Source organism: Zeus faber (genome assembly GCF_960531495.2).
Source record: "Zeus faber genome assembly, chromosome: 19".
NCBI classification, from domain to species: Eukaryota; Metazoa; Chordata; class Actinopteri; order Zeiformes; family Zeidae; genus Zeus; species Zeus faber.
In genome coordinates this window covers 28,631,179-28,703,267 of record NC_137206.1, presented here as the reverse complement: position 1 = coordinate 28,703,267, position 72,089 = coordinate 28,631,179, and positions in this window count along the sequence as shown.

Sequence of the window (72,089 nt, the reverse complement as noted above, 5' to 3'; positions counted from 1 at the left end):
GAAAGAAAGATTGAAAGTAATAAAGATTGAAAGAAAGAATAAAAGAAAAATTGAAAGATTGAAAGATTGAAAGATTGAAAGAAAGATTGAAAGAAAGATTTAAAGAAAAAATTGAAAGACTGAAAGTAAGAATGAAAGAAAGAGTGAAAGTTTGAAGGAAAGAATGAAAGAATTAAAGAAAGATTGAAAGAAATATTGAAAGAAAGAATGAAAGAAAGATTGAAAGATTAAACAATTGAAAGAAAGATTGCAAGAAAGATTGAAAAAAGAAAGATTGAAAGAAAGAATGAACGAAAGATTGAAAGAAAGATGGAAAGAAAGATTGAAAGAAAGAAAGATTGAAAGAAATAACAAAAGAAAGATTGAAAGAAATAATGAAAGAAAGATTGAACGATTGGAAGAAATATTGAAAGATAGAAAAATTGAAAGTAAGAAAGATTGAAAGAAAGAATGAAAGAAAGATTGAAAGATTGAAAGAAAGAATGAAAGAAAGATTGAAAGATTGAAATATTGAAAGAAAGAATGAAAGACAGATTGAAAGATTGAAAGAAAGATTGAAAGAAAGATTGAAAGATTGAAATATTTAAAGAAAGATTGAAAGAAAGAATGAAAGAAAGATTGAAAAAAGATTGAAAAAAGAAAAATTGAAAGATTGAAAGAAAGATTTAAAGAAAGATTGAAAGACTGAAAGAAAGAATGAATAAAAGATTTAAAGAAAGATTGAAAGATTGAAAGATTGAAAGATTGAAAGAAAGAAAGGTTGAAAGAAATATTGAAAGAAAGATTGAAAGATTGAAAGAAAGAATGAAAGAAAGATTGAAAGATTGAAAGAAAAATTGAAAGAAAGATTGAAAGATTGAAAGAAAGATTGAAAGAAAGAAAGATTGAAAGAAAGAAAGGTTGAAAGAAATATTGAAAGAAAGATTGAAAGATTGAAAGAAAGAATGAAAGAAAGATTGAAAGTTTGAAAGAAATATTGAAAGACAGAAAGATTGAAAGAAAGAATGAACGAAAGATTGAAAGAAAGATGGAAAGAAAGATTGAAAGAAAGAAAGATTGAAAGAAATAATGAAAGAAAGATTGAACGATTGGAAGAAATATTGAAAGATAGAAAAATTGAAAGTAAGAAAGATTGAAAGAAAGAATGAAAGAAAGATTGAAAGATTGAAAGAAAGAATGAAAGAAAGATTGAAAGATTGAAAGAAAGAATGAAAGAAAGATTGAAAGATTGAAATATTGAAAAAAAGAATGAAAGACAGATTGAAAGATTGAAAGAAAGATTGAAAGAAAGATTGAAAGATTGAAATATTGAAAGAAAGATTGAAAGAAAGAATGAAAGAAAGATTGAAAAAAAGATTGAAAAAAGAAAAATTGAAAGAATGAAAGATTGAAAGAAAGATTGAAAGAAAGATTTAAAGAAAGATTGAAAGACTGAAAGAAAGAATGAATAAAAGATTGAAAGAAAGATTGAAAGAAAGAAAGATTGAAAGAAAGAAAGGTTGAAAGAAATATTGAAAGAAAGATTGAAAGATTGAAAGAAAGAATGAAAGAAAGATTGAAAGATTGAAAGAAAAATTGAAAGAAAGATTGAAAGATTGAAAGATTGAAAGAAAGATTGAAAGTTTGAAAGAAATATTGAAAGACAGAAAGATTGAAAGAAAGAATGAAATAAAGATTGAAAGATTGAAATATTGAAAGAAATAATGAAAGAAAGATTGAAAGATTGAAAGAAAGCTTGAAAGAAAGATTGAAAGATTGAAATATTTAAAGAAAGATTGAAAGAAAGAATGAAAGAACGATTGAAAGAAAAAATGAAAGAATGAAAGAAAAATTGACAGATTGAAAGAAATATTGTAAGAAAGAGAGATTGAAAAAATAAAAGATTGAAAGAAAGATTTAAAGTTATGAAGATTGAAAGAAAGAATGAAGGAAAAACTGAAAGATTGAAAGACTGAAAGAATGAATGAAAGAAAGATTGTAAGAAAGAATGAAAGTAAGAAAGAAAGATTGAAAGCTTGAAAGAAATATTGAAAGAAAGAGAGAATGAAAGTAAGAAAGATTGAAAGAAAGAATGAAAGAAAAATTGAAAGATTGAAAGATTGAAAGAAAGATTGAAAGATTGAAATATTGAAAGAAAGATTGAAAGAAAGAATGAAAGAAAGATTGAAAAAAAGATTGAAAAAAGAAAAATTGAAAGAATGAAAGATTGAAAGAAAGATTGAAAGAAAGATTGAAAGACTGAAAGAAAGAATGAATAAAAGATTGAAAGAAAGAAAGATTGAAAGAAAGAAAGGTTGAAAGAAATATTGAAAGAAAGATTGAAAGATTGAAAGAAAGAATGAAAGAAAGATTGAAAGATTGAAAGAAAAATTGAAAGAAAGATTGAAAGATTGAAAGATTGAAAGAAAGATTGAAAGTTTGAAAGAAATATTGAAAGACAGAAAGATTGAAAGAAAGAATGAAATAAAGATTGAAAGATTGAAATATTGAAAGAAATAATGAAAGAAAGATTGAAAGATTGAAAGAAAGCTTGAAAGAAAGATTGAAAGATTGAAATATTTAAAGAAAGATTGAAAGAAAGAATGAAAGAACGATTGAAAGAAAAAATGAAAGAATGAAAGAAAAATTGACAGATTGAAAGAAATATTGTAAGAAAGAGAGATTGAAAAAATAAAAGATTGAAAGAAAGATTTAAAGTTATGAAGATTGAAAGAAAGAATGAAGGAAAAACTGAAAGATTGAAAGACTGAAAGAATGAATGAAAGAAAGATTGTAAGAAAGAATGAAAGTAAGAAAGAAAGATTGAAAGCTTGAAAGAAATATTGAAAGAAAGAGAGAATGAAAGTAAGAAAGATTGAAAGAAAGAATGAAAGAAAAATTGAAAGATTGAAAGATTGAAAGAAAGATTGAAAGAAAGATTTAAAGAAAGATTGAAAGAAAGATTGAAAGAATGAAAGATTGAAAGATTGAAAGAAAGAATGAAAGAAAGACTGAAAGATTGAAAGAAAGATTGAAAGATTGAAAGAACGATTGAAAGTTTGAAAGACAGATTGAAAGACTGAAAGAAAGATTGCAAGAAAGATTGAAAAAAAAGAAAGTTTAAAGATAGAATAAAAGAAAGATTGAAAGAAAGATTGAAAAAAGAAAGAAAGATTGAAAGATTGAAAGAAATATTGTAAGAAAGAGAGATTGAAAAAATAAAAGATTGAAAGAAAGATTTAAAGTTATGAAGATTGAAAGAAAGAATGAAGGAAAAACTGAAAGATTGAAAGACTGAAAGAATGAATGAAAGAAAGATTGTAAGAAAGAATGAAAGTAAGAAAGAAAGATTGAAAGCTTGAAAGAAATATTGAAAGAAAGAGAGAATGAAAGTAAGAAAGATTGAAAGAAAGAATGAAAGAAAAATTGAAAGATTGAAAGATTGAAAGAAAGATTGAAAGATTGAAATATTGAAAGAAAGATTGAAAGAAAGAATGAAAGAAAGATTGAAAAAAAGATTGAAAAAAGAAAAATTGAAAGAATGAAAGATTGAAAGAAAGATTGAAAGAAAGATTGAAAGACTGAAAGAAAGAATGAATAAAAGATTGAAAGAAAGAAAGATTGAAAGAAAGAAAGGTTGAAAGAAATATTGAAAGAAAGATTGAAAGATTGAAAGAAAGAATGAAAGAAAGATTGAAAGATTGAAAGAAAAATTGAAAGAAAGATTGAAAGATTGAAAGATTGAAAGAAAGATTGAAAGTTTGAAAGAAATATTGAAAGACAGAAAGATTGAAAGAAAGAATGAAATAAAGATTGAAAGATTGAAATATTGAAAGAAATAATGAAAGAAAGATTGAAAGATTGAAAGAAAGCTTGAAAGAAAGATTGAAAGATTGAAATATTTAAAGAAAGATTGAAAGAAAGAATGAAAGAACGATTGAAAGAAAAAATGAAAGAATGAAAGAAAAATTGACAGATTGAAAGAAATATTGTAAGAAAGAGAGATTGAAAAAATAAAAGATTGAAAGAAAGATTTAAAGTTATGAAGATTGAAAGAAAGAATGAAGGAAAAACTGAAAGATTGAAAGACTGAAAGAATGAATGAAAGAAAGATTGTAAGAAAGAATGAAAGTAAGAAAGAAAGATTGAAAGCTTGAAAGAAATATTGAAAGAAAGAGAGAATGAAAGTAAGAAAGATTGAAAGAAAGAATGAAAGAAAAATTGAAAGATTGAAAGATTGAAAGAAAGATTGAAAGAAAGATTTAAAGAAAGATTGAAAGAAAGATTGAAAGAATGAAAGATTGAAAGATTGAAAGAAAGAATGAAAGAAAGACTGAAAGATTGAAAGAAAGATTGAAAGATTGAAAGAACGATTGAAAGTTTGAAAGACAGATTGAAAGACTGAAAGAAAGATTGCAAGAAAGATTGAAAAAAAAGAAAGTTTAAAGATAGAATAAAAGAAAGATTGAAAGAAAGATTGAAAAAAGAAAGAAAGATTGAAAGATTGAAAGAAATATTGAAAGACAGAAAGATTGAAAGAAACAATGAAAGAAAGATTGAAAGATTAAAAGAAAGAATGAAAGAAAGATTGAAAGAAAGATTGAAAGAAAGATTGAAAGAAAGATTGAAAGAAAGATTGAAAGAAAGAAAGATTGAAAGAAAGAATGAAACAAAGATTGAAATAAAGAATGAAAGAAAGATTGAAAGAAAGATAGAAAGAAAGATTGAAAGATTGAAAGAAAGATTGAAAAAAAGATTGAAAGACTGAAAGAAAGAATGAAAGAAAGATTGAAAGATTAAACAATTGAAAGAAAGTTTGCAAGAAAGATTGAAAAAAGAAAGATTGAAAGAAAGAATGAAAGAAAGATTGAAAGATAGATGGAAAGAAAGATTGAAAGAAAGAAAGATTGAAAGAATAACAAAAGAAAGATTGAAAGATTGGAAGAAATATTGAAAGATAGAAAGATCGAAAGAAAGAAAGATTGAAAGATTAAAATAAAGAATGAAAGAACGATTGAAAGAAAGATTGAAAGAAAGATTGAAAGAAAGATTGAAAGAAAGATTGAATGAAAGATTGAAAGAAAGAATGAAACAAAGATTGAAATAAAGAATGAAAGAAAGACTGAAAGAAAGAATGACGGACAGAAAGATTGAAAGAAAGAAAGTTTGAAAGAAAGATTGAAAGTTTGAAAGAAATATTGAAAGACAGAAAGATTGAAAGAAAGAATGAAATAAAGATTGAAAGATTGAAATATTGAAAGAAATAATGAAAGAAAGATTGAAAGATTGAAAGATTGAAATAAAGATTGAAAGTTTGAAAGAAAGATTGAAAGAAAGATTTAAAGAAAGAAAGATTGAAAGTAAAAAAGATTGAAAGAAAGAATGAAAGACTGAAGGAAAGAATGAAAGAAAGATTGAAAGAAAAATTGAAAGAAAGATTGAAAGAAAGATTGAAAGAAAGATTGAAAAAAAAGAAAGATTTAAAGATAGAATAAAAGAAAGATTGAAAGAAAGATTGAAAAAAGAAAGAAAGATTGAAAGATTGAAAGAAATATTGAAAGACAGAAAGATTGAAAGAAACAATGAAAGAAAGATTGAAAGATTAAAAGAAAGAATGAAAGAAAGATTGAAAGAAAGATTGAAAGAAAGATTGAAAGAAAGATTGAAAGAAAGAAAGATTGAAAGAAAGAATGAAACAAAGATTGGAATAAAGAATGAAAGAAAGATTGAAAGAAAGATAGAAAGAAAGATTGAAAGATTGAAAGAAAGATTGAAAAAAAGATTGAAAGACTGAAAGAAAGAATGAAAGAAAGATTGAAAGATTAAACAATTGAAAGAAAGTTTGCAAGAAAGATTGAAAAAAGAAAGATTGAAAGAAAGAATGAAAGAAAGATTGAAAGATAGATGGAAAGAAAGATTGAAAGAAAGAAAGATTGAAAGAATAACAAAAGAAAGATTGAAAGATTGGAAGAAATATTGAAAGATAGAAAAATTGAAAGAAAGAAAGATTGAAAGAAAGAATTAAAGAAAGATTGAAAGATTAAAATAAAGAATGAAAGAACGATTGAAAGAAAGATTGAAAGAAAGATTGAAAGAAAGATTGAAAGAAAGATTGAATGAAAGATTGAAAGAAAGAATGAAACAAAGATTGAAATAAAGAATGAAAGAAAGACTGAAAGAAAGAATGACGGACAGAAAGATTGAAAGAAAGAAAGTTTGAAAGAAATAATGAAAGAAAGATTGAACGAATGGAAGAAATATTGAAAGATAGAAAAATTGAAAGTAAGAAAGATTGAAAGAAAGAATGAAAGAAATATTGAAAGAAAGAATGAAAGAAAGATTGAAAGATTGAAATATTGAAAGAAAGAATGAAAGAAAGATTGAAAGATTGAAAGATTGAAATAAAGATTGAAAGTTTGAAAGAAAGATTGAAAGAAAGATTTAAAGAAAGAAAGATTGAAAGTAAAAAAGATTGAAAGAAATAATGAAAGACTGAAGGAAAGAATGAAAGAAAGATTGAAAGAAAAATTGAAAGAAAGATTGAAAGAGAGATTGAAAGACTGAAGGAAAGAATGAAAGAAAGATGGAAAGAAAGATGGAAAGAAAGATTGACAGAAAGAAAGATTGAAAGAAATATTGAAAGAAAGATTGAAAGATTGAAAGAAAGAATGAAAGAAAGATTGAAAGAATGAAAGATTGAAAGATTGAAAGAAAGAATGAAAGAAAGACTGAAAGATTGAAAGAAAAATTGAAAGAAAGATTGAAAGATTGAAAGATTGAAAGAACGATTGAAAGTTTGAAAGACAGATTGAAAGACTGAAAGAAAGATTGCAAGAAAGATTGAAAAAAAAGAAAGATTTAAAGATAGAATAAAAGAAAGATTGAAAGAAAGATTGAAAAAAGAAAGAAAGATTGAAAGATTGAAAGAAATATTGAAAGACAGAAAGATTGAAAGAAACAGTGAAAGAAAGATTGAAAGATTAAAAGAAAGAATGAAAGAAAGATTGAAAGAAAGATTGAAAGAAAGATTGAAAGAAAGATTGAAAGAAAGATTGAAAGAAAGATTGAAAGAAAGAATGAAACAAAGATTGGAATAAAGAATGAATGAAAGATTGAAAGAAAGATAGAAAGAAAGATTGAAAGATTGAAAGAAAGATTGAAAAAAAGATTGAAAGACTGAAAGAAAGAATGAAAGAAAGATTGAAAGATTAAACAATTGAAAGAAAGTTTGCAAGAAAGATTGAAAAAAGAAAGATTGAAAGAAAGAATGAAAGAAAGATTGAAAGATAGATGGAAAGAAAGATTGAAAGAAAGAAAGATTGAAAGAATAACAAAAGAAAGATTGAAAGATTGGAAGAAATATTGAAAGATAGAAAAATTGAAAGAAAGAAAGATTGAAAGAAAGAATTAAAGAAAGATTGAAAGATTGAAAGAAATAATGAAAGAAAGATTGAAAGATTGAAATATTGAAAGAAAGAATGAAAGAAAGATTGAAAGATTGAAAGATTGAAATAAAGATTGAAAGTTTGAAAGAAAGATTGAAAGAAAGATTTAAAGAAAGAAAGATTGAAAGAAACATTGAAAGAAAGATTGAAAGATTGAAAGAAAGATTGAAAGAAAGAATGAATGAAAGATTGAACGATTGAAATATTGAAATAAAGAATGAAAGTTTGAAAGAAAGATTGAAAGAAAGATTTAAAGAAAGAAAGATTGAAAGTAAAAAAGATTGAAAGAAATATTGAAAGAAAGATTGAAAGATTGAAAGAAGGAATGAATGAAAGATTGAAAGAAAGATTGAAAGAAAGATTGAAAGATTGAAGGAAAGAATGAAAGAAAGATTGAAAGAAAGAATGAATGAAAGATTGAACGATTGAAATATTGAAATAAAGAATGAAAGTTTGAAAGAAAGATTGAAAGAAAGATTTAAAGAAAGAAAGATTGAAAGTAAAAAAGATTGAAAGAAATATTGAAAGAAAGATTGAAAGATTGAAAGAAGGAATAAATGAAAGATTGAAAGAAAGATTGAAAGAAAGATTGAAAGATTGAAGGAAAGAATGAAAGAAAGATTGAAATAAAAATTGAAAGAAAGAATGAAAGAAAGATTGAAAGATTGAAATATTGAAAGAAAGAATGAAAGAAAGATTGAAAGATTGAAAGATTGAAATAAAGATTGAAAGTTTGAAAGAAAGATTGAAAGAAAGATTTAAAGAAAGAAAGATTGAAAGAAACATTGAAAGAAAGATTGAAAGATTGAAAGAAAGATTGAAAGAAAGAATGAATGAAAGATTGAACGATTGAAATATTGAAATAAAGAATGAAAGTTTGAAAGAAAGATTGAAAGAAAGATTTAAAGAAAGAAAGATTGAAAGTAAAAAAGATTGAAAGAAATATTGAAAGAAAGATTGAAAGATTGAAAGAAGGAATGAATGAAAGATTGAAAGAAAGATTGAAAGATTGAAGGAAAGAATGAAAGAAAGATTGAAAGAAAAATTGAAAGAAAGATTGAAAGAAAGATTGAAAGACTGAAGGAAAGAATGAAAGAAAGATGGAAAGAAAGATGGAAAGAAAGATTGACAGAAAGAAAGATTGAAAGAAATATTGAAAGAAAGATTGAAAGATTGAAAGAAAGAATGAAAGAAAGATTGAACGATTGAAAGATTGAAAGATTGAAAGAAAGAATGAAAGAAAGACTGAAAGATTGAAAGAAAAATTGAAAGAAAGATTGAATGATTGAAAGATTGAAAGAAAGATTGAAAGTTTGAAAGACAGATTGAAAGACTGAAAGAAAGATTGCAAGAAAGATTGAAAAAACAGAAAGATTTAAAGATAGAATAAAAGAAAGATTGAAAGAAAGATTGAAAAAAAAGAAAGATTGAAAGATTGAAAGAAATATTGAAAGACAGAAAGATTGAAAGAAACAATTAAAGAAAGATTGAAAGATTAAAATAAAGAATGAAAGAACGATTGAAAGAAAGATTGAAAGAAAGATTGAAAGAAAGATTGAATGAAAGATTGAAAGAAAGAATGAAACAAAGATTGAAATAAAGAATGAAAGAAAGACTGAAAGAAAGAATGACGGACAGAAAGATTGAAAGAAAGAATGAAAGAACAATTGAAAAAAAGATTGAAAGACTGAAAGAAAGAATGAAAGAAAGATTGAAAGAAAGATTGAATGATTGAAATATTTAAAGAAAGATTGAAAGATTGAAAGAAAGAATGAAAGAAAAATTGACTGATTGAAAGAAATATTGAAAAAAGAAACATTGAAAGAAAGAATGAAAGAAAGATTGAAAGAAAGATGGAAAGAAAGATTGAAAGAAAGAAAGATTGAAAGAAATAATGAAAGAAAGATTGAACGATTGGAAGAAATATTGAAAGATAGAAAAATTGAAAGTAAGAAAGATTGAAAGAAAGAATGAAAGAAAGATTGAAAGATTGAAAGAAAGAATAAAAGAAAAATTGAAAGATTGAAAGATTGAAAGAAAGATTGAAAGATAGATTTCAAGAAAGATTGAAAGACTGAAAGAAAGATTGAAAGAAAGAAAGATTTATAGAAAGAATGAAAGAAAGATTGAAAAAAGAAAGATAGATTGAAAGAAAGATTGAAAGATTGAAAGAAAGAATGAAAGAAAGATTGAAAAAAGCAAGATAGATTGAAAGAAAGATTGAAAGATTGAAAGAAAGAATGAAAGAAAGATTTAAAAAAGATTGAAAAAAAGAAAGATTGAAAGAAAGTTTGAAAGATTGAAAGATTGAAATATTGAAAGAAAGAATGAAAGAAAGATTGAAAGATTGAAAGAAAGATTGAAAGAAAGTTTGAAAGATTGAAAGATTGAAATAAAGAATGAAAGTTTGAAAGAAAGATTGAAAGAAAGATTTTAAGAAAGAAAGATTGAAAGTAAGAAAGATTGAAAGAAATATTGAAAGAAAGATTGAAAGATTGAAAGAAAGATTGAAAGAAAGAATGAAAGAAAGATTGAAAGAAAGATTGAAAGAAAGATTGAAAGAAAGATTGAAAGACTGAAGGAAAGAATGAAAGAAAGATTGAAAGAAAGATTGAAAGAAAGAAAGATTGAAAGAAAGATTGAAAGATTGAATGATTGAAAGAAAGACTGAAAGATAGATTGGAAGATTGAAGATTGAAAGATTCAAAGAAAGATTGAAAGAAAGATTGAACGACTGAAAGATTGAAAGAAAGATTGAAAGTTTGAAACAAATTTTGAAAGACTGAAAGAAAGAATGAAAGAAAGATTGAAAGAAATATTGAAAAAAGAAAGATTGAAAGAAAATTTGAAAGAAAGATTGAAAGAAGGAATGAAAGAAAGATTGAATGAAATATTGAAAGACAGAAAGATTGAAAGAAACAATGAAAGAAAGATTGAAAGAAAGATTTAAAGAAAGAAAGATTGAAAGTAAAAAAGATTGAAAGAAATATTGAAAGAAAGATTGAAAGATTGAAAGAAGGAATGAATGAAAGATTGAAAGAAAGATTGAAAGAAAGATTGAAAGATTGAAGGAAAGAATGAAAGAAAGATTGAAAGAAAAATTGAAAGAAAGAATGAAAGAAAGATTGAAAGATTGAAATATTGAAAGAAAGAATGAAAGAAAGATTGAAAGAAACATTGAAAGAAAGATTGAAAGATTGAAAGCAAGATTGAAAGAAAGAATGAATGAAAGATTGAACGATTGAAATATTGAAATAAAGAATGAAAGTTTGAAAGAAAGATTGAAAGAAAGATTTAAAGAAAGAAAGATTGAAAGTAAAAAAGATTGAAAGAAATATTGAAAGAAAGATTGAAAGATTGAAAGAAGGAATGAATGAAAGATTGAAAGAAAGATTGAAAGAAAGATTGAAAGATTGAAGGAAAGAATGAAAGAAAGATTGAAAGAAAAATTGAAAGAAAGATTGAAAGAAAGATTGAAAGACTGAAGGAAAGAATGAAAGAAAGATGGAAAGAAAGATGGCAAGAAAGATTGACCAAAAGAAAGATTGAAAGAAATATTGAAAGAAAGATTGAAAGATTGAAAGAAAGAATGAAAGAAAGATTGAAAGATTGAAAGATTGAAAGATTGAAAGAAAGAATGAAAGAAAGACTGAAAGATTGAAAGAAAAATTGAAAGAAAGATTGAAAGATTGAAAGATTGAAAGACAGATTCAAAGACTGAAAGAAAGATTGCAAGAAAGATTGAAAAAACAGAAAGATTTAAAGATAGAATAAAAGAAAGATTGAAAGAAAGATTGAAAAAAAAGAAAGATTGAAAGATTGAAAGAAATATTGAATGACAGAAAGATTGAAAGAAACAATTAAAGAAAGATTGAAAGATTAAAATAAAGAATGAAAGAACGATTGAAAGAAAGATTGAAAGAAAGATTGAAAGAAAGATTGAAAGAAAGATTGAATGAAAGATTGAAAGAAAGAATGAAACAAAGATTGAAATAAAGAATGAAAGAAAGACTGAAAGAAAGAATGACGGACAGAAAGATTGAAAGAAAGAAAGTTTGAAAGAAATAATGAAAGAAAGATTGAACGACTGGAAGAAATATTGAAAGATAGAAAAATTGAAAGTAAGAAAGATTGAAAGAAAGAATGAAAGAAATATTGAAAGAAAGAATGAAAGAAAGATTGAAAGATTGAAATATTGAAAGAAAGAATGAAAGAAAGATTGAAAGATTGAAAGATTGAAATAAAGATTGAAAGTTTGAAAGAAAGATTGAAAGAAAGATTTAAAGAAAGAAAGATTGAAAGTAAAAAAGATTGAAAGAAAGAATGAAAGACTGAAGGAAAGAATGAAAGAAAGATTGAAAGAAAAATTGAAAGAAAGATTGAAAGAAAGATTGAAAGACTGAAGGAAAGAATGAAACAAAGATGGAAAGAAAGATGGAAAGAAAGATTGACAGAAAGAAAGATTGAAAGAAATATTGAAAGAAAGATTGAAAGATTGAAAGAAAGAATGAAAGAAAGATTGAAAGAATGAAAGATTGAAAGATTGAAAGAAAGAATGAAAGAAAGACTGAAAGATTGAAAGAAAAATTGAAAGAAAGATTGAAAGATTGAAAGATTGAAAGAACGATTGAAAGTTTGAAAGACAGATTGAAAGACTGAAAGAAAGATTGCAAGAAAGATTGAAAAAAAAGAAAGATTTAAAGATAGAATAAAAGAAAGATTGAAAGAAAGATTGAAAAAAGAAAGAAAGATTGAAAGATTGAAAGAAATATTGAAAGACAGAAAGATTGAAAGAAACAATGAAAGAAAGATTGAAAGATTAAAAGAAAGAATGAAAGAAAGATTGAAAGAAAGATTGAAAGAAAGATTGAAAGAAAGATTGAAAGAAAGATTGAAAGAAAGAAAGATTGAAAGAAAGAATGAAACAAAGATTGGAATAAAGAATGAAAGAAAGATTGAAAGAAAGATAGAAAGAAAGATTGAAAGATTGAAAGAAAGATTGAAAAAGAGATTGAAAGACTGAAAGAAAGAATGAAAGAAAGATTGAAAGATTAAACAATTGAAAGAAAGTTTGCAAGAAAGATTGAAAAAAGAAAGATTGAAAGAAAGAATGAAAGAAAGATTGAAAGATAGATGGAAAGAAAGATTGAAAGAAAGAAAGATTGAAAGAATAACAAAAGAAAGATTGAAAGATTGGAAGAAATATTGAAAGATAGAAAAATTGAAAGAAAGAAAGATTGAAAGAAAGAATTAAAGAAAGATTGAAAGATTGAAAGAAAGAATGAAAGAAAGATTGAAAGATTGAAATATTGAAAGAAAGAATGAAAGAAAGATTGAAAGATTGAAAGATTGAAATAAAGATTGAAAGTTTGAAAGAAAGATTGAAAGAAAGATTTAAAGAAAGAAAGATTGAAAGAAACATTGAAAGAAAGATTGAAAGATTGAAAGAAACATTGAAAGAAAGAATGAATGAAAGATTGAACGATTGAAATATTGAAATAAAGAATGAAAGTTTGAAAGAAAGATTTAAAGAAAGATTTAAAGAAAGAAAGATTGAAAGTAAAAAAGATTGAAAGAAATATTGAAAGAAAGATTGAAAGATTGAAAGAAGGAATGAATGAAAGATTGAAAGAAAGATTGAAAGAAAGATTGAAAGAATGAAGGAAAGAATGAAAGAAATATTGAAAGAAAAATTGAAAGAAAGAATGAAAGAAAGATTGAAAGATTGAAATATTGAAAGAAAGAATGAAAGAAAGATTGAAAGATTGAAAGATTGAAATAAAGATTGAAAGTTTGAAAGAAAGATTGAAAGAAAGATTTAAAGAAAGAAAGATTGAAAGAAACATTGAAAGAAAGATTGAAAGATTGAAAGAAAGATTGAAAGAAAGAATGAATGAAAGATTGAACGATTGAAATATTGAAATAAAGAATGAAAGTTTGAAAGAAAGATTGAAAGAAAGATTTAAAGAAAGAAAGTTGAAAGTAAAAAAGATTGAAAGAAATATTGAAAGAAAGATTGAAAGATTGAAAGAAGGAATGAATGAAAGATTGAAAGAAAGATTGAAAGAAAGATTGAAAGATTGAAGGAAAGAATGAAAGAAAGATTGAAAGAAAAATTGAAAGAAAGATTGAAAGAAAGATTGAAAGACTGAAGGAAAGAATGAAAGAAAGATGGAAAGAAAGATGGCAAGAAAGATTGACAGAAAGAAAGATTGAAAGAAATATTGAAAGAAAGATTGAAAGATTGAAAGAAAGAATGAAAGAAAGATTGAAAGATTGAAGATGGAAAGATTGAAAGAAAGAATGAAAGGAAGACTGAAAGATTGAAAGAAAAATTGAAAGAAAGATTGAAAGATTGAAAGAAATATTGAATGACAGAAAGATTGAAAGAAACAATTAAAGAAAGATTGAAAGATTAAAATAAAGAATGAAAGAACGATTGAAAGAAAGATTGAAAGAAAGATTGAAAGAAAGATTGAAAGAAAGATTGAATGAAAGATTGAAAGAAAGAATGAAACAAAGATTGAAATAAAGAATGAAAGAAAGACTGAAAGAAAGAATGACGGACAGAAAGATTGAAAGAAAGAAAGTTTGAAAGAAATAATGAAAGAAAGATTGAACGATTGGAAGAAATATTGAAAGATAGAAAAATTGAAAGTAAGAAAGATTGAAAGAAAGAATGAAAGAAATATTGAAAGAAAGAATGAAAGAAAGATTGAAAGATTGAAATATTGAAAGAAAGAATGAAAGAAAGATTGAAAGATTGAAAGATTGAAATAAAGATTGAAAGTTTGAAAGAAAGATTGAAAGTTTGAAAGAAAGATTGAAAGAAAGATTTAAAGAAAGAAAGATTGAAAGAAAAAAAGATTGAAAGAAAGAATGAAAGACTGAAGGAAAGAATGAAAGAAAGATTGAAAGAAAAATTGAAATAAAGATTGAAAGAAAGATTGAAAGACTGAAGGAAAGAATGAAACAAAGATGGAAAGAAAGATGGAAAGAAAGATTGACAGAAAGAAAGATTGAAAGAAATATTGAAAGAAAGATTGAAAGATTGAAAGAAAGAATGAAAGAAAGATTGAAAGAATGAAAGATTGAAAGATTGAAAGAAAGAATGAAAGAAAGATTGAAAGATTGAAAGATTGAAAGATTGAAAGATTGAAGATGGAAAGATTGAAAGAAAGAATGAAAGGAAGACTGAAAGATTGAAAGAAAAATTGAAAGAAAGATTGAAAGATTGAAAGAAATATTGAATGACAGAAAGATTGAAAGAAACAATTAAAGAAAGATTGAAAGATTAAAATAAAGAATGAAAGAACGATTGAAAGAAAGATTGAAAGAAAGATTGAAAGAAAGATTGAAAGAAAGATTGAATGAAAGATTGAAAGAAAGAATGAAACAAAGATTGAAATAAAGAATGAAAGAAAGACTGAAAGAAAGAATGACGGACAGAAAGATTGAAAGAAAGAAAGTTTGAAAGAAATAATGAAAGAAAGATTGAACGATTGGAAGAAATATTGAAAGATAGAAAAATTGAAAGTAAGAAAGATTGAAAGAAAGAATGAAAGAAATATTGAAAGAAAGAATGAAAGAAAGATTGAAAGATTGAAATATTGAAAGAAAGAATGAAAGAAAGATTGAAAGATTGAAAGATTGAAATAAAGATTGAAAGTTTGAAAGAAAGATTGAAAGTTTGAAAGAAAGATTGAAAGAAAGATTTAAAGAAAGAAAGATTGAAAGAAAAAAAGATTGAAAGAAAGAATGAAAGACTGAAGGAAAGAATGAAAGAAAGATTGAAAGAAAAATTGAAAGAAAGATTGAAAGAAAGATTGAAAGACTGAAGGAAAGAATGAAACAAAGATGGAAAGAAAGATGGAAAGAAAGATTGACAGAAAGAAAGATTGAAAGAAATATTGAAAGAAAGATTGAAAGATTGAAAGAAAGAATGAAAGAAAGATTGAAAGAATGAAAGATTGAAAGATTGAAAGAAAGAATGAAAGAAAGACTGAAAGATTGAAAGAAAAATTGAAAGAAAGATTGAAAGATTGAAAGATTGAAAGAAAGATTGAAAGTTTGAAAGACAGATTGAAAGACTGAAATAAAGATTGCAAGAAAGATTGAAAAAACAGAAAGATTTAAAGATAGAATAAAAGAAAGATTGAAAGAAAGATTGAAAAAAAAGAAAGATTGAAAGATTGAAAGAAATATTGAAAGACAGAAAGATTGAAAGAAACAATTAAAGAAAGATTGAAAGATTAAAATAAAGAATGAAAGAACGATTGAAAGAAAGATTGAAAGAAAGATTGAAAGAAAGATTGAAAGAAAGATTGAATGAAAGATTGAAAGAATGAAACAATGATTGAAATTAAGAATGAAAGAAAGACTGAAAGAAAGAATGACGGACAGAAAGATTGAAAGAAAGAATGAAAGAACGATTGAAAAAAAGATTGAAAGACTGAAAGAAAGAATGAAAGAAAGATTGAAAGATTAAACAATTGAAAGAACGATTGCAAGAAAGATTGAAAAAAGAAAGATCGAAAGAAAGAATGAAAGACTGAAGGAAAGAATGAAAGAAAGATTGAAAGATTAAAAGAAAGAATGAAAGAAAGATTGAAAAATTGAAAGATTGAAAGAAAGACTAAAAGAAAGAAAGAACGATTGAAAGAAAGATTGAAAGAAAGAATGAAAGAATGAATGAAAGAAAGATTGAAAGATTAAACAATTGAAAGAAAGATTGCAAGAAAGATTGAAAAAAGAAAGATTGAAAGAAAGAATGAAAGAAAGAATGAAAGAAAGATTGAAAGAAAGATGGAAAGAAAGATTGAAAGAAAGAAAGATTGAAAGAGATAAAAGAAAGATTGAAAGAAATAATGAAAGAAAGATTGAACGATTGGAAGAAATATTGAAAGAGAAAAATTGAAAGTAAGAAAGATTGAAAGAAAGAATGAAAGAAAGATTGAAAGATTGAAAGAAAGAATGAAAGAAAGATTGAAAGATTGAAATATTTAAAGAAAGAATGAAAGAAAGATTGAACGATTGAAAGAAAGATTGAAAGAAAGATTGAATGATTGAAATATTTAAAGAAAGATTGAAAGATTGAAAGAAAGAATGAAAGAACGATTGAAAGAAAGAATGAAAGAAAAATTGACTGATTGAAAGAAATATTGAAAAAAGAAACATTGAAAGAAAGAATGAAAGAAAGATTGAAAGAAAGATGGAAAGAAAGATTGAAAGAAAGAAAGATTGAAAGAAATAATGAAAGAAAGATTGAACGATTGGAAGAAATATTGAAAGATAGAAAAATTGAAAGTAAGAAAGATTGAAAGAAAGAATGAAAGAAAGATTGAAAGATTGAAAGAAAGAATAAAAGAAAAATTGAAAGATTGAAAGATTGAAAGAAAGATTGAAAGATAGATTTCAAGAAAGATTGAAAGACTGAAAGAAAGATTGAAAGAAAGAAAGATTTATAGAAAGAATGAAAGAAAGATTGAAAAAAGAAAGATAGATTGAAAGAAAGATTGAAAGATTGAAAGAAAGAATGAAAGAAAGATTGAAAAAAGAAAGATAGATTGAAAGAAAGATTGAAAGATTGAAAGAAAGAATGAAAGAAAGATTTAAAAAAGATTGAAAAAAAGAAAGATTGAAAGAAAGATTGAAAGACTGAAGGAAAGAATGAAAGAAAGATGGAAAGAAAGATGGAAAGAAAGATTGAAAGAAAGAAAGATTGAAAGAAATATTGAAAGAAAGATTGAAAGATTGAAAGAAAGAATGAAAGAAAGATTGAAAGATTGAAAGATTGAAAGATTGAAAGAAAGAATGAAAGAAAGATTGAAAGAAAGATGGAAAGAAAGATTGAAAGAAAGAAAGATTGAAAGAAATAATGAAAGAAAGATTGAACGATTGGAAGAAATTTTGAAAGATAGAAAAATTGAAAGTAAGAAAGATTGAAAGAAAGAATGAAAGAAAGATTGAAAGATTGAAAGAAAGAATGAAAGAAAGATTGAAAGATTGAAATATTGAAAGAAAGAATGAAAAAAAGATTGAAAGACTGAAAGAAAGAATGAAAGAAAGATTGAAAGATTAAACAATTGAAAGAAAGTTTGCAAGAAAGTTTGAAAGAAAGAATGAAAGAAAGATTGAAAGATAGATGGATAGAAAGATTGAAAGAAAGAAAGATTGAAAGAATAACAAAAGAAAGATTGAAAGATTGGAAGAAATATTGAAAGACAGAAAAATTGAAAGTAAGAAAGATTGAAAGAAAGAATTAAAGAAAGATTGAAAGATTGAAAGATTGAAAGAAAGAATGAAAGAAAGATTGAAATATTGAAAGAAAGATTGAAATAAAGATTGAAAGTTTGAAAGAAAGATTGAAAGAAAGATTGAAAGAAAGAAAGATTGAATGAAAGAAAGATTGAAAGATTGAAAGATTGAAATAAAGAATGAAAGAAAGATTGAAAGATTGAAAGATTGAAATAAAGAATGAAAGTTTGAAAGAAAGATTGAAAGAAAGATTTAAAAAAAGAAAGATTGAAAGTAAGAAAGATTGAAAGACATATTGAAAGAAAGATTGAAAGATTGAAAGAAAGATTGAAAGAAAGAATGAAAGAAAGATTGAAAGAAAGATTGTAAGACTGAAGGAAAGAATGAAAGAAAGATTGAAAGAAAGAAAGATTGAAAGATTGAATGATTGAAAGATTGAATGATTGAAAGATTGAAAGAAAGATTCTAAGAAAGATTGAACGACTGAAAGATTGAAAGAAATATTGAAAGTTTGAAAGAAAGATTGAAAGACTGAAAGATAGATTGAAAGATTGAAGATTAAAAGATTGAAAGAAAGATTGAAAGAAAGATTGAACGACTGAAAGATTGAAAGAAAGATTGAAAGTTTGAAAGAAAGATTGAAAGACTGAAAGAAATAATGAAAGAAAGATTGAAAGAAAGAATGAAAGAAATATTGAAAGAAAGATGGAAAGAAAGATTGAAAGAAAGAAAGATTGAAAGATATAACAAAAGAAAGATTGAAAGAAATAATGAAAGAAAGATTGAACGATTGGAAGAAATATTGAAAGATAGAAAAATTGAAAGATTGAAAGATTGAAAGAAAGAATGAAAGAAAGATTGAAAGATTGAAAGAAAGAATTAAAGAAAGATTGAAAGATTGAAATATTGAAAGAAAGAATGAAAGAAAGACTGAAAGATTGAAAGAAAGATTGAAAGAAAGATTGAAAGATTGAAATATTTAAAGAAAGATTGAAAGAAAGAATGAAAGAACAATTGAAAGAAAGAATGAAAGAATGAAAGAAAAATTGACAGATTGAAAGAAATATTGAAAAAAGAAAGATTGAAAGAAAGAATGAAAGAAAGATTGAAAGAAAGATGGAAAGAAAGATTGAAATAAAGAATGAAAGTTTGAAAGAAAGATTGAAAGAAAGATTTTAAGAAAGAAAGATTGAAAGTAAGAAAGATTGAAAGAAATATTGAAAGAAAGATTGAAAGATTGAAAGAAAGATTGAAAGAAAGAATGAAAGAAAGATTGAAAGAAAGATTGAAAGAAAGATTGAAAGAAAGATTGAAAGACTGAAGGAAAGAATGAAAGAAAGATTGAAAGAAAGATTGAAAGAAAGAAAGATTGAAAGAAAGATTGAAAGATTGAATGATTGAAAGAAAGACTGAAAGATAGATTGGAAGATTGAAGATTGAAAGATTCAAAGAAAGATTGAAAGAAAGATTGAACGACTGAAAGATTGAAAGAAATATTGAAAGTTTGAAACAAATTTTGAAAGACTGAAAGAAAGAATGAAAGAAAGATTGAAAGAAATATTGAAAAAAGAAAGATTGAAAGAAAATTTGAAAGAAAGATTGAAAGAAGGAATGAAAGAAAGATTGAATGAAATATTGAAAGACAGAAAGATTGAAAGAAACAATGAAAGAAAGATTGAAAGAAAGATTTAAAGAAAGAAAGATTGAAAGTAAAAAAGATTGAAAGAAATATTGAAAGAAAGATTGAAAGATTGAAAGAAGGAATGAATGAAAGATTGAAAGAAAGATTGAAAGAAAGATTGAAAGATTGAAGGAAAGAATGAAAGAAAGATTGAAAGAAAAATTGAAAGAAAGAATGAAAGAAAGATTGAAAGATTGAAATATTGAAAGAAAGAATGAAAGAAAGATTGAAAGATTGAAAGATTGAAATAAAGATTGAAAGTTTGAAAGAAAGATTGAAAGAAAGATTTAAAGAAAGAAAGATTGAAAGAAACATTGAAAGAAAGATTGAAAGATTGAAAGAAAGATTGAAAGAAAGAATGAATGAAAGATTGAACGATTGAAATATTGAAATAAAGAATGAAAGTTTGAAAGAAAGATTGAAAGAAAGATTTAAAGAAAGAAAGATTGAAAGTAAAAAAGATTGAAAGAAATATTGAAAGAAAGATTGAAAGATTGAATTAAGGAATGAATGAAAGATTGAAAGAAAGATTGAAAGAAAGATTGAAAGATTGAAGGAAAGAATGAAAGAAAGATTGAAAGAAAAATTGAAAGAAAGATTGAAAGAAAGATTGAAAGACTGAAGGAAAGAATGAAAGAAAGATGGAAAGAAAGATTGCCATCTTTCTTTCCATCTTTCTTTCATTCTTTCCTTTTTCAAGAAAGATTGACAGAAAGAAAGATTGAAAGAAATATTGAAAGAAAGATTGAAAGATTGAAAGAAAGAATGAAAGAAAGATTGAAAGATTGAAAGATTGAAAGATTGAAAGAAAGAATGAAAGAAAGACTGAAAGATTGAAAGAAAAATTGAAAGAAAGATTGAAAGATTGAAAGATTGAAAGAAAGATTGAAAGTTTGAAAGACAGATTGAAAGACTGAAAGAAAGATTGCAAGAAAGATTGAAAAAACAGAAAGATTTAAAGATAGAATAAAAGAAAGATTGAAAGAAAGATTGAAAAAAAAGAAAGATTGAAAGATTGAAAGAAATATTGAATGACAGAAAGATTGAAAGAAACAATTAAAGAAAGATTGAAACATTAAAATAAAGAATGAAAGAACGATTGAAAGAAAGATTGAAAGAAAGATTGAAAGAAAGATTGAAAGAAAGATTGAATGAAAGATTGAAAGAAAGAATGAAACAAAGATTGAAATAAAGAATGAAAGAAAGACTGAAAGAAAGAATGACGGACAGAAAGATTGAAAGAAAGAAAGTTTGAAAGAAATAATGAAAGAAAGATTGAACGATTGGAAGAAATATTGAAAGATAGAAAAATTGAAAGTAAGAAAGATTGAAAGAAAGAATGAAAGAAATATTGAAAGAAAGATTGAAAGATTGAAATATTGAAAGAAAGAATGAAAGAAAGATTGAAAGATTGAAAGATTGAAATAAAGATTGAAAGTTTGAAAGAAAGATTGAAAGAAAGATTTAAAGAAAGAAAGATTGAAAGTAAAAAAGATTGAAAGAAAGAATGAATGACTGAAGGAAAGAATGAAAGAAAGATTGAAAGAAAAATTGAAAGAAAGATTGAAAGAAAGATTGAAAGACTGAAGGAAAGAATGAAAGAAAGATGGAAAGAAAGATGGAAAGAAAGATTGACAGAAAGAAAGATTGAAAGAAATATTGAAAGAAAGATTGAAAGATTGAAAGAAAGAATGAAAGAAAGATTGAAAGAATGAAAGATTGAAAGATTGAAAGAAAGAATGAAAGAAAGACTGAAAGATTGAAAGAAAAATTGAAAGAAAGATTGAAAGATTGAAAGATTGAAAGAACGATTGAAAGTTTGAAAGACAGATTGAAAGACTGAAAGAAAGATTGCAAGAAAGATTGAAAAAAAAGAAAGATTTAAAGATAGAATAAAAGAAAGATTGAAAGAAAGATTGAAAAAAGAAAGAAAGATTGAAAGATTGAAAGAAATATTGAAAGACAGAAAGATTGAAAGAAACAATGAAAGAAAGATTGAAAGATTAAAAGAAAGAATGAAAGAAAGATTGAAAGAAAGATTGAAAGAAAGATTGAAAGAAAGATTGAAAGAAAGATTGAAAGAAAGATTGAAAGAAAGATTGAAAGAAAGAAAGATTGAAAGAAAGAATGAAACAAAGATTGAAATAAAGAATGAAAGAAAGATTGAAAGAAAGATAGAAAGAAAGATTGAAAGATTGAAAGAAAGATTGAAAAAAAGATTGAAAGACTGAAAGAAAGAATGAAAGAAAGATTGAAAGATTAAACAATTGAAAGAAAGTTTGCAAGAAAGATTGAAAAAAGAAAGATTGAAAGAAAGAATGAAAGAAAGATTGAAAGATAGATGGAAAGAAAGATTGATAGAAAGAAAGATTGAAAGAATAACAAAAGAAAGATTGAAAGATTGGAAGAAATATTGAAAGATAGAAAAATTGAAAGAAAGAAAGATTGAAAGAAAGAATTAAAGAAAGATTGAAAGATTAAAATAAAGAATGAAAGAACGATTGAAAGAAAGATTGAAAGAAAGATTGAAAGAATGATTGAAAGAAAGATTGAATGAAAGATTGAAAGAAAGAATGAAACAAAGATTGAAAGAAAGAATGAAAGAAAGACTGAAAGAAAGAATGACGGACAGAAAGATTGAACGAAAGAAAGTTTGAAAGAAATAATGAAAGAAAGATTGAACGATTGGAAGAAATATTGAAAGATAGAAAAATTGAAAGTAAGAAAGATTGAAAGAAAGAATGAAAGAAATATTGAAAGAAAGAATGAAAGAAAGATTGAAAGATTGAAATATTGAAAGAAAGAATGAAAGAAAGATTGAAAGATTGAAAGATTGAAATAAAGATTGAAAGTTTGAAAGAAAGATTGAAAGAAAGATTTAAAGAAAGAAAGATTGAAAGTAAAAAAGATTGAAAGAAAGAATGAAAGACTGAATTAAAGAATGAAAGAAAGATTGAAAGAAAAATTGAAAGAAATATTGAAAGAAAGATTGAAAGACTGAAGGAAAGAATGAAAGAAAGATGGAAAGAAAGATGGAAAGAAAGATTGACAGAAAGAAAGATTGAAAGAAATATTGAAAGAAAGATTGAAAGATTGAAAGAAAGAATGAAAGAAAGATTGAAAGAATGAAAGATTGAAAGATTGAAAGAAAGAATGAAAGAAAGACTGAAAGATTGAAAGAAAGAATGAAAGAAAGATTGAAAGAATGAAAGATTGAAAGATTGAAAGAAAGAATGAAAGAAAGACTGAAAGATTGAAAGAAAAATTGAAAGAAAGATTGAAAGATTGAAAGATTGAAAGAACGATTGAAAGTTTGAAAGACAGATTGAAAAACTGAAAGAAAGATTGCAAGAAAGATTGAAAAAAAAGAAAGATTTAAAGATAGAATAAAAGAAAGATTGAAAGAAAGATTGAAAAAAGGGGGAAAGATTGAAAGATTGAAAGAAATATTGAAAGACAGAAAGATTGAAAGAAACAATGAAAGAAAGATTGAAAGATTAAAAGAAAGAATGAAAGAAAGATTGAAAGAAAGATTGAAAGAAAGATTGAAAGAAAGATTGAAAGAAAGATTGAAAGAAAGATTGAAAGAAAGAAAGATTGAAACAAAGAATGAAACAAAGATTGAAATAAAGAATGAAAGAAAGATTGAAAGAAAGATAGAAAGAAAGATTGAAAGATTGAAAGAAAGATTGAAAGACTGAAAGAAAGAATGAAAGAAAGATTGAAAGATTAAACAATTGAAAGAAAGTTTGCAAGAAAGATTGAAAAAAGAAAGATTGAAAGAAAGAATGAAAGAAAGATTGAAAGATAGATGGAAAGAAAGATTGAAAGAAAGAAAGATTGAAAGAATAACAAAAGAAAGATTGAAAGATTGGAAGAAATATTGAAATATAGAAAAATTGAAAGTAAGAAAGATTGAAAGAAAGAATGAAAGAAATATTGAAAGAAAGAATGAAAGAAAGATTGAAAGATTGAAATATTGAAAGAAAGAATGAAAGAAAGATTGAAAGATTGAAAGATTGAAATAAAGATTGAAAGTTTGAAAGAAAGATTGAAAGAAAGATTTAAAGAAAGAAAGATTGAAAGTAAAAAAGATTGAAAGAAAGAATGAAAGACTGAATTAAAGAATGAAAGAAAGATTGAAAGAAAAATTGAAAGAAAGATTGAAAGAAAGATTGAAAGACTGAAGGAAAGAATGAAAGAAAGATGGAAAGAAAGATGGAAAGAAAGATGGAAAGAAAGATTGACAGAAAGAAAGATTGAAAGAAATATTGAAAGAAAGATTGAAAGATTGAAAGAAAGAATGAAAGAAAGATTGAAAGAATGAAAGATTGAAAGATTGAAAGAAAGAATGAAAGAAAGACTGAAAGATTGAAAGAAAAATTGAAAGAAAGATTGAAAGATTGAAAGATTGAAAGAACGATTGAAAGTTTGAAAGACAGATTGAAAGACTGAAAGAAAGATTGCAAGAAAGATTGAAAAAAAAGAAAGATTTAAAGATAGAATAAAAGAAAGATTGAAAGAAAGATTGAAAAAAGAAAGAAAGATTGAAAGATTGAAAGAAATATTGAAAGACAGAAAGATTGAAAGAAACAATGAAAGAAAGATTGAAAGATTAAAAGAAAGAATGAAAGAAAGATTGAAAGAAAGATTGAAAGAAAGATTGAAAGAAAGATTGAAAGAAAGATTGAAAGAAAGATTGAAAGAAAGAAAGATTGAAAGAAAGAATGAAACAAAGATTGAAATAAAGAATGAAAGAAAGATTGAAAGAAAGATAGAAAGAAAGATTGAAAGATTGAAAGAAAGATTGAAAAAAAGATTGAAAGACTGAAAGAAAGAATGAAAGAAAGATTGAAAGATTGAACAATTGAAAGAAAGTTTGCAAGAAAGATTGAAAAAAGAAAGATTGATAAAAGAATGAAAGAAAGATTGAAAGATAGATGGAAAGAAAGATTGAAAGAAAGAAAGATTGAAAGAATAACAAAAGAAAGATTGAAAGATTGGAAGAAATATTGAAAGATAGAAAAATTAAAAGAAAGAAAGATTGAAAGAAAGAATTAAAGAAAGATTGAAAGATTAAAATAAAGAATGAAAGAACGATTGAAAGAAAGATTGAAAGAAAGATTGAAAGAAAGATTGAAAGAAAGATTGAATGAAAGATTGAAAGAAAGAATGAAACAAAGATTGAAAGAAAGAATGAAAGAAAGACTGAAAGAAAGAATGACGGACAGAAAGATTGAACGAAAGAAAGTTTGAAAGAAATAATGAAAGAAAGATTGAACGATTGGAAGAAATATTGAAAGATAGAAAAATTGAAAGTAAGAAAGATTGAAAGAAAGAATGGAAGGAATATTGAAAGAAAGAATGAAAGAAAGATTGAAAGATTGAAATATTGAAAGAAAGAATGAAAGAAAGATTGAAAGATTGAAAGATTGAAATAAAGATTGAAAGTTTGAAAGAAAGATTGAAAGAAAGATTTAAAGAAAGAAAGAATGAAAGTAAAAAAGATTGAAAGAAAGAATGAAAGACTGAATTAAAGAATGAAAGAAAGATTGAAAGAAAAATTGAAAGAAATATTGAAAGAAAGATTGAAAGACTGAAGGAAAGAATGAAAGAAAGATGGAAAGAAAGATGGAAAGAAAGATTGACAGAAAGAAAGATTGAAAGAAATATTGAAAGAAAGATTGAAAGATTGAAAGAAAGAATGAAAGAAAGATTGAAAGAATGAAAGATTGAAAGATTGAAAGAAAGAATGAAAGAAAGACTGAAAGATTGAAAGAAAGAATGAAAGAAAGATTGAAAGAATGAAAGATTGAAAGATTGAAAGAAAGAATGAAAGAAAGACTAAAAGATTGAAAGAAAAATTGAAAGAAAGATTGAAAGATTGAAAGATTGAAAGAACGATTGAAAGTTTGAAAGACAGATTGAAAAACTGAAAGAAAGATTGCAAGAAAGATTGAAAAAAAAGAAAGATTTAAAGATAGAATAAAAGAAAGATTGAAAGAAAGATTGAAAAAAGAAAGAAAGATTGAAAGATTGAAAGAAATATTGAAAGACAGAAAGATTGAAAGAAACAATGAAAGAAAGATTGAAAGATTAAAAGAAAGAATGAAAGAAAGATTGAAAGAAAGATTGAAAGAAAGATTGAAAGAAAGATTGAAAGAAAGATTGAAAGAAAGATTGAAAGAAAGAAAGATTGAAAGAAAGAATGAAACAAAGATTGAAATAAAGAATGAAAGAAAGATTGAAAGAAAGATAGAAAGAAAGATTGAAAGATTGAAAGAAAGATTGAAAGACTGAAAGAAAGAATGAAAGAAAGATTGAAAGATTAAACAATTGAAAGAAAGTTTGCAAGAAAGATTGAAAAAAGAAAGATTGAAAGAAAGAATGAAAGAAAGATTGAAAGATAGATGGAAAGAAAGATTGAAAGAAAGAAAGATTGAAAGAATAACAAAAGAAAGATTGAAAGATTGGAAGAAATATTGAAATATAGAAAAATTGAAAGTAAGAAAGATTGAAAGAAAGAATGAAAGAAATATTGAAAGAAAGAATGAAAGAAAGATTGAAAGATTGAAATATTGAAAGAAAGAATGAAAGAAAGATTGAAAGATTGAAAGATTGAAATAAAGATTGAAAGTTTGAAAGAAAGATTGAAAGAAAGATTTAAAGAAAGAAAGATTGAAAGTAAAAAAGATTGAAAGAAAGAATGAAAGACTGAATTAAAGAATGAAAGAAAGATTGAAAGAAAAATTGAAAGAAAGATTGAAAGAAAGATTGAAAGACTGAAGGAAAGAATGAAAGAAAGATGGAAAGAAAGATGGAAAGAAAGATGGAAAGAAAGATTGACAGAAAGAAAGATTGAAAGAAATATTGAAAGAAAGATTGAAAGATTGAAAGAAAGAATGAAAGAAAGATTGAAAGAATGAAAGATTGAAAGATTGAAAGAAAGAATGAAAGAAAGACTGAAAGATTGAAAGAAAAATTGAAAGAAAGATTGAAAGATTGAAAGATTGAAAGAACGATTGAAAGTTTGAAAGACAGATTGAAAGACTGAAAGAAAGATTGCAAGAAAGATTGAAAAAAAAGAAAGATTTAAAGATAGAATAAAAGACAGATTGAAAGAAAGATTGAAAAAAGAAAGAAAGATTGAAAGATTGAAAGAAATATTGAAAGACAGAAAGATTGAAAGAAACAATGAAAGAAAGATTGAAAGATTAAAAGAAAGAATGAAAGAAAGATTGAAAGAAAGATTGAAAGAAAGATTGAAAGAAAGATTGAAAGAAAGATTGAAAGAAAGAAAGATTGAAAGAAAGAATGAAACAAAGATTGAAATAAAGAATGAAAGAAAGATTGAAAGAAAGATAGAAAGAAAGATTGAAAGATTGAAAGAAAGATTGAAAAAAAGATTGAAAGACTGAAAGAAAGAATGAAAGAAAGATTGAAAGATTAAACAATTGAAAGAAAGTTTGCAAGAAAGATTGAAAAAAGAAAGATTGAAAGAAAGAATGAAAGAAAGATTGAAAGATAGATGGAAAGAAAGATTGAAAGAAAGAAAGATTGAAAGAATAACAAAAGAAAGATTGAAAGATTGGAAGAAATATTGAAAGATAGAAAAATTGAAAGAAAGAAAGATTGAAAGAAAGAATTAAAGAAAGATTGAAAGATTAAAATAAAGAATGAAAGAACGATTGAAAGAAAGATTGAAAGAAAGATTGAAAGAAAGATTGAAAGAAAGATTGAATGAAAGATTGAAAGAAAGAATGAAACAAAGATTGAAATAAAGAATGAAAGAAAGACTGAAAGAAAGAATGACGGACAGAAAGATTGAACGAAAGAAAGTTTGAAAGAAATAATGAAAGAAAGATTGAAAGATAGATGGAAAGAAAGATTGAAAGAAAGAAAGATTAAAAGAATAACAAAAGAAAGATTGAAAGATTGGAAGAAATATTGAAATATAGAAAAATTGAAAGTAAGAAAGATTGAAAGAAAGAATGAAAGAAATATTGAAAGAAAGAATGAAAGAAAGATTGAAAGATTGAAAGATTGAAATAAAGATTGAAAGTTTGAAAGAAAGATTGAAAGAAAGATTTAAAGAAAGAAAGATTGAAAGTAAAAAAGATTGAAAGAAAGAATGAAAGATTGAATTAAAGAATGAAAGAAAGATTGAAAGAAAAATTGAAAGAAAGATTGAAAGAAAGATTGAAAGACTGAAGGAAAGAATGAAAGAAAGATGGAAAGAAAGATGGAAAGAAAGATTGACAGAAAGAAAGATTGAAAGAAATATTGAAAGAAAGATTGAAAGATTGAAAGAAAGAATGAAAGAAAGATTGAAAGAATGAAAGATTGAAAGATTGAAAGAAAGAATGAAAGAAAGACTGAAAGATTGAAAGAAAAATTGAAAGAAAGATTGAAAGATTGAAAGATTGAAAGAACGATTGAAAGTTTGAAAGACAGATTGAAAGACTGAAAGAAAGATTGCAAGAAAGATTGAAAAAAAAGAAAGATTTAAAGATAGAATAAAAGAAAGATTGAAAGAAAGATTGAAAAAAGAAAGAAAGATTGAAAGATTGAAAGAAATATTGAAAGACAGAAAGATTGAAAGAAACAATGAAAGAAAGATTGAAAGATTAAAAGAAAGAATGAAAGAAAGATTGAAAGAAAGATTGAAAGAAAGATTGAAAGAAAGAAAGATTGAAAGAAAGAATGAAACAAAGATTGAAATAAAGAATGAAAGAAAGATTGAAAGAAAGATAGAAAGAAAGATTGAAAGATTGAAAGAAAGATTGAAAGACTGAAAGAAAGAATGAAAGAAAGATTGAAAGATTAAACAATTGAAAGAAAGTTTGCAAGAAAGATTGAAAAAAGAAAGATTGAAAGAAAGAATGAAAGAAAGATTGAAAGATAGATGGAAAGAAAGATTGAAAGAAAGAAAGATTGAAAGAATAACAAAAGAAAGATTGAAAGATTGGAAGAAATATTGAAATATAGAAAAATTGAAAGAAAGAAAGATTGAAAGAAAGAATTAAAGAAAGATTGAAAGATTGAAAGAAAGAATGAAAGAAAGATTGAAAGATTGAAATATTGAAAGAAAGAATGAAAGAAAGATTGAAAGATTGAAAGATTGAAATAAAGATTGAAAGTTTGAAAGAAAGATTTAAAGAAAGAAAGATTGAAAGAAACATTGAAAGAAAGATTGAAAGATTGAAAGAAAGATTGAAAGAAAGAAATAATGAAAGATTGAACGATTGAAATATTGAAATAAATAATGAAAGTTTGAAAGAAAGATTGAAAGAAAGATTTAAAGAAAGAAAGATTGAAAGTAAAAAAGATTTAAAGAAATATTGAAAGAAAGATTGAAAGATTGAAAGACGGAATGAATGAAAGATTGAAAGAAAGATTGAAAGATTGAAGGAAAGAATGAAAGAAAGATTGAAAGAAAAATTGAAAGAAAGATTGAAAGAAAGATTGAAAGACTGAAGGAAAGAATGAAAGAAAGATGGAAAGAAAGATGGAAAGAAAGATTGACAGAAAGAAAGATTGAAAGAAATATTGAAAGAAAGATTGAAAGATTGAAAGAAAGAATGAAAGAAAGATTGAAAGATTGAAAGATTGAAAGATTGAAAGAAAGAATGAAAGAAAGACTGAAAGATTGAAAGAAAAATTGAAAGAAAGATTGAAAGATTGAAAGATTGAAAGAAAGATTGAAAGTTTGAAAGACAGATTGAAAGACTGAAAGAAAGATTGCAAGAAAGATTGAAAAAACCGAAAGATTTAAAGATAGAATAAAAGAAAGATTGAAAGAAAGATTGAAAAAAAAGAAAGATTGAAAGATTGAAAGAAATATTGAAAGACAGAAAGATTGAAAGAAACAATTAAAGAAAGATTGAAAGATTAAAATAAAGAATGAAAGAACGATTGAAAGAAAGATTGAAAGAAAGATTGAAAGAAAGATTGAATGAAAGATTGAAAGAAAGAATGAAACAAAGATTGAAATAAAGAATGAAAGAAAGACTGAAAGAAAGAATGACGGACAGAAAGATTGAAAGAAAGAATGAAAGAAAGATTGAAAAAAAGATTGAAAGACTGAAAGAAAGAATGAAAGAAAGATTGAAAGATTAAACAATTGAAAGAACGATTGCAAGAAAGATTGAAAAAAGAAAGATTGAAAGACTGAAGGAAAGAATGAAAGAAAGATTGAAAGATTAAAAGAAAGAATGAAAGAAAGATTGAAAAATTGAAAGATTGAAAGAAAGACTAAAAGAAAGAAAGAACAATTGAAAGAAAGATTGAAAGAAAGAATGAAAGAAAGAATGAAAGAAAGATTGAAAGAAACAATGAAAGAAAGATTGAAAGATTAAAAGAAAGAATGAAAGAAAGATTGAAAAATTGAAGATTGAAAGAAAGACTAAAAGAAAGAAAGAACGATTGAAAGAAAGATTGAAAGAAAGAATGAAAGAATGAATGAAAGAAAGATTGAAAGATTAAACAATTGAAAGAAAGATTGCAAGAAAGATTGAAAAAAGAAAGATTGAAAGAAAGAATGAAAGAAAGATTGAAAGAAAGATGGAAAGAAAGATTGAAAGAAAGAAAGATTGAAAGAGATAAAAGAAAGATTGAAAGAAATAATGAAAGAAAGATTGAACGATTGGAAGAAATATTGAAAGAGAAAAATTGAAAGTAAGAAAGATTGAAAGAAAGAATGAAAGAAAGATTGAAAGATTGAAAGAAAGAATGAAAGAAAGATTGAAAGATTGAAATATTTAAAGAAAGAATGAAAGATTGAAAGAAAGAATGATAGAACGATTGAAAGAAAGAATGAAAGAAAAATTGACTGATTGAAAGAAATATTGAAAAAAGAAACATTGAAAGAAAGAATGAAAGAAAGATTGAAAGAAAGATGGAAAGAAAGATTGAAAGAAAGAAAGATTGAAAGAAATAATGAAAGAAAGATTGAACGATTGGAAGAAATATTGAAAGATAGAAAAATTGAAAGTAAGAAAGATTGAAAGAAAGAATGAAAGAAAGATTGAAATATTGAAAGAAAGAATGAAAGAAAAATTGAAAGATTGAAAGATTGAAAGAAAGATTGAAAGATAGATTTCAAGAAAGATTGAAAGACTGAAAGAAAGATTGAAAGAAAGAAAGATTTATAGAAAGAATGAAAGAAAGATTGAAAAAAGAAAGATGGATTGAAAGAAAGATTGAAAGATTGAAAGAAAGAATGAAAGAAAGATTTAAAAAAGATTGAAAAAAAGAAAGATGGAAAGAAAGATGGAAAGAAAGATTGAAGGTAAGAAAGATTGAAAGAAATATTGAAAGAAAGATTGAAAGATTGAAAGAAAGAATGAAAGAAAGATTGAAAGATTGAAAGATTGAAAGATTGAAAGAAAGAATGAAAGAAAGATTGAAAGAAAGATGGAAAGAAAGATTGAAAGAAAGAAAGATTGAAAGAAATAATGAAAGAAAGATTGAACGATTGGAAGAAATTTTGAAAGATAGAAAAATTGAAAGTAAGAAAGATTGAAAGAAAGAATGAAAGAAAGATTGAAAGATTGAAAGAAAGAATGAAAGAAAGATTGAAAGATTGAAATATTGAAAGAAAGAATGAAAAAAAGATTGAAAGACTGAAAGAAAGAATGAAAGAAAGATTGAAAGATTAAACAATTGAAAGAAAATTTGCAAGAAAGTTTGAAAGAAAGAATGAAAGAAAGATTGAAAGATAGATGGATAGAAAGATTGAAAGAAAGAAAGATTGAAAGAATAACAAAAGAAAGATTGAAAGATTGGAAGAAATATTGAAAGACAGAAAAATTGAAAGTAAGAAAGATTGAAAGAAAGAATTAAAGAAAGATTGAAAGATTGAAAGATTGAAAGAAAGAATGAAAGAAAGATTGAAAGATTGAAAGATTGAAATAAAGAATGAAAGTTTGAAAGAAAGATTGAAAGAAAGATTTAAAAAAAGAAAGATTGAAAGTAAGAAAGATTGAAAGACATATTGAAAGAAAGATTGAAAGATTGAAAGAAAGATTGAAAGAAAGAATGAAAGAAAGATTGAAAGAAAGATTGTAAGACTGAAGGAAAGAATGAAAGAAAGATTGAAAGAAAGAAAGATTGAAAGATTGAATGATTGAAAGATTGAATGATTGAAAGATTGAAAGAAAGATTGAAAGAAAGATTGAACGACTGAAAGATTGAAAGAAATATTGAAAGTTTGAAAGAAAGATTGAAAGACTGAAAGATAGATTGAAAGATTGAAGATTAAAAGATTGAAAGAAAGATTGAAAGAAAGATTGAACGACTGAAAGATTGAAAGAAAGATTGAAAGTTTGAAAGAAAGATTGAAAGACTGAAAGAAATAATGAAAGAAAGATTGAAAGAAAGAATGAAAGAAATATTGAAAGAAAGATGGAAAGAAAGATTGAAAGAAAGAAAGATTGAAAGATATAACAAAAGAAAGATTGAAAGAAATAATGAAAGAAAGATTGAACGATTGGAAGAAATATTGAAAGATAGAAAAATTGAAAGATTGAAAGATTGAAAGAAAGAATGAAAGAAAGATTGAAAGATTGAAAGAAAGAATGAAAGAAAGATTGAAAGATTGAAATATTGAAAGAAAGAATGAAAGAAAGACTGAAAGATTGAAAGAAAGATTGAAAGATTGAAATATTTAAAGAAAGATTGAAAGAAAGAATGAAAGAACAATTGAAAGAAAGAATGAAAGAATGAAAGAAAAATTGACAGATTGAAAGAAATATTGAAAAAAGAAAGATTGAAAGAAAGAATGAAAGAAAGATTGAAAGAAAGATGGAAAGAAAGATTGAAAGAAAGAAAGATTGAAAGAAAGAATGAAAGAAAGATTGAAAGATTGACAGAAAGAATGACAGAAAGATTGAAAGATTGAAATATTGAAAGAAAGAATGAAAAAAGATTGAAAGACTGAAAGAAAGAATGAAAGAAAGATTGAAAGATTAAACAATTGAAAGAAAGTTTGCAAGAAAGATTGAAAAAAGAAAGATTGAAAGAAAGAATGAAAAAAAGATTGATAGATAGATGGATAGAAAGATTGAAAGAAAGAAAGATTGAAAGAATAACAAAAGAAAGATTGAAAGATTGGAAGAAATATTTAAAGATAGAAAAATTGAAAGTAAGAAAGATTGAAAGAAAAAATTAAAGAACGATTCAAAGATTGAAAGAAAGAATGAAAGAAAGGTTGAAAGATTGAAATATTGAAAGAAAGAATGAAAGAAAGATTGAAAGATTGAAAGAAAGATTGAAAGAAAGTTTGAAAGATTGAAAGATTGAAATAAAGATTGAAAGTTTGAAAGAAAGATTGAAAGAAAGATTTAAAGAAAGAAAGATTGAAAGAAAGATTGAAAGAAAGAATGAAAGAAAGATTGAAAGATTGAAAGATTGAAATAAAGAATGAAAGTTTGAAAGAAAGATTGAAAGAAAGATTTTAAGAAAGAAAGATTGAAAGTAAGAAAGATTGAAACAAATATTGAAAGAAAGATTGAAAGTTTGAAAGACAGATTGAAAGACTGAAAGAAAGATTGCAAGAAAGATTGAAAAAACAAAGATTTAAAGATAGAATAAAAGAAAGATTGAAAGAAAGATTGAAAAAAAAAGAAAGATTGAAAGATTGAAAGAAATATTGAAAGAAACAATTAAAGAAAGATTGAAAGATTAAAATAAAGAATGAAAGAAAGATTGAAAGAAAGAATGAAAGAAAGATTGAAAGAAAGATTGAAAGAAAGATTGAAAGAAAGATTGAAAGAATGAAGGAAAGAATGAAAGAAAGATTGAAAGAAAGATTGAAAGAAAGAAAGATTGAAAGAAAGATTGAAAGATTGAATGATTGAAAGAAAGACTGAAAGATAGATTGAAAGATTCAAAGAAAGATTGAAAGAAAGATTGAACGACTGAAAGATTGAAAGAAAGATTGAAAGTTTGAAACAAATTTTGAAAGACTGAAAGAAAGAATTAAAGAAAGATTGAAAGAAATATTGAAAAAAGAAAGATTGAAAGAAAATTTGAAAGAAAGATTGAAAGAAGGAATGAAAGAAAGATTGAATGAAATATTGAAAGACAGAAAGATTGAAAGAAACAATGAAAGAAAGATTGAAAGATTAAAAGAAAGAATGAAAGAAAGATTGAAAAATTGAAATATTGAAAGAAAGAATGAAAGAAAGATTGAAAGATTGAAAGATTAAAATAAAGATTGAAAGTTTTAAAGAAAGATTGAAAGAAAGATTTAAAGAAAGAAAGATTGAAAGAAATATTGAAAGAAAGATTGAAAGTTTGAAAGAAAGATTGAAAGAAAGAATGAAAGAAAGATTGAACGATTGAAATATTGAAATAAATAATGAAAGTTTGAAAGAAAGATTGAGAGAAAGATTTAAAGAAAGAAAGATTGAAAGTAAAAAAGATTGAAAGAAATATTGAAAGAAAGATTGAAAGATTGAAAGAAAGAATGAATGAAAGATTGAAAGAAAGATTGAAAGAAAGATTGAAAGATTGAAGGAAAGAATGAAAGAAAGATTGAAAGAAAAATTGAAAGAAAGATTGAAAGAAAGATTGAAAGACTGAAGGAAAGAATAAAAGAAAGATGGAAAGAAAGATGGAAAGAAAGATTGAAAGAAAGAAAGATTGAAAGATTGAAAGAAAGATTGAAAGATTGAAAGAAAGAATGAAAGAAAGATTGAAAGATTGAAAGATTGAAAGAAAGAATGAAAGAAAGACTGAAAGATTGAAAGAAAAATTGAAAGAAAGATTGAAAGATTGAAAGATTGAAAGATTGAAAGAAAGATTGAAAGTTTGAAAGACAGATTGAAAGACTGAAAGAAAGATTGCAAGAAAGATTGAAAAAACAAAGATTTAAAGATAGAATAAAAGAAAGATTGAAAGAAAGATTGAAAAAAAAAGAAAGATTGAAAGATTGAAAGAAATATTGAAAGAAACAATTAAAGAAAGATTGAAAGATTAAAATAAAGAATGAAAGAAAGATTGAAAGAAAGATTGAAAGAAAGATTGAAAGAAAGATTGAAAGAAAGATTGAATGCAAGATTGAAAGAAAGAATGAAACAAAGATTGAAATAAAGAATGAAAGAAAGATTGAAAGAAAGATAGAAGGAAAGATTGAAAGATTGAATGATTGAAAGAAAGACTGAAAGAAAGAATGACGGACAGAAAGATTGAAAGAAAGAATGAAAGAAAGATTGAAAAAAAGATTGAAAGACTGAAAGAAAGAATGAAAGAAAGATTGAAAGATTAAACAATTGAAATAATGATTGCAAGAATGATTGAAAAAAGAAAGATTGAAAGAAAGAATGAAAGACTGAAGGAAAGAATGAAAGAAAGATGGACAGAAAGATTGAAAGAAACAATGAAAGAAAGATTGAAAGCTTAAAAGAAAGAATGAAAGAAAGATTGAAAAAATGAAAGATTGAAAGAAAGACTAAAAGAAAGAATGAAAGAAAGATTGAAAGAAACAATGAAAGAAAGATTGAAAGATTAAAAGAAAGAATGAAAGAAAGATTGAAAAATTGAAAGATTGAAAGTAAGAAAGATTGAAAGAAAGATTGAAAGAAAGATTGAAAGACTGATGGAAAGAATGAAATAAAGATTGAAAGAAAGATTGAAAGAAAGAAATATTGAAGGAAAGATTGAAAGATTGAATGATTGAAAGAAAGACTGAAAGAAAGATTGACGGACAGAAAGATTCAAAGAAAGAATGAAAGAAAGATTGAAAGAAAGAATGAAAGAAAGATTGAAAGATTAAACAATTGAAAGAAAGATTGCAAGAAAGATTGAAAAAAGAAAGATTGAAAGAAAGAATAAAAGAAAGATTGAAAGAAAGATGGAAAGAAAGAAAGATTGAAAGAAATAACAAAAGAAAGATTGAAAGAAAGAATGAAAGAAAGATTGAACGATTGGAAACAATATTGAAAGAAAGAAAGATTGAAGGTAAGATAGATTGAAAGAAAGAATGAAAGAAAGATTGAAAGATTGAAAGAAAGAATGAAAGAAAGATTGAAAGATTGAAAGAAAGATTGAAAGATTGAAAGATTGAAATAAAGATTGAAAGTTTGAAAGAAAGATTGAAAGGAAGATTTAAAGAAAGATTGAAAGACTGAAAGAAAGAATGAAAGGCAGATTGAAAGAAAGATTGAAAGTAAGAAGGATTGAAAGAAAGAATGAAAGAAAGATTGAAAGATTGCAAGAAAGAATGAAAGAAAGATTGAAAGATTGAAATATTGAAGGAAAGAATGAAAGAAAGATTGAAAGATTGAAAGAAAGAATGAAAGAAAGATTGAAAGAAAGATTGAAAGATTGAAAGATTGAAATAAAGATTGAAAGTTTGAAAGAAAGATTGAAAGAAAGACTGAAAGAAAGATTGAAAGATTGAAAGAAAGATTGAAAGAAAGATTGAAAGATTGAAATATTGAAAGAAAGAATGAAAGAAAGATTGAAAGAAAGATTGAAAGAATGAAATAAAGATTGAAAGAAAGATTTAAACAAAGAAAGATTGAAAGTAAGAAAGATTGAAAGAAATATTGAACGAAAGATTGAAAGAAAGGATGAAAGAAAGATTGAAAGAAAGATTGAAAAAAAGAAAGATTGAAAGAAAGATTGAACGACTGAAGGATAGAATGAAAGAAAGATTGAAAGAAAGATTGAAAGAATGAAATATTGAAGGAAAGATTGAAAGATTGAATGATTGAAAGAAAGACTGAAAGAAAGATTGACAGACAGAAAGATTGAAAGAAAGAATGAAAGAAAGATTGAAAGAAAGATGGAAAGAAAGAAAGATTGAAAGAAATAACAAAAGAAAGATTGAAAGAAAGAATGAAAGAAAGATTGAACGATTGGAAGAAATATTGAAAGAAAGAAAGATTGTAGGTAAGATAGATTGAAAGTAAGAATGAAAGAAAGATTGAAAGATTTAAAGAAAGAATGAAAGAAAGATTGAAAGATTGAAATATTGAAAGAAAGAATGAAAGAAAGATTGAAAGATTGAAAGAAAGATTGAAAGATTGAAAGATTGAAATAAAGATTGAAAGTTTGAAAGAATGATTGAAAGAGAGATTTAAAGAAAGATTTAAAGAAAGATTGAAATACTGAAAGAAAGAATGAAAGGCAGATTGAAAGAAAGATTGAAAGTAAGAAAGATTGAAAGAAAGAATGAAAGAAAGATTGAAAGATTGCAAGAAAGAATGAAAGAAATATTGAAAGATTGAAATATTGAAAGAAAGAATGAAAGAAAGATTGAAAGTAAGAAAGAAAGATTGAAAGAAAGATTGAAAGATTGAAATAAAGATTGAAAGTTTGAAAGAAAGATTGAAAGAAAGATTTAAAGAAAGAAAGAAAGATTGAAAGAAAGATTGAAAGAAAGATTGAAAGAAAGAATGAAACAAAGATTGAAATAAAGAATGAAAGAAAGATTGAAAGAAAGATTGAAAGAAAGAAAGATTGAAAGATTGAATGATTGAAAGAAAGACTGAAAGAAAGAATGACGGACAGAAAGATTGAAAGAAAGAATGAAAGAAAGATTGAAAAAAAGATTGAAAGACTGAAAGAAAGAATGAAAGAAACATTGAAAGATTAAACAATTGAAAGAAAGATTGCAAGAAAGATGGAAAGAATGAAAGATTGAAATAATGATTGAAAGTTTGAAAGAATGATTGAAAGGAAGATTTAAACAAAGAAAGATTACATTTACATTTACATTTATTCATTTAGCAGACGCTTTTATCCAAAGCGACTTACAAGGGAGAATAACATTCAGCTACATTGCGACAGAGATTAGTGTAACAACAACATTGGTGTAACAATAAATACTGCAAGGTGGTGCTCAGTAATTGTAGATTAGGACAGGAGGTACTCACTGAAGAGCTGGGTCTTCAGGTGCTTCTTAAAGACAGAGAGGGAGGTCCCCGCTCTGGTCATTTTTGGCAGCTCGTTCCACCAACGTGGAACTACAAATGAGAATAGCCTGGATTGCCGTGGCTGTATGGCCGGCAGAGCCAGGCGACACTCATTAGACGAGGGCAGCATCCGGGGGGCAACATGTGCTCTTACAAGAGCATTTAAGTAGGCGGGAGCATTCCCAACAATCACTCTGTAGGCCAGCATAAGAGACTTGAACTTGATGCGGGCGGCTACAGGTAACCAGTGGAGCTCGATGAGCAGCGGAGTGACATGTGCCCTCTTTGGCTGGTGCGAAGCGGCAGGACCGGGAGACGGCGGCAACATGGTCCGAGAATGTCAGTTGGTCATCAATAATGACACCAAGATTCCTTGCAGCCTTGGTAGGAACAAGAGATAGAGAGTCGATTTTAATATCAATGTTGTGATAAATACCTTGTTTGGCCGGGAAGACCAGCAGTTCCGTTTTCGCCAGATTTAGTTGAAGATGATAATCCTTCATCCATGTGGATATGTCAGCGAGACAATCCGAGATCCGCGTCGAGACAGTAGGGTCGTCGGCGGGAAGGACAGATAGAGTTGAGTATCATCCGCATAGCAGTGATAAGAAAAGCCTTGTGAGCGGATGATCGGGCCCAGTGAGGTGGTGTATATGGCAAAGAGGAGGGGTCCTAGCACCGAGCCTTGGGGCACCCCTGTGGTGAGGTTGTGAGGCACAGACAGCTGGCCTCGCCATGTCACACTGAACGAGCGCCCAGTAAGGTATGATTCGAACCAGGAAAGTGCACTGCCCGTTATGCCCATGCTTGAGAGTATGGACAGGAGTATGCAATGATTGACAGTGTCAAAAGCAGCTGATAAGTCTAGCAGAATGAGGACCGAGGATTTGGCAGCAGCTCTAGCAGTTTTTAAGGCCTGTGTCACAGACAACAGGGCTGTTTAAGTGGAGTGACCACTTTTGAAGCCAGATTGAAGTGTATCAAGAAGGTTGTTCCTTGACAGGTACTCTGTGACCTGTCTAGAGACCGCCCTCTCTAAGGTTTTGGAAAGGAATGGGAGGAGAGAGACCGGCCGATAGTTTCCTACTTGATTGGGATCGAGTGAGGGTTTTTTGAGCAGTGGTGCGACCCGAGCCGCTTTGAAAGCGGAAGGGAAAGTGCCGGAAGTTAGGGAAGAATTTATCACATGTGTGATTGCCGGGGTGATAGTCGGTGATATGGCTTGAAGGAGGTTGGATGGGATCGGATCTAGCGGACAGGTAGTAGGACGGCTACATGTTAGTAGTTTAGATACCTCACTTTCAGCGAGGGGGGCGAAACCAGGGAACGATGAGCCTAGGGCTGGAGAAGACAGGTTGTGAGTAAGTTGTTTAGTGAATTGGCTGCTGATGGCTGCCACTTTGTTAGTAAAAAAGGAGGCAAGGCAGTCAGCAGTGAGGTTAGTAGCTGGGGGAGGTGGTGGAGGGTAAAGCAGAGACTTGAAGGTGGTGAATAACGTACGTGTGTCTGTGGCACCGTTGATCCTATCGTTGAAGAAGGCCTTCTTGGCAGAAGTGATGCCGGAAGAGAAGGAGGACAGCAGTGTCTGGTAGCTAGCAAGATCCTCAGTTGTTTTGGATTTGTGCCATTTCCTCTCGGCTGCTCTGAGGTCAGTGCGCGTTGTCCGGAGGGTGTCAGTCAGCCAAGGGTGCGACTGGGTTGAACGAGCAGGTCTGGTGGATAGTGGACACAGGATATCCAGACATGAGCTCAAGGTGGAGCAGAGGGAGTCAGTGGCATCATTAACCTGCAGAGAGGAGAAAGTGCCATGGGGTGGAAGAGAAGAGGAGAGCACAGAGGAGAAGTGGGTGGGAGACAAGTTGCGGAGATTGCTGCGGATAGTAACCATGGGTGGGGAGGTGGGGGGTTGTTTTGGTAGCTGGACATTGAAGTGGATGAAGAAGTGGTCAGAGAGATGAAGAGGAGTGACCCATAGGTTGTCGGTGGTACAGCTCCGAGCAAGAATGAGATCAAGCTCTTTGCCAGCCTTGTGAGTCGGTGGAGTCGGGATCTGTCTTAGGTCGAACGAGCGAACCAAAGACAGGAAGTCAGCCGAGCTCGCACTGTCCAAGTGAATGTTCATGTCTCCGAGGACGAGCATGGGACACTCGTGCTCAGGGATTGATGACAGCAGGGTGTCAAGCTCATGTAGGAAGTCACCTAGTTGTCCTGGTGGACGGTAGATGACGACCACATAGGCTTTCACCGGAGCAGTCACCAAGACGGCGTGATATTCAAAGGAGGCAAAGTTGTTTAAAGGCAGCAGTGGATTAAATTTCCATGTGTTGGAAATTAGCAGGCCAGTCCCACCACCACGGCCAGATGGTCTGGATGTGTGGGAGAATGAGTAGTTAGTGGAGAGTGCAGCCGGGGTTGCGCTATCTTCCGGTTTAATCCATGTCTCAGTGAGAGCAAGGAGCTCTAAGGAGAGTTGGTTGGCATGACCAGAAATGAAGTCTGCCTTGTTAACTGCAGATCGACAATTCCACAAGCCAACAGAGAAGGAGGTCTTTGCAGAAGATGTTTGCTGCAGGGACCTGAGGTTACCCGGATTGCATCGGCGTATGGTATAACAACGCTTTCTGGGTGACCTTGAAGTTGTAGGGATGCGGTAGTAGGACACTTTGTATGGAGTGAGAGAAAGGAGGCAGGTTTGCCTTGTTCGGTGTCCTTGCTTCGGTTGACGTGCAGAGGTAGACGTGCGTCTTTACACAGAGCGTCTTCACACGAGAGCGACTACAAATGGGCCAACGCTTGAAGGGCAGGACCATAAATAGGTGATAGAATACAGCTGCTCGTGTGATTAGGGTTGCACCTGGCTAAGAGCACGCCCACATAAGAGAGGACTTACCTGAATAGGGGGTGTGTCTGGAACACAAGCTTGTTGGCAGATCAGCAAATAGCAGTGAAATGTACAGAGTCAATCCAGTAGTCCAAGTTGCAATACTACAATACGAGCAGTGATACACTACACAGCAACCTCAGCACTAGAGCTCGACTCAGAGTTAGCTCAACTCAGATTGAAAGTAAGAAAGATTGAAAGAAATATTGAACGAAAGATTGAAAGAAAGGATGAAAGAAAGATTGAAAGAAAGATTTAAACAAAGAAAGATTGAAAGTAAGAAAGATTGAAAGAAATATTGAACGAAAGATTGAAAGAAAGGATGAAAGAAAGATTGAAAGAAAGATTGAAAAAAAGAAAGATTGAAAGAAAGATTGAACGACTGAAGAAAAGAATGAAAGAAAGATTGAAAGAAAGATTGAAAGGAAGAAATATCGAAGGAAAGATTGAAAGATTGAATGATTGAAAGAAAGACTGAAAGAAAGATTGACCGACAGAAAGATTGAAAGAAAGATTGAAAGAAAGAATGAAAGAAAGATTGAAAGATTAAACAATTGAAAGAAAGATTGCAAGAAAGATTGAAAAAAGAAAGATTGAAAGAAAGAATAAAAGAAAGATTGAAAGAAAGATGGAAAGAAAGAAAGATTGAAAGAAATAACAAAAGAAAGATTGAAAGAAAGAATGAAAGAAAGATTGAAAGACTGAAAGAAAGAATGAAAGGCAGATTGAAAGAAAGATTGAAAGTAAGAAAAATTGAAAGAAAGAATGAAAGAAAGATTGAAAGATTGCAAGAAAGAATGAAAGAAATATTGAAAGATTGAAAGAAAGATTGAAAGATTGAAATAAAGATTGAAAGTTTGAAAGAAAGATTGAAAGAAAGATTTAAAGAAAGAGAGAGATTGAAAGAAAGATTGAAAGAAAGATTGAAAGAAAGAAAGATTGAAAGATTGAATAATTGAAAGAAAGAATGAAAGAAAGATTGAAAGATTGAAAGAAAGAATGAAAGAAAGATTGAAAGATTGAAAGATTGAAAGAAAGAATGAAAGAAAGACTGAAAGATTGAAAGAAAAATTGAAAGAAAGATTGAAAGATTGAAAGATTGAAAGAAAGATTGAAAGTTTGAAAGACAGATTGAAAGACTGAAAGAAAGATTGCAAGAAAGATTGAAAAAACAAAGATTTAAAGATAGAATAAAAGAAAGATTGAAAGAAAGATTAAAAAAAAAGAAAGATTGAAAGATTGAAAGAAATATTGAAAGACAGAAAGATTGAAAGAAACAATTAAAGAAAGATTGAAAGATTAAAATAAAGAATGAAAGAATGATTGAAAGAAAGATTGAAAGAAAGATTGAAAGAAAGATTGAATGAAAGATTGAAAGAAAGAATGAAACAAAGATTGAAATAAAGAATGAAAGAAAGATTGAAAGAAAGATAGAAGGAAAGATTGAAAGATTGAATGATTGAAAGAAAGACTGAAAGAAAGAATGATGGACAGAAAGATTGAAAGAAAGAATGAAAGAAAGATTGAAAAAAAGATTGAAAGACTGAAAGAAAGAATGAAAGAAAGATTGAAAGATTAAACAATTGAAATAATGATTGCAAGAATGATTGAAAAAAGAAAGATTGAAAGAAAGAATGAAAGACTGAAGGAAAGAATGAAAGAAAGATGGACAGAAAGATTGAAAGAAAGAATGAAAGAAAGATTGAAAGATTAAAAGAAAGAATGAAAGAAAGATTGAAAAATTGAAAATTTGAAAGAAAGACTAAAAGAAAGAAAGAATGATTGAAAGAAAGATTGAAAGAAAGAATGAAAGAAAGAATGAAAGAAAGATTGAAAGAAACAATGAAAGAAAGATTGAAAGATTAAAAGAAAGAATGAAAGAAAGATTGAAAAATTGAAAGATTGAAAGAAAGACTAAACGAAAGAAAGAACGATTGAAAGAAAGAATGAAAAAAAGATTGAAAAAAAGATTAAAAGACTGAAGGAAAGAATGAAAGAAAGATTGAAAGATTAAACAATTGAAAGAAAGATTGCAAGAAAGAATGAAAGAAAGATTGAAAGATTGAAAGAAAGAATGAAAGAAAGATTGAAAGATTAAACAATTGAAAGAAAGATTGCAAGAAAGAATGAAAGAAAGATTGAAAGATTGAAAGAAAGAATGAAAGAAAGATTGAAAGATTGAAATATTGAAAGAAAGAATGAAAAAAAGATTGAAAGACTGAAAGAAAGAATGAAAGAAAGATTGAAAGATTAAACAATTGAAAGAAAGTTTGCAAGAAAGTTTGAAAAAAGAAAGATTGAAAGAAAGAATGAAAGAAAGATTAAAAGATAGATGGATAGAAAGATTGAAAGAAAGAAAGATTGAAAGAATAACAAAAGAAAGATTGAAAGATTGGAAGAAATATTGAAAGATAGAAAAATTGAAAGTAAGAAAGATTGATAGAAATAATTAAAGAAAGATTGAAAGATTGAAAGAAAGAATGAAAGAAAGATTGAAATATTGAAAGAAAGAATGAAAGAAAGATTGAAAGATTGAAAGAAAGATTGAAAGAAAGATTGAACGATTGAAAGATTGAAATAAAGATTGAAAGTTTGAAAGAAAGATTGAAAGAAAGATTTAAAGAAAGATTGAAAGAAATATTGAAAGAAAGATTGAAAGATTGAAAGAAAGATTGAAAGAAAGAATGAAAGAAAGATTGAATGATTGAAAGATTGATATAAAGAATGAAAGTTTGAAAGAAAGATTGAAAGAAAGATTTAAAAAAGAAAGATTGAAAGTAAGAAAGATTGAAAGACATATTGAAAGAAAGGTTGAAAGATTGAAAGAAAGATTGAAAGAAAGAATGAAAGAAAGATTGAAAGAAAGATTGAAAGAAAGAAAGATTGAAAGATTGAATGATTGAAAGATTGAATGATTGAAAGATTGAAAGAAAGATTGAAAGAAAGATTGAACGACTGAAAGATTGAAAGAAAGATTGAAAGTTTGAAAGAAAGATTGAAAGACTGAAGATTGAAAGATTGAAAGAAAGATTGAAAGAAAGATTGAACGACTGAAAGATTGAAAGAAAGATTGAAAGACTGAAAGAAATAATGAAAGAAAGATTGAAAGAAAGATGGAAAGAAAGATTGAAAGTTTGAAAGAAAGATTGAAAGATTGAAAGAAAGAATGAAAGAAAGATTGAAAGAAAGATGGAAAGAAAGATTGAAAGAAAGAAAGATTGAAAGAAATAACAAAAGAAAGATTGAAAGAAATAATGAAAGAAAGATTGAACGATTGGAAGAAATATTGAAAGATAGAAAAATTGAAAGATTGAAGGATTGAAAGAAAGAATGAAAGAAAGATTGAAAGATTGAAAGAAAGAATGAAAGAAAGATTGAAAGATTGAAAGAAAGATTGAAAGATTGAAATATTTAAAGAAAGATTGAAAGAAAGAATGAAAGAACAATTGAAAGAAAGAATGAAAGAATGAAAGAAAAATTGACAGATTGAAAGAAATATTGAAAAAAGAAAGATTGAAAGAAAGAATGAAAGAAAGATTGAAAGAAAGATGGAAAGAAAGATTGAAAGAAAGAAAGATTGAAAGAAATAATAAAAGAAAGATTGAACGATTGGAAGAAATATTGAAAGATAGAAAAATTGAAAGTAAGAAAGATTGAAAGAAAGAATGAAAGAAAGATTGAAAGATTGACAGAAAGAATGACAGAAAGATTGAAAGATTGAAATATTGAAAGAAAGAATGAAAAAAAGATTGAAAGACTGAAAGAAAGAATGAAAGAAAGATTGAAAGATTAAACAATTGAAAGAAAGTTTGCAAGAAAGATTGAAAAAAGAAAGATTAAAAGAAAGAATGAAAAAAAGATTGATAGATGGATGGATAGAAAGATTGAAAGAAAGAAAGATTGAAAGAATAACAAAAGAAAGATTGAAAGATTGGAAGAAATATTGAAAGATAGAAAAATTGAAAGTAAGAAAGATTGAAAGAAAAAATTAAAGAAAGATTGAAAGATTGAAAGAAAGAATGAAAGAAAGGTTGAAAGATTGAAATATTGAAAGAAAGAATGAAAGAAAGATTGAAAGATTGAAAGAAAGATTGAAAGAAAGATTGAAAGATTGAAAGTTTGAAATAAAGATTGAAAGTTTGAAAGAAAGATTGAAAGAAAGATTTAAAGAAAGAAAGATTGAAAGAAATATTGAAAGAAAGACTGAAAGATTGAAAGAAAGATTGAAAGAAAGAATGAAAGAAAGATTGAATGATTGAAAGATTGAAATAAAGAATGAAAGTTTGAAAGAAAGATTGAAAGAAAGAAAGATTGAAAGACATATTGAAAGAAAGGTTGAAAGATTGAAAGAAAGATTGAAAGAAAGAATGAAAGAAAGATTGAAAGAAAGATTGAAAGAAAGATTGAAAGACTGAAGGAAAGAATGAAAGAAAGATTAAAAGAAAGATTGAAAGAAAGAAAGATTGAAAGATTGAATGATTGAAAGATTGAATGATTGAAAGATTGAAAGAAAGATTGAAAGAAAGATTGAACGACTGAAAGATTGAAAGAAAGATTGAAAGTTTGAAAGAAAGATTGAAAGACTGAAGATTGAAAGATTGAAAGAAAGATTGAAAGAAAGATTGAACGACTGAAAGATTGGAGAAAGATTGAAAGTTTGAAAGAAAGATTGAAAGACTGAAAGAAATAATGAAAGAAAGATTGAAAGAAAGATGGAAAGAAAGATTGAAAGTTTGAAAGAAAGATTGAAAGATTGAAAGAAAGAATGAAAGAAAGATTGAAAGAAAGACTGAAAGAAAGATTGAAAGAATGAAAGAAAGATTGAAAGAAAGATTGAAAGATTGAAATATGTAAAGAAAGAATGAAAGAAAGATTGAAAGATTGAAAGAAAGATTGAAAGAAAGATTGAAAGAATGAAAGATTGAAATAATGATTGAAAGTTTGAAAGAAAGAAAGATTGAAAGAAATAACAAAAGAAAGATTGAAAGAAATAATGAAAGAAAGATTGAACGATTGGAAGAAATATTGAAAGATAGAAAAATTGAAAGATTGAAAGATTGAAAGAAAGAATGAAAGAAAGATTGAAAGATTGAAAGAAAGAATGAAAGAAAGATTGAAAGATTGAAAGAAAGATTGAAAGATTGAAATATTTAAAGAAAGAATGAAAGAAAGAATGAAAGAACAATTGAAAGAAAGCATGAAAGAATGAAAGAAAAATTGACAGATTGAAAGAAATATTGAAAAAAGAAAGATTGAAAGAAAGATTGAAAGAAAGAATGAAAGAAAGATTGAAAGTAAGATGGAAAGAAAGATTGAAAGAAAGAAAGATTGAAAGAAATAATAAAAGAAAGATTGAACGATTGGAAGAAATATTGAAAGATAGAAAAATTGAAAGTAAGAAAGATTGAAAGAAAGAATGAAAGAAAGATTGAAAGATTGACAGAAAGATTGAAAGATTGAAATATTGAAAGAAAGAATGAAAAAAAGATTGAAAGACTGAAAGAAAGAATGAAAGAAAGATTGAAAGATTAAACAATTGAAAGAAAGTTTGCAAGAAAGATTGAAAAAAGAAAGATTGAAAGAAAGAATGAAAAAAAGATTGATAGATGGATGGATAGAAAGATTGAAAGAAAGAAAGATTGAAAGAATAACAAAAGAAAGATTGAAAGATTGGAAGAAATATTGAAAGATAGAAAAATTGAAAGTAAGAAAGATTGAAAGAAAAAATTAAAGAAAGATTGAAAGATTGAAAGAAAGAATGAAAGAAAGGTTGAAAGTAAGATGGAAAGAAAGATTGAAAGAAAGAAAGATTGAAAGAAATAATAAAAGAAAGATTGAACGATTGGAAGAAATATTGAAAGATAGAAAAATTGAAAGTAAGAAAGATTGAAAGAAAGAATGAAAGAAAGATTGAAAGATTGACAGAAAGATTGAAAGATTGAAATATTGAAAGAAAGAATGAAAAAAAGATTGAAAGACTGAAAGAAAGAATGAAAGAAAGATTGAAAGATTAAACAATTGAAAGAAAGTTTGCAAGAAAGATTGAAAAAAGAAAGATTGAAAGAAAGAATGAAAAAAAGATTGATAGATGGATGGATAGAAAGATTGAAAGAAAGAAAGATTGAAAGAATAACAAAAGAAAGATTGAAAGATTGGAAGAAATATTGAAAGATAGAAAAATTGAAAGTAAGAAAGATTGAAAGAAAAAATTAAAGAAAGATTGAAAGATTGAAAGAAAGAATGAAAGAAAGGTTGAAAGATTGAAATATTGAAAGAAAGAATGAAAGAAAGATTGAAAGATTGAAAGAAAGATTGAAAGAAAGATTGAAAGATTGAAAGTTTGAAATAAAGATTGAAAGTTTGAAAGAAAGATTGAAAGAAAGATTTAAAGAAAGAAAGATTGAAAGAAATTTTGAAAGACAGACTGAAAGATTGAAAGAAAGATTGAAAGAAAGAATGAAAGAAAGATTGAAAGCTTGAAAGATTGAAATAAAGAATAAAAGTTTGAAAGAAAGATTGAAAGAAAGATTTAAAGAAAGAAAGATTGAAAGTAAGAAAGATTGAAAGAAATATTGAAAGAAAGATTGAAAGATTGAAAGAAAGATTGAAAGAAAGATTGAAAGAAAGATTGAAAGAACGATTGAAAGAAAGATTGAAAGACTGAAGGAAAGAATGAAAGAAAGATTGAAAGAAAGATTGAAAGAAAGAAAGATTGAAAGAAAGATTGAAAGATTGAATGATTGAAAGAAAGACTGAAAGATAGATTGAAAGATTGAAGATTGAAAGATTCAAAGAAAGATTGAAAGAAAGATTGAACGACTGAAAGATTGAAAGAAAGATTGAAAGTTTGAAACAAATTTTGAAAGACTGAAAGAAAGAATGAAAGAAAGATTGAAAGAAAGATTGAAAAAAGAAAGATTGAAAGAAAATTTGAAAGAAAGATTGAAAGAAGGAATGAAAGAAAGATTGAATGAAATATTGAAAGACAGAAAGATTGAAAGAAACAATGAAAGAAAGATTGAAAGATTAAAAGAAAGAATAAAAGAAAGATTGAAAAATTGAAAGATTGAAAGAAAGATTGAAAAAAAGATTGAAAGACTGGAAGAAAGAATGAAAGAAAGATTGAAAGATTCAACAATTGAAAGAATGATTGCAAGAAAGATTGAAAAAAGAAAGATTGAAAGAAAATTTGAAAGAAAGATTGAAGAAGGAATGAAAGAAAGATTGAATGAAAAATTGAAAGACAGAAAGATTGAAAGAAAGAATGAAAGAAATATTGAAAGATTGAAAGAAAGATTGAAAGATTAAAAGAAAGAATGAAAGAAAGATTGAAAAATTGAAAGATTGAAAGAAAGATTGAAAAAAAGATTGAAAGACTGGAAGAAAGAATGAAAGAAAGATTGAAAGATTCAACAATTGAAAGAAAGATTGCAAGAAAGATTTAAAAAAGAAAGATTGAAAGAAAGAATGAAAGAATGAAAGAAAGATTGAAAGATTGAAAGAAAGAAAGATTGAAAGATTGAATGGTTGAAAGAAAGACTGAAAGAAAGATTGACAGACTGAAAGATTGAAAGAGAGAATGAAAGAAAGATTGAAAGATTCAAAAATTGAAAGAAAGATTGCAAGAAAGATTGAAAAAAGAAAGATTGAAAGAAAGAATGAAAGAAATATTGAAAGAAAGAAAGATTGAAAGAAATAACAAAAGAAAGATTGAAAGAAAGAATGAAAGAAAGATTGAAAGATAGATGGAAAGAAAGATTGAAAGAAATAAAGATAGAAAAATTGAAAGTAAGAAAGAATGAAACAAAGATTGAAAGATTGAAATATTGAAAGAAAGAATGAAAGAAAGATTGAAAGATGAAAGAAAGATTGAAAGATTGAAAGATTGAAAGATTGAAATAAAGATTGAAAGTTTGAAAGAAAGATTGAAAGAAAGATTTAAAGAAAGAAAGGTTGAAAGTAAGAAAGATTGAAAGAAAGATTGAAAGAAAGATTGAAAGACTGATGGAAAGAATGAAATAAAGATTGAAAGAAAGATTGAAAGAAAGAAATATTGAAGGAAAGATTGAAAGATTGAATGATTGAAAGAAAGACTGAAAGAAAGATTGACGGACAGAAAGATTGAAAGAAAGAATGAAAGAAAGATTGAAAGAAAGAATGAAAGAAAGATTGAAAGATTAAACAATTGAAAGAAAGATTGCAAGAAAGATTGAAAAAAGAAAGATTGAAAGAAAGAATAAAAGAAAGATTGAAAGAAAGATGGAAAGAAAGAAAGATTGAAAGAAATAACAAAAGAAAGATTGAAAGAAAGAATGAAAGAAAGATTGAACGATTGGAAACAATATTGAAAGAAAGAAAGATTGAAAGTAAGATAGATTGAAAGAAAGAATGAAAGAAAGATTGAAAGATTGAAAGAAAGAATGAAAGAAAGATTGAAAGATTGAAAGAAAGATTGAAAGATTGAAAGATTGAAATAAAGATTGAAAGTTTGAAAGAAAGATTGAAAGAAAGATTTAAAGAAAGATTGAAAGACTGAAAGAAAGAATGAAATGCAGATTGAAAGAAAGATTGAAAGTAAGAAGGATTGAAAGAAAGAATGAAAGAAAGATTGAAAGATTAGAAGAAAGAATGAAAGAAAGATTGAAAGATTGAAATATTGAAAGAAAGAATGAAAGAAAGATTGAAAGATTGAAAGAAAGAATGAAAGAAAGATTGAAAGAAAGATTGAAAGATTGAAAGATTGAAATAAAGATTGAAAGTTTGAAAGAAAGATTGAAAGAAAGACTGAAAGAAAGATTGAAAGATTGAAAGAAAGATTGAAAGAAAGATTGAAAGATTGAAATATTGAAAGAAAGAATGAAAGAAAGATTGAAAGATTGAAAGAAAGATTGAAAGAAAGATTGAAAGAATGAAAGATTGAAATAATGATTGAAAGTTTGAAAGAAAGATTGAAAGAAAGATTTAAACAAAGAAAGATTGAAAGTAAGAAAGATTGAAAGAAATATTGAACGAAAGATTGAAAGAAATGATGAAAGAAAGATTGAAAGAAAGATTGAAAAAAAGAAAGATTGAAAGAAAGATTGAACGACTGAAGGATAGAATGAAAGAAAGATTGAAAGAAAGATTGAAAGAATGAAATATTGAAGGAAAGATTGAAAGATTGAATGATTGAAAGAAAGACTGAAAGAAAGATTGACGGACAGAAAGATTGAAAGAAAGAATGAAAGAAAGATTGAAAGAAAGAATAAAAGAAATATTGAAAGATTAAACAATTGAAAGAAAGATTGCAAGAAAGATTGAAAAAAGAAAGATTGAAAGAAAGAATAAAAGAAAGATTGAAAGAAAGATGGAAAGAAAGAAAGATTGAAAGAAATAACAAAAGAAAGATTGAAAGAAAGAATGAAAGAAAGATTGAACGATTGGAAGAAATATTGAAAGAAAGAAAGATTGAAAGTAAGATAGATTGAAAGATTTAAAGAAAGAATGAAAGAGAGATTGAAAGATTGAAATATTGAAAGAAAGAATGAAAGAAAGATTGAAAGATTGAAAGAAAGATTGAAAGATTGAAAGATTGAAATAAAGATTGAAAGTTTGAAAGAATGATTGAAAGAGAGATTTAAAGAAAGATTTAAAGAAAGATTGAAAGACTGAAAGAAAGAATGAAAGGCAGATTGAAAGAAAGATTGAAAGAAAGAATGAAAGAAAGATTGAAAGATTGCAAGAAAGAATGAAAGAAATATTGAAAGATTGAAATATTGAAAGAAAGAATGAAAGAAAGATTGAAAGATTGAAAGATTGAAATAAAGATTGAAAGTTTGAAAGAAAGATTGAAAGAAAGATTTAAACAAAGAAAGATTGAAAGTAAGAAAGATTGAAAGAAATATTGAACGAAAGATTGAAAGAAATGATGAAAGAAAGATTGAAAGAAAGATTGAAAAAAAGAAAGATTGAAAGAAAGATTGAACGACTGAAGGATAGAATGAAAGAAAGATTGAAAGAAAGATTGAAAGAATGAAATATTGAAGGAAAGATTGAAAGATTGAATGATTGAAAGAAAGACTGAAAGAAAGATTGACGGACAGAAAGATTGAAAGAAAGAATGAAAGAAAGATTGAAAGAAAGAATAAAAGAAATATTGAAAGATTAAACAATTGAAAGAAAGATTGCAAGAAAGATTGAAAAAAGAAAGATTGAAAGAAAGAATAAAAGAAAGATTGAAAGAAAGATGGAAAGAAAGAAAGATTGAAAGAAATAACAAAAGAAAGATTGAAAGAAAGAATGAAAGAAAGATTGAACGATTGGAAGAAATATTGAAAGAAAGAAAGATTGAAAGTAAGATAGATTGAAAGATTTAAAGAAAGAATGAAAGAAAGATTGAAAGATTGAAATATTGAAAGAAAGAATGAAAGAAAGATTGAAAGATTGAAAGAAAGATTGAAAGATTGAAAGATTGAAATAAAGATTGAAAGTTTGAAAGAATGATTGAAAGAGAGATTTAAAGAAAGATTTAAAGAAAGATTGAAAGACTGAAAGAAAGAATGAAAGGCAGATTGAAAGAAAGATTGAAAGAAAGAATGAAAGAAAGATTGAAAGATTGCAAGAAAGAATGAAAGAAATATTGAAAGATTGAAATATTGAAAGAAAGAATGAAAGAAAGATTGAAAGTAAGAAAGAAAGATTGAAAGAAAGATTGAAAGAAAGATTGAAAGATTGAAATAAAGATTGAAAGTTTGAAAGAAAGATTGAAAGAAAGATTTAAAGAAAGAAAGAAAGATTGAAAGAAAGATTGAAAGAAAGATTGAAAGAAAGATTGAAAGAAAGAATGAAACAAAGATTGAAATAAAGAATGAAAGAAAGATTGAAAGAAAGATTGAAAGAAAGAAAGATTGAAAGATTGAATGATTGAAAGAAAGACTGAAAGACAGAATGACGGACAGAAAGATTGAAAGAAAGAATGAAAGAAAGATTGAAAAAAAGATTGAAAGACTGAAAGAAAGAATGAAAGAAACATTGAAAGATTAAACAATTGAAAGAAAGATTGCAAGAAAGATGGAAAGAATGAAAGATTGAAATAATGATTGAAAGTTTGAAAGAATGATTGAAAGAAAGATTTAAACAAAGAAAGATTACATTTACATTTACATTTAGTCATTTAGCAGACGCTTTTATCCAAAGCGACTTACAAGGGAGAATAACATTCAGCTACATTGCGACAGAGATTAGTGTAACAACAACATTGGTGTAACAATAAATACTGCAAGGTGGTGCTCAGTAATTGTAGATTAGGACAGGAGGTACTCACTGAAGAGCTGGGTCTTCAGGTGCTTCTTAAAGACAGAGAGGGAGGTCCCCGCTCTGGTCATTTTTGGCAGCTCGTTCCACCAACGTGGAACTACAAATGAGAATAGCCTGGATTGCCGTGGCTGTATGGCCGGCAGAGCCAGGCGACACTCATTAGACGAGGGCAGCATCCGGGGGGCAACATGTGCTCTTACAAGAGCATTTAAGTAGGCGGGAGCATTCCCAACAATCACTCTGTAGGCCAGCATAAGAGACTTGAACTTGATGCGGGCGGCTACAGGTAACCAGTGGAGCTCGATGAGCAGCGGAGTGACATGTGCCCTCTTTGGCTGGTGCGAAGCGGCAGGACCGGGAGACGGCGGCAACATGGTCCGAGAATGTCAGTTGGTCATCAATAATGACACCAAGATTCCTTGCAGCCTTGGTAGGAACAAGAGATAGAGAGTCGATTTTAATATCAATGTTGTGATAAATACCTTGTTTGGCCGGGAAGACCAGCAGTTCCGTTTTCGCCAGATTTAGTTGAAGATGATAATCCTTCATCCATGTGGATATGTCAGCGAGACAATCCGAGATCCGCGTCGAGACAGTAGGGTCGTCGGCGGGAAGGACAGATAGAGTTGAGTATCATCCGCATAGCAGTGATATGAAAAGCCTTGTGAGCGGATGATCGGGCCCAGTGAGGTGGTGTATATGGCAAAGAGGAGGGGTCCTAGCACCGAGCCTTGGGGCACCCCTGTGGTGAGGTTGTGAGGCACAGACAGCTGGCCTCGCCATGTCACACTGAACGAGCGCCCAGTAAGGTAAGATTCGAACCAGGAAAGTGCACTGCCCGTTATGCCCATGCTTGAGAGTATGGACAGGAGTATGCAATGATTGACAGTGTCAAAAGCAGCTGATAAGTCTAGCAGAATGAGGACCGAGGATTTGGCAGCAGCTCTAGCAGTTTTTAAGGCCTCTGTCACAGACAACAGGGCTGTTTAAGTGGAGTGACCACTTTTGAAGCCAGATTGAAGTGTATCAAGAAGGTTGTTCCTTGACAGGTACTCTGTGACCTGTCTAGAGACCGCCCTCTCTAAGGTTTTGGAAAGGAATGGGAGGAGAGAGACCGGCCGATAGTTTCCTACTTGATTGGGATCGAGTGAGGGTTTTTTGAGCAGTGGTGCGACCCGAGCCGCTTTGAAAGCGGAAGGGAAAGTGCCGGAAGTTAGGGAAGAATTTATCACATGTGTGATTGCCGGGGTGATAGTCGGTGATATGGCTTGAAGGAGGTTGGATGGGATCGGATCTAGCGGACAGGTAGTAGGACGGCTACATGTTAGTAGTTTAGATACCTCACTTTCAGCGAGGGGGGCGAAACCAGGGAACGATGAGCCTAGGGCTGGAGAAGACAGGTTGTGAGTAAGTTGTTTAGTGAATTGGCTGCTGATGGCTGCCACTTTGTTAGTAAAAAAGGAGGCAAGGCAGTCAGCAGTGAGGTTAGTAGCTGGGGGAGGTGGTGGAGGGTAAAGCAGAGACTTGAAGGTGGTGAATAACGTACGTGTGTCTGTGGCACCGTTGATCCTATCGTTGAAGAAGGCCTTCTTGGCAGCAGTGATGCCGGAAGAGAAGGAGGACAGCAGTGTCTGGTAGCTAGCAAGATCCTCAGTTGTTTTGGATTTGTGCCATTTCCTCTCGGCTGCTCTGAGGTCAGTGCGCGTTGTCCGGAGGGTGTCAGTCAGCCAAGGGTGCGACTGGGTTGAACGAGCAGGTCTGGTGGATAGTGGACACAGGATATCCAGACATGAGCTCAAGGTGGAGCAGAGGGAGTCAGTGGCATCATTAACCTGCAGAGAGGAGAAAGTGCCATGGGGTGGAAGAGAAGAGGAGAGCACAGAGGAGAAGTGGGTGGGAGACAAGTTGCGGAGATTGCTGCGGATAGTAACCATGGGTGGGGAGGTGGGGGGTTGTTTTGGTAGCTGGACATTGAAGTGGATGAAGAAGTGGTCAGAGAGATGAAGAGGAGTGACCCATAGGTTGTCGGTGGTACAGCTCCGAGCAAGAATGAGATCAAGCTCTTTGCCAGCCTTGTGAGTCGGTGGAGTCGGGATCTGTCTTAGGTCGAACGAGCGAACCAAAGACAGGAAGTCAGCCGAGCTCGCACTGTCCAAGTGAATGTTCATGTCTCCGAGGACGAGCATGGGACACTCGTGCTCAGGGATTGATGACAGCAGGGTGTCAAGCTCATGTAGGAAGTCACCTAGTTGTCCTGGTGGACGGTAGATGACGACCACATAGGCTTTCACCGGAGCAGTCACCAAGACGGCGTGATATTCAAAGGAGGCAAAGTTGTTTAAAGGCAGCAGTGGATTAAATTTCCATGTGTTGGAAATTAGCAGGCCAGTCCCACCACCACGGCCAGATGGTCTGGATGTGTGGGAGAATGAGTAGTTAGTGGAGAGTGCAGCCGGGGTTGCGCTATCTTCCGGTTTAATCCATGTCTCAGTGAGAGCAAGGAGCTCTAAGGAGAGTTGGTTGGCATGACCAGAAATGAAGTCTGCCTTGTTAACTGCAGATCGACAATTCCACAAGCCAACAGAGAAGGAGGTCTTTGCAGAAGATGTTTGCTGCAGGGACCTGAGGTTACCCGGATTGCATCGGCGTATGGTATAACGACGCTTTCTGGGTGACCTTGAAGTTGTAGGGATGCGGTAGTAGGACACTTTGTATGGAGTGAGAGAAAGAAGGCAGGTTTGCCTTGTTCGGTGTCCTTGCTTCGGTTGACGTGCAGAGGTAGACGTGCGTCTTTACACAGAGCGTCTTCACACGAGAGCGACTACAAATGGGCCAACGCTTGAAGGGCAGGACCATAAATAGGTGATAGAATACAGCTGCTCGTGTGATTAGGGTTGCACCTGGCTAAGAGCACGCCCACATAAGAGAGGACTTACCTGAATAGGGGGTGTGTCTGGAACACAAGCTTGTTGGCAGATCAGCAAATAGCAGTGAAATGTACAGAGTCAATCCAGTAGTCCAAGTTGCAATACTACAATACGAGCAGTGATACACTACACAGCAACCTCAGCACTAGAGCTCGACTCAGAGTTAGCTCGACTCAGATTGAAAGTAAGAAAGATTGAAAAAAAGAATGTATAAAAGATGGAAAGAAAGATTGAAAAAAAGAAAGATTTAAAGAAATATTGAAAGAAAAATTTAAACAAAGATTGAAAGACTGAAAGAAAGATTGAAAGAAAGAATGAAAGAATGAAAGAATGAAAGAAAGATTGAAAGAAAGATTGAAAGAAAGAAAGATTGAAAGTCATATAAATTGAAAGAAAGAATGAAAGAAAGATTGAAAGATTAAATGATTGAAAGAAAGATTGAAAGAAATAATGAAAGAAAGATTGAAAGAAATAATGGAAGAAGGAATGAAAGAATGAAAGAAAGATTGAAAGAAATACTGAAAGTAAGAAAGATTGAAAAAAAGAATGAAAGAAAGATTGAAAGAAAGATGGAAAAAAAGAAAGATTGAAAGAAATATTGAAAGAAAAATTTAAAGAAAGATTGAAAGATTGAAAGATTGAAAGAAAGATTGAAAAAAAGAATAAAAGATAGATTGAAAGATTGAAAGAAAGATTGAAATAAATAATGAAAGAAAGATTAAAGGAAGGAATGAAAGAATGAAAGAAAGATTGAAAGATTGAAAGAAATATTGAAAGAAAGAAAGATTGAAAGTAAGAAAGATTGAAAGATTGAAAAAAAGATTGAAAGAATTAATGAAAGAAAGATTGAAAGAAATAATGAAAGAAGGAATGAAAGAATGAAAGAAAGATTGAAAGAAATATTGAAAGTAAGAAAGATTGAAAAAAAGAATGAAAGAAAGATTGAAAGAAAGATTGAAAAAAAGAAAGATTTGAAGAAATATTGAAAGAAACATTTAAACAAAGATTGAAAAACTGAAAGAAAGATTGAAAGAAAGAATGAAAGAATGAAAGAATGAAAGAAAGATTGAAAGAAAGATTGAAAGAAAGAAAGATTGAAAGTCATATAAATTGAAAGAAAGAATGAAAGAAAGATTGAAAGAAAGAATGAAAGAAAGATTGAAAGAAAGAATGAAAGAATGAAAAAAAGATTTAAAGATTGAAAGAAATATTGAAAGAAAGAAAGATTGAAAGTAATAAAAATTGAAAGAAAGACTGAAAGAAAGATTGAAAGTAAGAAAGATTGAAAGAAAGATTGAAAGAAAGATTGATAGAAAGATTGAAAGATTGAAAGATTGAAAGAAAGATTGAAAAAAAGAATAAAAGAAAGATTGAAAGATTGAAAGAAAGATTGAAATAAATAATGAAAGAAAGATTAAAGGAAGGAATGAAAGAATGAAAAGAAAGATTGAAAGATTGAAAGAAATATTGAAAGAAAGAAAGATTGAAAGTAGGAAAGATTGAAAGATTGAAAAAAAGAATAAAAGAAAGATTGAAAGATTGAAAAAAGATTGAAAGAAATAATGAAAGAAAGATTGAAAGAAATAATGAAAGAAGGAATGAAAGAATGAAAGAAAGATTGAAAGAAATATTGAAAGTAAGAAAGATTGAAAAAAAGAATGAAAGAAAGATTGAAAGAAAGATTGAAAAAAAGAAAGATTTAAAGAAATATTGAAAGAAAAATGTAAACAAAGATTGAAAGACTGAAAGAAAGATTGAAAGAAAGAATGAAAGAATGAAAGAATGAAAGAAAGATTGAAAGAAAGATTGAAAGAAAGAAAGATTGAAAGTCATAAATTGAAAGAAAGAATGAAAGAAAGATTGAACGATTGAAAGAAAGATTGAAAGAAAGAAAGATTGAAAGAAAGAATGAAAGACAGATTGAAAGAAAGAATGAAAGAAAGATTGAAAGAAAGAATGAAAGAATGAAAAAAAGATTTAAAGATTGAAAGAAATATTGAAAGAAAGAAAGATTGAAAGTAATAAAATTTTAAAGAAAGAATGAAAGAAAGATTGAAAGTAAGAAAGATTGAAAGAAAGATTGAAAGAAAGATTGATAGAAAGATTGAAAGATTGAAAGATTGAAAGAAAGATTAAAAAAAAGAATAAAAGAAAGATTGAAAGAATGAAAGAAAGATTGAAATAAATAATGAAAGAAAGATTGAAAGAATGAAAGAAAGATTGAAAGATTGAAAGAAATATTGAAAGAAAGAACGATTGAAAGATTGAAAGAAAGAATGAAAGATTGAAAGAAAGATTGAAAGATTGAAAGAAAGATTGAAAAAATGAAAGATTGAAAGAAAGAATAAAAGAAAGATTGAAAGAACGATTGAAAGATTGAAAGAAACATTGAAAGAAAGATTGAAAGATTGAAAGAAAGAATGAAAGAGAGATTGAAAGATTGAATGAAAGATTGAAAGATCGATTGAAAGATTGAAAGATTGAAAGAAAGATTGAAAGAAAGATTGAAAGTTTGAAAGAAAGATTTAAAGAAAGATTGAAATATTGAAAGAAATATTGAAAGAGAGAAAGATTAAAAGTAAGAAAGATTGAAAGAAAGAATGAATGATTGAAAGATTGAAAGAAAGATTGAAAGAAAGAAAGATTGAAAGAAAGAATGAAAGATTGAAAGAAGGAATGAAAGAATGAAAGAAAGAATGAAAGAAAGATTGAAAGAAAGATTGAAAGAAATATTGAAAGAAAGAAAGATTGAAAGTAAGAAAGATTGAAAGAAAGAATGAAAGAAAGATTGAAAGATTGAAAGAAAGATTGAAAAAAGAAAGATTGAAAGAAAGATTGAAAGAAAGATTGAACGACTGAAAGAAAGAATGAAAGAAAGATTGAAAGATAGATTGAAAGAGAGATTGAAAGAAATATTGAAAGACTGAAAGAAAGAATGAAAGAAAGATTGAAAGAAAGATTGAAAGAAAGAAAGAAAAATTGAAAGAAAGATTGAAAGATTGAAAGAAAGATTGAAAGAACGATTGAAATAAAGGAGAACGAAAGAAAGGTTGATCCATTAACATCAGCACAACCCCATTGTGTTTATTGTTCTATGATAAGATTGAAAGAAAGATTGAAAATAAGATTGAAAGAAACAAAGATTGAAAGAAAGATTTAAAAAAAATGAGTACTAGTCACTTTTAAAAAATCATTTGTCCTATGGATTAAATGCCATACACACTTGCATCTCTCCCCTCCCACCCCACACACATTCACATGACCAATCCTCCCAACACCCACACACACATGCGTACATGCACACACACACACACACACACACACACACACACTAGCACAGGAATAAATGTACCCGTACATGTTAGGCCCACGGCCTCCCAGCGCCACTAGAGGCCGCCCTTGCCCCATCTGCAGCTCCCTACTCAGACCCAATTGCACACACCTGGGATCAATAACCCGCACTGTATTTAGCCCCAGCTTCCTAGCCATTCCTTGCCAGACCGTCAACTAGCTTTCCCCGAGTTGCATCGCGATTGGCTCCCTTCCTAGTTCCTAGTTCCTAGTTCCTAGTTCCTAGTTCCCAGTTCCCAGTTCCAAGTTCCTAGTTTATGTCTTGTTGTCTCGCCTTCCCTTCACCTGTCTGTCTCCGCTTGTCGACCAGGACTCTCCACCCAGCCTGGTTCCCCGTCTCTCCACCCGGATCCTGGACCCCATCTCCTGGTCATCATCGTCCCTGCCCTGCCCTGCTCCATCCCCTCCCGACCAGGTCCCCCCGGCCAGCTCCACCGTCCCGGTTAATAAACATCCCTTGCCTGCCTCCCGTGTCCCTGTGTCGTGCGTTTGGGTTCCTCCCTGTTCGGGTCGTGACAGTACGGTCTGGCCAGGAAAACATGGACCCAGCCGACACAGAAGGGCTCCGCCGCGCACTCCGGGACAGAGGAGTGTTGCTTGGGCAACATGACCGGGTCCTCCGGGGACATCGCGGAACACCTCCGGACCATCTCTGCGGCCGTCAGCAGCCTGCAGGGCCCTCCGGCCCCCGTGGCCTCCCCTGCTCCTCCGACCTGCCCTCCTTCCCCCACCAGGGCTCCCAGCGCCTCTCTCGTTCCCCCTGAGCCCCACGTTCCGGCTCCAGCGCCTTACGACGGCGATTTCGGCACCTGCCGCGCCTTCCTTGTGCAGTGCGCGGTGGTTTTCCAACAGCGGCTGTCGTCGTACGCCTCCGATAGTGCCCACATCGCGTTCCTCATCTCCTGCCTGAGAGGGGCGGCTCTCGGCTGGGGTTCCGCGGTTTGGAGTCAGGGGGGTCCCGTGAGTCTCTCCTACGATCTGTTTACCCGCGAAATGAGGAGAGTCTTCGACCACCCAGTTTGCGGCAAGGAGGCCGCCAGAAGACTCCTCTCCCTCCGCCAGGGTTCCCGTAGCGTCGCCTCCCTCGTCGTCGAGTTCGGGACTCTAGCCGCGGAAAGCGGCTGGAATGACGGAGCCCTGCAGGACGTGTTCCAGCGTGCCCTGAACGACGAGTTGCGGGACGAGCTGGCACGGCGGGACGAGCCCACGGACCTGGACCAACTAGTGGAGACCTCAATCCGCCTGGACAACCGGCTACGGGAGCGCCAGCGCGAGAGGGAGGGGGCGAGCCTCCAGTCCGTGCCTCCCGCCTGGGCGGCCACGCCCCAGTCTCCAGCGCCCGCTACTCTTGGGCGCCGCACAAGTCCCCCGACTCTCTCCGATGCCGAGCCAATGCAGCTTGGTCGCTCCCGGATCTACCCAGAGGAGCGAGCACGCCGCCTACAGACCGGTGCCTCTCTGTATTGCGGTCGGCTGGGACACCTCTGAGCCACCTGCCCGGTCCGGCCACGAGAGGGCGACTCCTCGGTAGGGCTACGCTCCGGCCGCTCCAGCACCGACCCTCTCTCCCGTCCGCTGCTCCCAGCTACCCTCTCTTGGGGAAATATAACACTCTCTTCCTCTGCTCTCATAGATTCCGGGGCAGATGCGAGTTTCCTCGACTAGGGACTAGCACGCCAGCTAGGGCTGACACCCGTTCCTCTCCCCGCACCGCTCGAGGTCAAGGAGCTGAATGGGTCGCATCTGACCCGGATTACCCACCAGACAGCTCCCCTCAAGCTGCTACTCTCCGGCAACCACCATGAGTCTTTAAGGTTCTTCCTTATTGATTCCCCACTGAATCCCGTGGTGCTGGGGTACCCCTGGCTCCAGACCGATAACCCTCAGATGGACTGGCGCTCGGGCAGCGTGAGCTCCTGGAGCACACACTGTCATGCCCACTGCCTTGGCTCGGCCCCAACCCCGCTGCGGGGTGCGCCGCTGGGCGCGCCGCCGGGGGTCCCCAGGAGCCCTGACCTGCCCTCGGTCCCATCTCAATATCTGGACCTAGCCCCGGTCTTCAGCAAGCAGGAGGCGCTATCCTTACCACCTCATCGCCCCTATGACTGCGCAATCAACCTCCTGCCAGGCGCCCCCCTCCCCTGCAGTCGCCTGTATAACGTCTCCCGGCCTGAACAGGAGGCCATGGAGACTCACATCCGCGACTCTCTCGCTGCCAGGATTACTCGTCCCTCGTTTTCTCCGCTAGGCGCAGGGTTCTTCTTTGTTGCGGAGAAGGACAAGACCCTCCGTCCTTGCGTCGATTTCAGGGGACTGAACGATATCACGATCAAAGACAAGTACCCCTTGCCCCTGATGGATTCAGTCTTCGTCCCCATCCAGGGGGCCACCCACTTTTCCAAGCTGGACCTCCGCAACGCTTACCACCTGGTCCGCATCCGCAAAGGGGACGAGTGGAAGACTGCCTTTAACACCCCGCTCGGACACTTTGAGTACCTTGTTATGCCCTTTGGGCTGTCAAATGCCCCAGCGGTCTTCCAGGCCCTAATTAACGGGAGGTTAGCAACTAGCTTTCCCCGAGTTGCATCGCCGCGTCAGCCGCGTCAGCCGCGTCAGCGATTGGCTCCCTTCCTAGTTCCTAGTTCCCAGTTCCAAGTTCCAAGTTCCTAGTTTATGTCTTGTTGTCTCGCCTTCCCTTCACCTGTCTGTCTCCGCTGGTCGACCAGGACTCTCCACCCAGCCTGGTTCCCCGTCTCTCCACCCGGATCCTGGACCCCATCTCCTGGTCATCATCGTCCCTGTCCTGCCCTGCTCCATCCCCCCCCGACCAGGTCCCCCCGGCCAGCTCCACCGTCCCGGTTAATAAACATCACTTTATTATTTGCCTGCCTCCCGTGTCCCTGTGTCGTGCGTTTGGGTTCCTCCCTGTTCTGGTCGTGACAGTACATCCAGTATGTATACACACACAGTCATGTTAACCTATACACTGTGGTTTAAACAGGACTACGTACTACCCATATGCACTCACAGCACTGTGTATATCCTCTCCCACCACACACATTCACATAACAAACCGTCCCGGCACACACACACACACACACACACACACACACACACAATGATGCAAGTCATATCAACACAGCTGAAGCCGCCTTGTGTTATGAATTCCTCTCATGCCGCAGCCTTCAGCTCTCCAGTAGCTCTCCAGCAGCTCCTCGTGTCCCAGCAGAGCTGCCGTGCAGTTGTTCTGCTGCTAAAGGCTGTCAACGTTCAGCGGGCGGACGCTCGTTTGCCCCCACCCTCCGAGCTCCCCTGCCATCCAGGGTCCTTCTGACCCCCCCCCCCCCCCCCCTTTAGCAGGGAGCTTGCCATCCTGCTTCTGTGTGTGGCCAGAGTCCACCGCTGCACACATCCCCTGGCCGACACGGCCCGTTGTGTTGTTTTTTTTTTATAATAGGGGGGATAAACAAAGTGTGTGTGTGGCGGAACAATCTCACGGGTTACAGGGGCCAAGTTGGGTTCACCTGTCGACGATGACGAAGCCCGGCATTGACGTGCAAGCTTGGCGGCGGTAGTGGAGTCGGGTGGTGGGGGTAGGCAGACTCAGAGCTTTACAAGGAGCGGGGCCGGGAAATGTGGCGCACGGCTGAAGGCGACGTAGCTAAATCACCTCCACGGGGTGTTTACGGGGAAGGATCATTAGCGAGCTCGGCTACCTGCGTTACCCCTCGCTCTCCCTCCGTCAGCGTTTCGGCAGGAGTCCAGGGAGTCGGATGCCCTCATTAATAAAGATTACTATCTTATCCTACAATGAATAGTAGTAATTTTAATAATTATGCCGAACAGCGATAAACTTAATCTCATTAAATTAATGCCCAATCGTTCTTCTTTACAAAGAATGATCCACGTATTCATAATAATAAATAATAATTTGGTTATCAAAATGCGTCATTATAGACGTTTTTTTTTATATCTTAATGGTATATTTTGTACGATCACATTAGCATGATGTAATAATAATTTTGGGAATGCATTATTAAAATATATTAAAATAATTTATTTGGATGGAGTAATTTTTTGGAGAAGCTTCCGCATTGCGGGAGGAGAACGTCTGAGAGAAGCACACTATATTTACCCTATCTCCTCATGCCGTGACTGTGCCCAATATTGAAACAGCAGAAGAAGAACGGGGGCAATAAAATGGATATAGAGTAAGTGCACGAAAAAAAAATGTTTTAGAAAGTTAACTTTTCAATTGTTACACGTTTTTGCTGTTAAATGCTAGCAGGTTTTGTGTTATAACACGATATAACACGGAGAGATTATGCATGCAAAAGTTAATGACTTTGTTTTATTTTATAAAGCCGTTTTTAACATGCACAGTATCTAGCTTTAGTTAAATGTGTGTTGGAGTGGAGTGTTAACTAGCATTTAGATTTAGTTTACTGTGTGTTGGGGCAGGGAGACGGTACTGTGAGAGAGAGACGGTTTTCAAACAGACAGACGGACCCGCTAGCTAAGTTTCACTTGATCGGTTCTCCACCAAAGCGTGCTGAGAGAGTCCGGACTGTTTTTTGCCAGTTTAGACTTTATTTGAAGGTACAATGGTACCTCGACTTATGACTGCATCTACTTACTAATCCAAGATACGATAGTCGCGAAAATTAGCATCGTCTTACGACTGACTGCTCCAAGATACGACCGTGGAAATTTGTAGTTGGCGCGTCGGCGTCAGTCAGCGGGCGACCTACATCGTGTGTGCACGTTGTTCGTGGCTTATCGATTTTTTTTTCATATTTACCGTGTTGTGCTGTGCATTTTGTTTTTTTGTTTTTTAACTTATGAAAGCAATATGTGCTCTCTGTCATTTGGGTGGGCCGGCTGTACAAGGTGTTGCCTGCTGAAATAGAATATTTTCTGCAATGATATCTGTTATCCTCGGGCAGTGCCTGACTTTAAGGATAAACAGTAAAAGATAACATTTATAAAGTCGCGATCATGTGGGACATCTGGAACAATCACAGCATCCCATTTTGCTGGTTCATACACATTGCTGTATGGAGGTGATTTAGCAGCATGAGAAATGTACCACTGAATTTTGGAGTCCTAAATAGTTGTAACTGGTTCTAATGTTGTGGCTGATCGGTGTGTATGTTGTTGTATGATGTTGTTGTGATTTTATTTTTTCCTATTGAAATAAAAAAAAATGAAAGTCAAACCTGATTTTAAATTTCACTCATCCTTTGGTCATGAAATGGAAAAATAATTTTTCAATTTTGATTTTTGTATCTCCAAAAAAGCAAAATTTGAAAACCACTCATACCCCATTTTTTCCATTTCTGATTCTGAATTGAGAATAGAGTAACCAAAAGATACAGCGATTGAAAGACCTGGTCTACACTCCTAATTGTATTTGTCCTTTTACATTTCTATTTCTATCTTAGAAATCTCTGAGAGAAGGAGGTGGTTACCTGAGGAGGTCCATGCGGTGGAAAAGAACCTGAAGGCTTTCATTGAAAGTGGTAAAGTGCCGGGAAGGACTGAGTGTGATGCATGTATTAGAGCTTCACCTGAAGCTCTAAACCAGCGAAGCTGGACTGCATTGAAGTACTATGTAAAAAATCGTATCACTGCCATCCAATGCGAAAGTGCGAGAAGAATTTATTAATAGAGTTGTTAAAGCATTTGCTCAAACATGTTGGTTCACGTTGCTCAAAAATGTTGGTTCATTTGATGCAACTTCATTTTTGATGATGTTTGTGTTGTTCGTTGGCATCCTGAGTACCCAGGTATACACTGGAGTTCAACTAGTTATTGATTTTATCAGGCGAAAACATTGATAATTAGTAGTTAGGTGCAGTCAAAGGCCGCAAGTCAATTCATCTGCTGATAACAACTGACTCTACGGTGGCCAACGGGAAAACTCTGCAACTAAAGAAAATACATGTAAATAGACAAAACGCAAGCAAATTTAGAAAATGTCATCATCAATTTGACAACACAGGCAACAACACAATGGAAAAGTTCACGAAGGAACAAACTTAAAATAAAAACATCAAGAAATGTTTGTGTATCATATCTGATATACTCCCCAAATGAAGTGTCCGTGGTGAATTGCTTTTAAGTTTGTGTCTGTGCAAATGTTTCCATTGTTTTGCATCTCTTGCCTGTGTTGTCAAATTGATGATGATGTTTTCTGAATTTGCTTGTGTTTTTTCTATTTGCAGTGAGTTTTCCTGCCGACCACCGTAGGGTAGGTTTTTATCAGCAGATTAATTGAAAATGGATAGTTCGGTGCAGGCAAAGGCCAAAGGTCAGGGTTTACCACCATACTACTCTTCCCCCACGTGAATACATTGCACTTTTTCTTTGTTACAAAGCATATCAGGAGACTTACTGAGCCCTGTGTGAGCCCTTGTTTGTTTTCTTGTGCCATCTGCTCCTTTTTATTTTATAATAAATAATTGTAATTTTTTATCTACCTTTTGTACAGTGGGTGTAGGTTTATTCCCCGTTCGATTACGTTTGGAAGAAAATATTATACTGTCAAAACCATCAAATTCAATAACAATTGATTCTGTGCTCTCTTTTAAAGTATATGTGGTATTTGTCATACTTATCTGGAAATCAATTGATGAACCGGTATTTAAGTCGAAAATGATCTGCATAATATGCTCAAATTTACTACATTTACTTACAGCGTGCTTAGGTAGAAAAATAATCTTTACTTTCCAATTTTTGATATGTTTAAGTGGTGTTGGCCTGAGGCCTGATTTCTTAAATTGGTTGTATATCCTTTCAAATTAATAATTATACTTTTGGAAGGTTTATATTTTTCAATCAGAATCTGACCTATTGATTAAAAAAAGTGTTCAGTGTCAAAGTTTGCATGTCAATAGACCATAACATGGTGGGTCCCCTGTGTAATCAAAAAGTCAGGTGGGGTTCCCATGAGGCTCAAAAATTCAGGTCTAAAATCTTTTTGAGGGTTATCATTTTTTAAAGTAGTTTTTGTATCATCAAAAAATGATCCGTGATTTATGTACTCAACACTAAACATTTTACGAGACACAAGGACGCGTTAGCATGGGGTATGCCACGTGAAAACCCCAGCTTGCAATGGGGGGCGTACCTTCGTATTCCTGTCTATTATTTGTCCGCATTTTGTTAATTGTTTATATTCTTGTTATTTACATTTACATTTACATTTAGTCATTTAGCAGATGCTTTTATCCAAAGCGACTTACAAGGGAGAATAACATTCAAGCTACAGCTATTTCTCTACATTCTGCTGGTACTTGTAGAGTTAATTGACTAACCGATATGATGGTCTATAGACCAATCAATAGAAAAAATAGTTTCACCTTTACAGCCAGCAGTAAGGTTTTTGGATGCTTTAAATTGCAGTACACTTGTTCTAGAAAATGATCAGTTTCTAAGTTATGGAGCCATTTCAAAATGTTATTGTCGAATTAGTGTCTTGTGCTGTTCTTATTTATCTATTGTGCCTCAACACTTTTAGAAGCCTCGTGGAAAGTCAGTAGTATTTATTTTGGGTTTTTGTCTGTTAAGAAACAGGTGATCACCAGAAAGTGCGCCTGTAGCCAATTTCCACCGTGACTGGACGAAGCCACAAGCTGGTCATTACAGCAGAGTCTCCAGATAAGAAAGTATTTTTGTTTGATTATTTATGAACAATACTTGAAGACAAAAGTTGTGATTTTCATGAAAAAAAAAGACTTTCTATGTTTCTAGTTTGTACTTCTTGTTGGTGACTCCCATCTACGGAGCATTGTGGATGGATTTGTGAAGATGCCAGGGGACCGAGGTACTGAATGCTTTTTTGTCTCGGAGACCTGACGCAGTTTGTGTTGTAGCCCCTAGCAGCGACTTGACGGCCAGCAGGACCATCGACGAGGCAGCAGTAGACTTTCGCAGCCTCCTGGTCAGTGTCTGCAGTCGCTGCCCAAAGTTACGCTTCATGTTTAGTACATTTTTGGTAGTATTGGTACTATTAATACTTTTGCTTTGTGAGCTCTGCAGAACATATTTTACATTTTGAAAACAAATGTACTGTAATAAACACCTTTTTTTTTTTGTGTGTTTGTATAGGTGTTTGTCCTGGACTTCCTTCCGCGTCTGACTATTTGCTCCGTGAGGAATACCATCCTGTGGCGGCATGCATGGGAAGCATATTTTAATTTTAGTACAGTTAAATGTATAACGGAGTATATATTTTTAGACAAACCAATTCAATAAATATTTCTAATGAACAAAGTTGACATCTATGTATGCATATTTCTATTCGTCCTAATCGTTGTTTTAAGGCATCAAGTACTTTTCTGCAGCCAACCACTTCCCATTGAACCACCCAGAGCTGTGAAGCAGAGATGGTGTAAGTACAATTGTACAATTTGTTGTCATGTCACGTGATGGCTATTTTATGAATAACTTTGCTATGTTGTGAAACCATGGCCCTGTGACATTGCTGTGAAATGCTGCTTATCGCCAACTGGAGACAACAGCGCCGCCGACAGCACGAAAGTCAAAGGTTTCTCCCGGCAGGTCACTTCCAACATTCTCTCCAAAAGTGGTTGTGAAGGGAGAGCTCATCGTGCCTCATCCTTCACCTAACCCTTTTGAGTGGAGACTGGTTGGAAGGGGCAGAAAGATAATAGGTTGCACACTGTTATTGTTGGGGTAAGACCCTCTGGAAACTGTGATAGTCTCTGATATTCACTCAAAGTGTACCGATTTTCATTAAACAATTTTAATATGTTTGTTATGAAACATATGGACATTAACACACACACACACACACACACACACATGTCTAACACACTTTAATTAACTGAACAACTTACCAGTGAGCGCTCCGGGCTACAGTTGATTCTGCTGTCGGCTCCCCTCAACCGTCCTCTATTGTTTTGTATCCAGGAGATTTTCTGCAGTTTGTTGGTTTTTTTATTCTCTTTTTAGTTAGTAGTTTAGTTTAGTTTAGTTTAGTAGTTAGTGCTTTTAGTTGGCCTTTTGTCAAGACATTGTCTTAAATCGACATTTTGCTCTATGATTTCACAGGTGGACACAACACCAGTAGCGTCGCCGGAATGATCCATCCCGTTATCAACTTGTTCCATCGCATCTTTCTAGCGCTGTCCAGTGTGGAGAATTTTATATTGTTTTTATATCAACAATTGTATATCAATTTTATATCAAGAAAATTTTGCTTTGCTTACATGGGAAAGCCACGGTGGGACATTGGCAGAAAGCTACTGCCTCCAAGAGGACACTGGGAACGGAGCAGGTTTGCTTTGTTCATTGTTTTTCTTCTTTTTTCAATGACATTTTTGATAGTAGTACTTCATTTTAGTTTTATTTTGTCCATGCATTTCATTCTCTTGCTTTTTTTTAGGGGAAGGCAGCACCAACCGTTGTGGAGGTGTCTTCAAAGCCACACCTGCCAGTGATGTGCCAGTTCTTGTGAAGGAATAGCAGCGCTCTCAAACATTTGTCAAAGGTCAGAGTGATGCTGCTCCTTATTATCCTGATATGGAGAGTGCTACAGTGTTTTCTGATGTTGCAGCAGAGCTTGACGCTAGCAGTTCTGTCATGGGAACAATTGATGTCGCTTCTATCAGCGGAACAGGTGATAGCTGAGAACATTTTTTAACAAAGAAAAACTTAGAACACTTTCAGTGCCGGGAAAGCATACGTTGAGTGTTTACACAAATGGTCCTTTTACGATCTAGAAAAACTGAGATAACGACTAAAACTTTCGTGACAGTGATATACAGGAATGTAAGATCTCCTGTGAAAGAGTCGGGCGTCACCAAACAAACATATGCCTCAGCATTCAGACATCACTTGGTGGTAGAATTATATCATTCATTAACATTGATCATCATTTTTCTCTCACACTCCCTTCTGTTGTTCCCAGTGGAATGATACAAAAGGAAAATGCAATAATGCTTAAGTATAATATAATTGAGGCAAAGGGATCAGAAAATGATGTATAAATTGAGTACAATACATTTATACAGAGATATTGTTTTATCTGTGTCCTTTTGATGGAGGGGCCAAGGAAAATGATGACCATATAACAAGGTGGGAAGAATAAATATATATGTATGCCAAAATATATATGTATTTTTAATAAGTTTTAGCTGTGAAGGTGTCTTGTAGACACTCGTCAAGTTTGAAGTCGATCCGATAAATCGCCAAGGAGGAGTTTCGCGAAAGTACAAAGCATAAATATGACTAAAAAGTCAGGAAAATTCAAAATGGCCGACTTCCTGTTGGGTTTCCGTCATGGCGGAAATATATATTTTTTCCAAGTCTAGAGAGGTTACAAATGTGTACCGAATTTTGGGAGTTTACGTGGAAAAAGGTGAATAGGTCAGAAAATTATTATTTTATTTTCTAGGCTGGCGTGGCAACACGTAAAATTTCATGTTCCAAAGATACTAATTCACGAAACTTTGCGCACTTGTTAGTCCCAGTGTGGCAATTGATATTGTATGAGTTGCCTGCATGGGCGTGGCAAAATGGCCCGACACACCCTGTGGAAAATTTCAAAACATCAAACCTATTCACTTTTTACCATGAAATTCACAAAATTCGGGACACTTTTGTAACTTCTTGGATTAAATGTGTAATTTTAGTCACTTTCCGTTCATTTTCTCGCTTTGTACTTTCGTAAACTCCTCCGAGGCCATTTATCTGGCTTCAAACTTGGCGAGTGTCTACAAGACACCTTCACGATTAAAAGATATTAAAAAAAAATAATAATTGTCACACGATGTGGCCGTGGCAAAGCGTTGGATTTCGTGTTCCAAAAAAAGCTGTGTTTTTGTAATATTTTATCCACTTTTTATGCTTTGTACTTTCGTGAACTTCTCCTGGGGGATTTTTTGGATTGAGACTCATTGGGGATTAAAAGTTATTAAAACATTTTTTTTTCGTCACGATGCGGGTGTGGCAACGCGTTGAATTTTATGTTCAAAAAAACAGTTTACGTGACTTTTGGGGCCTTGAGAAACTACAAAATTATTGCAAAACTTTGCACACTCTTCAGTCCCAGTGTGGCATTTAATATTCTATGGGTCCTATACATGGGCGTGTCAAAATGATCAACTAGATGCAGTTATCGTGGATGAGGATGTCGGGGTCCTGGTGCTGGGGAAAGGAGGCCCATACCTATAGCAACATAGGTGTCGCCACATTCCTTCCGTCTCAATGCCATGTACGCTTGTATTTCTGGTTTTCCCAACGCAGTCATGATGCATTTTTCACTAGAGTACAAATGCATGGTATACAACAACATCCACATACAATTAACAGAGCAGCAATGATAGCAACGTTGATTATGCATGATAAAATGAGGCCTTTTCATTTGGAAAACATAGAGTCCAACCAACCAGTGATGTGATCATCCATTCCTGCATTTTCTTTTAGTTCTACGCTCCGTGAGTGGAGTAGCAATTCCTCCTACTGGTTCCTGTGTTTATAAGCACATTACTCCATGCCCCACAATCAATATGGGTACCTTAAACCTCGTCCAGCCACCAGTCACTTGTTAGTCTAGGGTTGGTGGACCACGCATATTTCTCATTCCACTGGTACTGCTCCTACCCTGTGGAATCACACTTTATTATGGAACAGAAATCAACATTGAATGCCAGGATTTGTCCTTCATAGGCATAAATGACAAGAACTGTTTCTTTCATTCGGCCCCACTCTTTGACCTTTGTCATATACTGGTCATACGATAATTGGGGTCCCACTTGGTAAGAATATGTATACTGTGTAGGGTCCAGGACTTCTCCTAGGGTAAACAAAAAAAATAATATTTTTTTTTTACATGGTTAATTACAGAATGCTTACGTCTTTCAGCTGGATCCTTGTTTCTGTGAGAGTTCTTGCGGGTGGGGTGACAGGGGCGCAGTGGGAGAGGTGGTGACAGGGAGCACCAGTTTTATTTTTGAGCTTTACTGCATGTGAGGTGGCCAACACTACCTCCCAAGGTCCAGTCCACCTTGGCTCAGGCCACTTCTGTTTGTGGACCTTGATGTGGACCCAGTCTCCGGGGCTGACCACCAGGGTGTGGGGCAGTCTGGGGCAGTGTTCTTGACCTGTGAATACAAAACTTGAGATACTGCGGTTAGTGCTTTGACATATTCAGGTAAACCTTCCTGGAAATCATCAAAAGCGGGTGATTTAGCTGGTAGGTTGTGAGGACCTGGCATGGGGCGGCCTGTTAATATCTCGTGTGGGCTAAGATGTGTTTGACTATGGGGAGAGGTCTCGCATGGACATTAATGCTAGGGGTAGGGCATCTACCCACGTTAGTTTCGTCGTTTTTGTGATGTTCTGTAGAGACATACTGAGTTGCTGTTTTGTCTCTATCAGCACCTTGGCCATTTTTTCTTTCAACGTCTGGTTTGCACTTTCAACTAGGCCTTTTGACTGGGGGTGATAGACTGAACCAGATCTATGGGAGATACCTAATGCCTGTTCTACCTGGCTGAGTTTTTTATCGCTGGTAAAATGAGATCCATTGTCCGAGCAGATAACTGTGGGGTAACCCCACCGAGGAATGCGTTTTTTCCATAACCATTTAATCACAGATACTGCATCCTCTCTTTTGCAAGGGACTGCTTCTACCCATTTGGAGAATCGATCTACCATCACGAGTAGGTATCTGTACCCTTGTACTCTGTTGTCCCTGCCCATGCCGGTGTAATCTATGCATATTTCTCTGAAGGGGTAGGGGGGCACTGAGAATGTTCCCAAAGGTCTTTGGTAGACTGTCTTCTTATTTAGCTCGTGACAGACGACGCATTCTGCAATATGGTTGGCCACCATTTCCTCCAGGTAGGGATGCCACCAGTCCTGTTTGAGCCTGTTGGTGGTTCTTTTGGGTCCTTCATGAGTCTGTCCATGTGCATCCTTGATGAGGTAGACCAGGAGTGCGGCTGGTGCTACTGGGCGCCCATCGTGGCTTCTCCATAGGCCGCTGGTGCATGTGGCTCCTTTCTTCTGCCACTGCGAGTGTTCGTTCCATTTCGCTTCTTTCTGCACTTCTTTCAGATGTTCCTCTGACAAATTGAGGGCGTTGTCTTCAGTAAATACAATCATCATTGCTGCGCTTTCTTTTAGGTTCCCTCCTGCTTCTTTTGCTGCTGTGTCGGCTGCGTTTGAATTTCCTTTGGAGTGTCCTTTGCATTTGATGATCTGGATTTTTCGGGGGAGATGTATAGCTTCCAGGAGGGCGAGTATGAGGTCTTTGTGTTTTACCGGGGCTCCTGCTGACGTTTGGAGTCCTCTTTTCATCCATATGGCTACATCCACGTGAGCTGCAGCGTGTGCGTATGCTGAGTCGGTGAATATGTTTGCATTTTTGTTTTTTGAGATTTTTAATGCTTTCACCGAGGCGTCGAGTTCTGCTTTTTGTGCTGATGCTGGTTGTTCTATCATCCCACTTCTTAGGGTGACGTGGTGTCCATTAATTTGTTGAATGGCTGCGTATGATGCTCTATTTCCCTCTTCTTCTTTGAAACAACAACCATCTATAAACAGGACAATTTCTGCATCGGGGTCAGATGTTCCATCCAAGTCTGTGCGGCCCTTTGCTTCCAGTTTCATGAGCTGTACGCAGTCATGGGTGCCATCTGCATACTGTAGTCCGCCGGCCAAGTTGATTCCATCGGCTGTGTACAAGACATTGTCTCTTTCCAGGGTGACATGCAAGCGCATCTTGTGTTTTGGTGTGGTAAAGGTGAAATCCGTTTGATCGAGGTAGGATTTGACTCCATGAGTGGTATGCACGATGGTGGGGTGGTAGAAAGTAATGTGGTCGGTTCTCGTAGGGCGTGTGCGATGGCAGCCGTGTGTCGTCCACATCCGGAGAGTCCATGTTCCACTGTGTCGAGTTTGCAACTGTGGTGAGCCAGGATCGCGCGCTCACCGTGTCGAGGCTGCCAGAGCACAGCTTGACAATTCCGTGCTTTTCAGTAACGTCCAAATGGAACGAGGAAGAGATGTCTGGGGTGCATAGGTGTTCGGCCTTCCCCATGAGTTGTTTCAATCTTATGAACGCTTCCTCCGCACTTGTGGTCCAGTTGAGTGGTGCCTTGACGTTCCGATGGCCAGCTTCCGCAATGGGTTCGCGTGGGGTAACACTGTGTGGTCCACATAATCAGCTATGTGGTGTCTGCTATAGCCAGTGAGTCCCAGGAATGCTAGCATTTGCTGCACGGTGGTGGGTTTAGGGTACTGGAGCATTGCCTGTTGTCTTTCCGGGTTGATGTATCTCTTATCTCCCGTGATCCTTTTTCCCAGGAATACCAC